General features: G+C 44.7%; 1 protein-coding gene across 1 annotated transcript; it reads left to right on the top strand.

Annotated features, from left to right (window-relative positions):
- The first annotated feature begins 34163 nt into the window (after window positions 1-34163).
- LOC140721623 (cell adhesion molecule CEACAM5-like) lies at window positions 34164-63818 on the top strand. Its single transcript, XM_073036435.1, has 14 exons — window positions 34164-34245; window positions 34446-34763; window positions 39765-40040; window positions 41241-41501; window positions 52078-52353; window positions 54942-55201; window positions 56689-56797; window positions 57710-57985; window positions 58652-58763; window positions 59161-59225; window positions 59624-59688; window positions 61635-61676; window positions 62384-62427; window positions 62794-63818. The coding sequence occupies exons 1-14, from the start codon at window positions 34194-34196 to the stop codon at window positions 62795-62797; spliced, it is 2160 nt and encodes a 719-aa protein (XP_072892536.1). The 5' UTR covers window positions 34164-34193; the 3' UTR covers window positions 62798-63818.
- Window positions 63819-72089: the final 8271 nt, after the last annotated feature.

The following is a 72089-nucleotide window of genomic DNA, read 5'->3' as shown; positions in this document are numbered from 1 at the left end:
GTGGGAAATCAAACTAATGCTCTTGGTTCCTGGTATCTCCATCGCTGTTCCAGACACGAAACGCAGACTGTGTCTTTTTCCACAGTTGCTGCTTGAACCGTGCTTTCTTTGGAGGAATTTCTACATTTGTGCCATTTGCAGGACGAAATGACACTCGGAAACAGAGCAGTGACTGGACATCAGAGATGGTTGTGGTCTCCAGTGGCGCCGCTGCGGAGACCCGTGATCAATCCCCCTCTCTGCCCTCTCAATCTCTCTGGGGGTTTATAAAAGGTTAACAAAGCTTTGTTGCTGATCTAGTTTTTCCAGTTTGCAATCGGCCGCTTCCTTTGTTATAAAAATAGTTGACTCCAAACAGCCTGGTATTGTGTAACAAGCACTTCTCGATCTCAATTTAACGAAACCTTGATTCTCAGAAACAAGAAGTGAAAAGTTTCTCAAGAATGTCAGCATTTAACGTGCTTAGTCCTTTGCTGTCAGATTAGAGATCATGCCCCAAGCCTGGTTGGATACCTACAGTGTCCATAATATCTCCTGTCGGATGTCAGAATTTAATGTGCTTATTCCTGTGCTGCCAGATTAGAGATCATGCCCCAAGCCTGGTTGGAACCCTTCAGTGTCCACAATATCTCCTGTCGGATGTCAGAATTTAATGTGCTTAGTCCTGTGCTGTCAGATTACAGATCATGCCCCAAGCCTGGTTGGATACCTACAGTGTCCACAATATCTCCTGTCGGATGGACACTCGGAAAATGCAACTCCGGGAAGTACTCCGGTCAGCTAACATCTCAACAGGGGCCGGGGAGGGTTACAGAGACAGTGAGAGGTGTAGCCAATGATATGGATACAGGGACAGACTGTCCCTAGAGTCTAGAAGGAACAGGGAAGGTTTCTGGACTGGAGGAGGCTCTAGATTGCAGCTGAGTGGCTGGAGGGTGTTTAGGAGACCGGGAGCAGTGTAGAGGTTTTGGTGGTGGTTGTGGGGGGGGGGGGGGGTGCGGGCAGTGTTTACAGAGAAATTGATGGGTTTTTCTGCAGGAGTCCTCATAGAGTCGGAGAGGCGTGGGGGCAAGATGTCTAAAGAGACAGGGGGGTGGGCATAGACTGGTTCCGGTTTCAGGAAGGGAATGGTGTAGATCTTGGAATTTCAGAGACAGGGAAAGTATGCATTATTTGTACTGTTTCCTCATTTTGAAAGGTTCTGAAATTGTTTTATTTCCATTAACAATGATTATTCATTATGACGTTTATCTCGACTTCATAATGTTACTCTCAGGGAGAAGGAATATGAACATGAAGACACACGCTCAATCCTCTCCGCCACCATCAGATTTCTGAATGGTCTATGGACCCATGAATACTACCGCAACTTTTCTTCTCGTTTTGCAATACTTATTTATTCTATGCTTCTTATCTTAACTCATAGACACAGTTATCAATTGCTCTGTACTTCTGCCACAAGACAACAGATTAAATGACATATATCAGTGGTGATAAATCTGGTTCTGATTTTAAACATTCTCCAGGCACTCAGTTCCAGTTGTTATCGGTCAGAAAGCTGAGTCGGGAGCAGAGAGATTCCGCAGTAACGGGTGCGTTTCTCGGGCTCTGGTTTTAAGTGAGGTTGGCTGATTTTTCCAATATCATTGTGTGTTGATAGATTACACAGTGAATTTGTCTCTCCTCTGAGATATATCTCAGCGAAAATGGTCACCAGGAAAACAAATCCTAGAGGAATATTTTCATCAACGAGTGGTGCGGATTGTTTGTATTTTAAGGGATGGGTCTGGGTGTTGTTGGCAAGGCAGGAATTTATCACCCCTCCCTCAACAAACCCCTCACTGAGCGGTTTGTGCTAGGATCCCTCCTTAATCTGCCATACCCTGTCTGGGAAAGCTGCTAACAAAGTTCTCTCAGGCAGGGAATTCAGGTAATCGGACTCGCACCGTGATGCGGGTACTTCAGACAGATTTCCCAGTGGCGCGGTATCTTCGAGAGAAAAGTAGTGTTTAATCGCCTTGTTCCTCTTTTTTCTGGTTCACCTTCGCCCTCAGGGCGAGAATGGTTGTTAAATTGGGGGTGGGGTAGTCGGTAGTAGTGGGAGTGGTGGTCCGGAATTTCTGGTAGAATACTCCTGGTAGGTTAGTATGCTGCATTCTGTAGACTGTGTACACATCTATGGGTGATGGAGGAAGGGAACTTGCATCTTGCAATTGCATTCACTTGCTCTGTAGCAGTGACTAACACTGCACAGTCTGCCAATAATAGATAAGAGAGAAAAAGGAAGCTGTGGTAGTTGCTTCATCATAGTTCTGCAGCAGTTCAATTGAACTACACATACTGTCAAAACAACACAGTTCTCCCTCCATCGATCACTCCACCACCCCCACGCCCCCCACATTGCAGATCATGGTGAAAAAGAATGCAGATAGTTTTACAGATCGATGAAAGTAATAGCTTGTTTCTCCAGCAGGATTGTCAGCGGTATTGCACAGCGTATTGACACCTCACCCAAGCCATTCTCAACACACTCTCAAGGATTGAATCAGTTCCACAGGGCTGTAATAAATGATAAAACATAGGCCACACGCACCCATCACACAGCAAGTTTCCTGCAACTCGGTTTGTTTCCCATGTACGCACGTATATTTCCTCAGCAGTTCAAACTCAACCAGAAATACGGTCAAAGCAAATCAGCACCACCTCTACAGAACAGAGAACATAGAATAGTACAGGACAATACAAGCCCATTGGCCCTAAAACCACAGAAAATAATGTACACACATATCAAATATCCATCTGTGCCACGGATCTCCACACATTAAACCCCCACGCACTTTCATCACCCTTGGGAAGGTTTCACTGCTACCGCAGCCAAGGATACCAGCAGAGTTTCATATAGGTTGTCCCACCCTGTGCAATGAACTCCGACCATCCACCCGGCCTATTATCCTCAGGTTATCCCAAAACTAGCTGCTGGAAATCTGAAGTGGAAACAGAAATTGCCAAAAACAACTTCTGGGTGGGAAATCAAACTAATGCTCTTGGTTCCTGGTATCTCCATCGCTGTTCCAGACACGAAACGCAGACTGTGTCTTTTTCCACAGTTGCTGCTTGAACCGTGCTTTCTTTGGAGGAATTTCTACATTTGTGCCATTTGCAGGACGAAATGACACTCGGAAACAGAGCAGTGACTGGACATCAGAGATGGTTGTGGTCTCCAGTGGCGCCGCTGCGGAGACCCGTGATCAATCCCCCTCTCTGCCCTCTCTATCTCTCTGGGGGTTTATAAAAGGTTAACAAAGCTTTGTTGCTGATCTAGTTTTTCCAGTTTGCAATCGGCCGCTTCCTTTGTTATAAAAATAGTTGACTCCAAACAGCCTGGTATTGTGTAACAAGCACTTCTCGATCTCAATTTAACGAAACCTTGATTCTCAGAAACAAGAAGTGAAAAGTTTCTCAAGAATGTCAGCATTTAACGTGCTTAGTCCTTTGCTGTCAGATTAGAGATCATGCCCCAAGCCTGGTTGGATACCTACAGTGTCCATAATATCTCCTGTCGGATGTCAGAATTTAATGTGCTTATTCCTGTGCTGCCAGATTAGAGATCATGCCCCAAGCCTGGTTGGAACCCTTCAGTGTCCACAATATCTCCTGTCGGATGTCAGAATTTAATGTGCTTAGTCCTGTGCTGTCAGATTACAGATCATGCCCCAAGCCTGGTTGGATACCTACAGTGTCCACAATATCTCCTGTCGGATGTACACACGGAAAATGCAACTCCGGGAAGTACTCCGGTCAGCTAACATCTCAACAGGGGCCGGGGAGGGTTACAGAGACAGTGAGAAGTGTAGCCAATGATATGGATACAGGGACAGACTGTCCCTAGAGTCTAGAAGGAACAGGGAAGGTTTCTGGACTGGAGGAGGCTCTAGATTGCAGCTGAGTGGCTGGAGGGTGTTTAGGAGACCGGGAGCAGTGTAGAGGTTTTGGTGGTGGTTGTGGGGGGGGGGGGGGGGTGCGGGCAGTGTTTACAGAGAAATTGATGGGTTTTTCTGCAGGAGTCCTCATAGAGTCGGAGAGGCGTGGGGGCAAGATGTCTAAAGAGACTTGTGTGCAGTTTTGGTCTCCAAATTAGTTGAAGGATGTTAATAAGTTTGAAAGTGTGCAGAGAAGGTTTACAATGATGTTGCCGGGACTGAGTTACAGTGAAAGGTTGAACAGGATAGGTCTATATTCACTGGAATGTAGAAGAATGAGGGGTGATTTGATAGAGGGGCATAAAATTATGTTGGGGTTAGATAGAAGAAATGCAGTCAGGCTTTCTCCACTGAAGCTAGGGGAGAAACAAAAACAGGAGGACATGGGTTAACGGTGACGGGGGAGAAGTTTAAAGGGAACATTGGATGGTGGAGCTTCATCATACAGAGAGTGGTGGAAGTGTGGAATGAGCTGCCAGATGAAGTGGGAAATGCAGTCTCACTTTTAACATTTAAGAAAAAACTTGAACAGCTACAGAGGTGAGAGGTGTCTGGAGGGATATGGGCCGGTTGCAGGTCAGTGGGACATGGCAGAAAAATGGTAGGGCACAGCCAGGAAGGGCCAAAAGGCCTGCTTCTGTGCTGTAATGTTGTGTGGTTCTACGGTAGATATGTATATTACACACACACACACACACACACACACACACACACACACACACACACACACACACACACACACACACACACACACACACACACACACACACACACACGCACACACACACACACACACACAGAGATTGAACCCTGTACTGGGGAGCTGCACAGCAGAGGCCGCACCCACTGTGACCATTCTTGCAGAGGGACAGGAGGACTGTGACCCTGCAATGTCTCCTTCATCTTTCATGAAGGGAATGGGCAGCGAGAAAGAATATTGTCTCTCCGTGGAGTCCAAAAGATTGTCTTGCAGGCAAAAGTGACGTTTAACCGGCTTGTTCCTCATTTTCCTTGCTGACCTTCGCCCTCTGGGCGAACACGGTTGTTAGTTGGGGGTGAGGTATTTGGTAGTGGTGTGAATGGTGGTCCGAATGTTCTCGCAGAATAGCCCTGGCGAGTAACTGTGCTGCATTCTACAGACAGTGCACACATCGGCCATTACCTGCTGGTACTGGAGGAAGGGAAGGTACATGTTGCAATTGCATTCGTTTGCTCTGTAGCAGAGTTTAACACCTAACAGTCTGCTAATAATAGATAAGTCAGAAAGACGAAATTGTGGTCATTACTTCCTCATAGGTTCTTCAGCAGTTCAATTGTACCATGAATACTCTCAAAATAACGCAGTTCCTTCTCCATCGATCACTTCCCCACCACCCCACAGGCCAGTTCATGTTGGAAAACATACTGACCGTTTTCACACATCCATGTAAGCAATAGCTTGTTTATCCATCAGGACTGTCGGTTGTAATACACAGCGTATTGACACCTCACTGGAGCCATTCTCAACAGACTCTCAAGCATTGAATCATTGTAACAGGGCTGTGGTAATTATTAAAACATTGGCCACACACCCATCACCCAGCAAGTTTCCTGCAACTCGGCTTGTTTCCCATGTTTCCATCTATATATAGATGTACCGACTAGAGAGGATGCAATATTAAATCTCCTAATAGGAAACAAGTTAGGTCAGGTGACAGAAATGTTTGCAGGGGAACACTTTGGTTCCAGGGATCATAACAGTATTAGTTTCAACTTGATCATGAGTGACGATAGACATGATGCTTGGGTTGAGCTTCTAAACTGGAAAAAAAAGGCGAATTTTGAAGAAATGAGGAAGGATATAAAAAACGTGGATTTGGACAGGTTGTTCTTTGCCAAGGATGTCGTTGGTAAGTAGGAGGCCTTGAAAGGGGAAATTTTGACAGTACAGAGTTTGTATGTTCCAGTCAGGATTAAAAGCAAAATGATTAAGGTTAAGGAACATTGGTTCTCTCGCTATAGTGAAACTCTGGTAAAGAAGAAGAGAGAGATGTATAACATAAAAGGGAAACGGAGCAAATAAGGTACTTGATGTGTATAAAATGTGCAATAATACCTAGGAAAGAAATCAGGAGGGCTAAAAGAAGACATGAGGTAGCTTTGGCAGTCAAGGTGAATGATAATCAAAAGTGCTTCTACAGATATATTAAGAGGAAAAGGATAGTAAGGGATAAGGCTGGTGCTCTTGAAGATCAGAGTGGTCGGCTATGCATGGAACCAAAAGAAATGGGGGAGACCTTTAATGGGTTTGTTGCGTCTATATTTACTAAGGAAACTGGCATGGAGTCAATGAAAATAAGGCAAACAGGTAGTGAGGTCATGGAACCTATACTTATTGAAGAGGAGGAGGTGCTTGCTATCTTGCGGCAAATCAGAGTAGATAAATTCCCAGGACCTGATTGGGTTTTCCCTCCGACCTTGAAGGAACCTAGTGTTGAAATTGCAGGGGTCCTGGCAGATTTATTTAAAATGGTGGCAGCTATGGGTGACCTGCCAGAGGATTGGAGGATAGCTCATTTTGTACCGCTGCTTAAAAATGCTCCAAAGTTAGTAAGGGAAATTATAGACCGCTAGGTTTGTAGTCAGTAGTCGATAAATTATTGGAAGGAGTACTAGGAGATAGGATCTATAAGTATTCAGATAGTCAGGGACTTATTAGGGCGTGTCGACACGACTTTGTGCATAGTTGGTCATGTTTAACAAATCTATTAATTTTCCAGGAGGTTAGAAGGAAAGCAAATGCAGGAAATCAGTAGATGTTGTCTGCGTGGACTTCAGTAAGGCCTTTGACAGGGTCCCGTATGAGGGGTTAGTTAGGAAGATAGTCGACAGAACAGAAAGAAAGGTTGAATCGGTTAGGACTTTAGTCCCTGGAGAGGAGAAGATTTTTGGGAGACTTGATAGAGGTATATGAAATAATTTTAGCAATAGATAGAATTAATGCAATCAGGCTTTCTCCACTGAGGCTAGAGGAGAAAAAAAACAGGAGTACATGGGTTAAGGGTGAAGGGGGAAAAGATTGAAATGAACATGGGGGGGGGCTTCATCATACAGAGAGTGGTGAAAGTGTGGAATGAGCTGCCAGATGAAGTGGTAAATGTAGGCTCACATTTAACATTTAAGAAGAACTTGAACAGCTGCACGGATGAGAGGTGTTTGGAGGGATATGGGCCGGGTGCAGGTCAGAGGGACATGGCAGAGAAATGGTACGGCAGAGCCAAGGAAGGCCAAAAGGCCTATTTCTATGCAGCAACGTACTGTGATGTATATGTTGTATAGTGCGTATGTATATTACACACACACACTCACACACACACACACACACACACACACACACACACACACACACACACACACACACACACACACACACACACACACACACACACACACACACACACACACACACAGCGATTGAACCCTGTACTGGGGAGCTGCACAGCAGAGGCCGCACCCACTGTGACCATTCTTGCAGAGGGACAGGAGGACTGTGACCCTGCAATGTCTCGTTCATCTTTCCTGAAGGGAATGGGCAGCGAGAAAGAATATTGTCTCTCCGTGCAGTTCAAAAGACTGTCTTGCTGGCAAAAGGGACGTTTAATCGCCTTGTTCCTCATTTTTCTTGCTGACCTTCGCCCTCTGTGCGAGCAGGGCTGTTAGTTGGGGGTGGGGTAGTTGGTAGTGGTGTGAATGGTGGTCCGAATGTTCTCGCAGAATAGCCCTGGCGAGCAACTGTGCTGCATTCTACAGACAGTGCACACATCGGCCATTACCTGCTGGTACTGGAGCAAGGGACGGTGCATGTTGCAATTGCATTCGTTTGCTCTGTAGCAGAGTTTAACACCTCACAGTCTGCTAATAATAGGTAAGTCGTAAAGACGAAACTGTGGTCATTACTTCCTCATAGGTTCTTCAGAAGTTCAATTGTACCATGAATACTCTCAAAATAACGCAGTTCCTTCTCCATCGATCGCTCCCGCATCACCCCACAGGCCAGTTCATGGTGAAATACATGCTGACTGTTTTACAGGTCCATGTTAGTAATAGTTTGTTAATCCATCAGGACTGACGGTTTTAATACTCACCTCACGGGAGCCATTCTCAACAGACTTTCAAGCATTGAATCAGTTTCTCAGGGATGTAGTAATTACTAAAACATAGGACACACACCAATCACCCAGCAAGTTTCCTGCAATTCGGTTTGTTTCTCAAGTTTCCATCAGTATATAGAGGTACCGACTACAGTGGAAGCAATATTAGATCTCCAATTAGGAAATGAGTTAGGGCAGGTGACGCAAGTGTGTGTAGGGGAACACTTTGATTCCAGGGATCATAACACCTTTAGTTTCAGCTTGATCATGGATGACGATAGACCTGGTTCTTGGTTTGAGGTTGTAAACTGGAAAAAAGCCAATTTGGAAGAAATGAGGAAGGATATAAAAAACGTGGATTTGGACAGGTTGTTCTTTGCCAAGGATGTCGTTGGTAAGTAGGAGGCCTTGAAAGGGGAAATTTTGACAGTACAGAGTTTGTATGTTCCAGTCAGGATTAAAAGCAAAGTGATTAAGGTTAAGGAACATTGGTTCTCTCGCTATAGTGAAACTCTGGTAAAGAGGAAGAGAGAGATGTATAACATAAAAAGGAAACGGAGCAAATAAGGTACTTGATGTGTATAAAATGTGCAATAATATTTAGGAAAGAAATCAGGTGGGCTAAAAGAAGACATGAGGTAGCTTTGGCAGTCAAGGTGAATGATAATCCAAAGTGCTTCTACAGATGTATTAAGAGGAAAAGGATAGTAAGGGATAAGGCTGGTGCTCTTGAAGATCAGAGTGGTCGGCTATGCATGGAACCAAAAGAAATGGGGGAGACCTTTAATGGGTTTGTTGCGTCTGTATTTACTAAGGAAACTGGCATGGAGTCAATGAAAATAAGGCAAACAGGTAGTGAGGTCATGGAACCTATACTTATTGAAGAGGAGGAGGTGCTTGCTATCTTGCAGCAAATCAGAGTAGATAAATTCCCAGGACCTGATTGGGTTTTCCCTCCGACCTTGAAGGAACCTAGTGTTGAAATTGCAGGGGTCCTGGCAGATTTATTTAAAATGGTGGCAGCTATGGGTGACCTGCCAGAGGATTGGAGGATAGCTCATTTTGTACCGCTGCTTAAAAATGCTGCAAAATTAGTAAGGGAAATTATAGACCGCTAGGTTTGTAGTCAGTAGTCGATAAATTATTGGAAGGAGTACTAGGAGATAGGATCTATAAGTATTCAGATAGACAGGGACTTATTAGGGCGAGTCGACACGACTTTGTGCATAGTAGGTCATGTTTAACAAATCTATTAATTTTCCAGGAGGTTAGAAGGAAAGCAAATGCAGGAAATCAGTAGATGTTGTCTGCGTGGACTTCAGTAAGGCCTTTGACAGGGTCCCGTATGAGGGGTTAGTTAGGAAGATAGTCGACAGAACAGAAAGAAAGGTTGAATAGGTTAGGACTTTAGTCCCTGGAGAGGAGAAGATTTTTGGGAGACTTGATAGAGGTATATGAAATAATTTTAGCAATAGATAGAATTAATGCAATCAGGCTTTCTCCACTGAGGCTAGAGGAGAAAAATAACAAGAGGACATGGGTTAAGGGTGAAGAGGGAAAAGATTGAAATGAACATGGGGGGGGGGGCTTCATCATACAGAGAGTGGTGAAAGTGTGGAATGAGCTGCCCGATGAAGTGTTAAATGTAGGCTCACTTTTAACATTTAAGAAGAACTTGAACAACTACACGGATGAGAGGTGTATGGAGGGATATGGGCCGGGTGCAGGTCAGTGGGACATGGCAGAGAAATGGTACGGCAGAGCCAAGGAAGGCCAAAAGGCCTATTTCTATGCTGCAACGTTCTGTGATGTATATGTTGTATAGTGCGTATGTATATTACACACACACTCACACACACACACACACACACACACACACACACACACACACACACACACACACACACACACACACACACACACACACACACACACACACACACACACACACCCCTTGATGCTGCGACTGATGCCTGTTGTACTGGGGAGCAGCACAGCAGAGGCCGCACCCACTGTGACCATTCTTACAGACCATTCCTGGCTAACTTTGTTTCTCATTTGCTTTGCTGACCGTCACCCTCCGGGCGAGAACGGTTGTTAGGTTGGGGTGAGGTGTTTGGTAGTGGTGTGAATGGTGGTCCGAATGTTCTCGCAGAATAGTCCTGGCGAGAAACCGTGCTGCATTCTACAGACAGTCCACACATCGGTCATTCCCTGCTGGTACTGGAGCAAGGGAAGGTGCATGTTGCAATTACATTCGTTTGCTCTGTAGCAGAGATTAACACCTCACAGTCTGCTAATAATAGATAAGTCAGAAATACGAAACTGTGGTAATTACCTCCTCATAGGTTCTTCAGAAGTTCAATTGTACCATGAATACTCTCAAAATAACGCAGTTCCTTCTCCATCGATCACTCCCCCACCACCCCACAGGCCAGTTCATGGTGAAATACATGCTGACTGTTTTACAGGTCCATATTAGTAATAGTTTTTTTATCCTTCAGGACTGACGGTTTTAATACTCACCTCACGGGAGCCATTCTCAACAGACTTTCAAGCATTGAATCAGTTTCTCAGGGATGTAGTAATTACTAAAACATAGGACACACAACCAATCACCCAGCAAGTTTCCTGCGAATCGGTTTGTTTCCCATGTTTCCATCAGTATATAGAGGTACCGACTAGAAAGGATGCAATATTAGATCTCCAATTAGGAAATGAGTTAGGACAGGTGACGCAAGAGTGTGTAGGGGAACACTTTGGTTCCAGGGATCATAACACCATTAGTTTCAACTTGATCATGGATGACGATGGACCTGGCTCTTGGTTTGAGTTTGTAAACTGGAAAAAAGCCAATTTTGAAGAAATGAGGAAGTATATAAAAAACGTGGATTTGGACAGGTTGTTCTTTGGCATGGATGTCGTTCATAAGTATGAGGTCTTGAAAGGAGAAATTTTGAGAGTACAGAGTCTTTATGTTCCTGTCGGGATTAAAAGCAAAGTGAGTAAGGATGAGGAACTTTGGTTCTCTCGGGATATTGGAACTCTGATAGAGAAGAAGAGGGAGACGTATAACATGTATTGAAAACAGGGAGCAACGAAGGTAGTAGAGGAATATTTAAAAAGTCCCAAAGATACATAAGAAAGAACTCAGGAGGGCTAAAAGAAGACGTGAGGTAGCTCAGGCAGACAAGGTGAAAGGTAATCTTAGGCCGGTAGGTTTGTAGTCAGTCGTAGATAATCTATTGGAAGGAGTACTAAGAGATAGGATCTATAAGTATTCAGATAGACTGGGACCTATTTGGGCCTGTCGACACAACTTTGTGCGTAGCAGGTCATGTTTAACAAATCTATTAATGTTTCGAGGAGGTTAGAAGGAAAGCAAATGCAGGAAATCAGTAGATGTTGTCTGCGTGGACTTCAGTAAGGCATTGACAGGGTCCCGCATGGGGGGTTAGTTAGGAAGATACAGTCGAAAGTACAGGAAGAAAGGTTGAATAGGTTAGGACTTTATTCCCTGGAGCGGAGAAGAATGTGAGGAGACTTGATAGAGGTATATAAAATAATTTTGGCAACAGATAGAATTAATGCAATCAGGCTTTCTCCACGGAGGCTAGAGGAGAAAAAAACAGGAGGACATGGGTTAAGGGTGAAGGGGGAAAAGATTGAAATGAACATGGGGGGGGGGGCTTCATCATACAGAGAGTGGTGAAAGTGTGGAATGAGCTGCCAGATGAAGTGGTAAATGTAGGCTCACTTTTAACATTTAAGAAGAACTTGAACAGCTACATGGATGAGAGGTGTTTGGAGGGATATGGGCCGGGTGCAGGTCAGTGGGACATGGCAGAAAAATGGTACGGCAGAGCCAAGAAAGGCCAAAAGGCCTTTTTCTATGCTGCAACGTTCTGTGATGTATATGTTGCATAGTGCTCATGTATATTACATACACACACACACACACACACACACACACACACACACACACACACACACACACACACACACACACACACACACACACACACACACACACACACACACACACACACACTGAGATTGAACCCTGTACTGGGGAGCTGCACAGCAGAGGCCGCACCCACTGTGACCATTCTTGCAGAGGGACAGGAGGACTGTGACCCTGCAATGTCTCGTTCATCTTTCCTGAAGGGAATGGGCAGCGAGAAAGAATATTGTCTCTCCGTGGAGTCCAAAAGATTGTCTTGCTGGCAAAAGGGACGTTTAACCGCCTTGTTCCTCATTTTTCTTGCTGACCTTTGCCCTCTGTACGAGCAGGGTTGTTAGTTGGGGATGGGGTAGTTGGTAGTGGTGTGAATGGTGGTCCGAATGTTCTCGCAGAATAACCCCGGCGAGTAACCGTGCTGCATTCTATAGACAGTGCACACATCGGCCATTACCTGCTGGTACTGGAGCAAGGGACGGTGCATGTTGCAATTGCATTCGTTTGCTCTGTAGCAGAGTTTAACACCTCACAGTCTGCTAATAATAGATAAGTCAGAAAGACGAAATTGTGGTCATTACTTCCTCATAGGTTCTTCAGCAGTTCAATTGTACCATGAATACTCTCAAAATAACGCAGTTCCTTCTCCATCGATCACTCCCCCACCACCCCACAGGCCAGTTCATGGTGAAATACATGCTGACTGTTTTACAGGTCCATGTTAGTAATAGTTTGTTTATGCATCAGGACTGACGGTTTTAATACTCACCTCACGGGAGCCATTCTCAACAGACTTTCAAGCATTGAATCAGTTTCTCAGGGATGTAGTAATTACTAAATCATAGGACACACAACCAATCACCCAGCAAGTTTCCTGCGAATCGGTTTGTTTCCCATGTTTCCATCAGTATATAGAGGTACCGACTAGAGAGGATGCAATATTAGATCTCCAATTAGGAAATGAGTTAGGACAGGTGACGCTAGAGTGTGTAGGGGAACACTTTGGTTCCAGGGATCATAACACCATTAGTTTCAACTTGATCATGGATGACGATGGACCTGGCTCTTGGTTTGATGTTGTAAACTGGAAAAAAGCCAATTTTGAAGAAATGAGGAAGTATATAAAAAACGTGGATTTGGACAGGTTGTTCTTTGGCATGGATGTCGTTCATAAGTATGAGGTCTTGAAAGGAGAAATTTTGAGAGTACAGAGTCTTTATGTTCCTGTCGGGATTAAAAGCAAAGTGAGTAAGGATGAGGAACTTTGGTTCTCTCGGGATATTGGAACTCTGATAGAGAAGAAGAGGGAGACGTATAACATGTATTGAAAACAGGGAGCAACGAAGGTCGTTGAGGAATATTTAAACATTACCAAAAATACCTAAGAAAGAACTCAGGAGGGCTAAAAGAAGACGTGAGGTAGCTCAGGCAGACAAGGTGAAAGGTAATCTTAGGCCGGTAGGATTGTAGTCAGTAGTAGATAATCTATTGGAAGGAGTACTAAGAGATAGGATCTATAAGTATTCAGATAGACTGGGACCTATTAGGGCGAGTCGACACAACTTTGTGCGTAGCAGGTCATTTTTAACAAATCTATTAATGTTTCGAGGAGGTTAGAAGGAAAGCAAATGCAGGAAATCAGTAGATGTTGTCTGCGTAGACTTCAGTAAGGCCTTTGACAGGGTCCCGCATGGGGGGTTAGTTAGGAAGATACAGTCGAAAGTACAGGAAGAAAGGTTGAATAGGTTAGGACTTTATTCCCTGGAGCGGAGAAGAATGTGAGGAGACTTGATAAAGGTATATAAAATAATTTTGGCAACAGATAGAATTAATGCAATCAAGCTTTCTCCACTGAGGCTGGAGGAGAAAAAAACAGGAGGACATGGGTTAAGGGTGAAGGGGGAAGAGATTGAAATGGACATGGGGGGGGGGGCTTCATCATACAGAGTGTGGTGAAAGTGTGGAGAGAGCTGCCCGATGAAGTGGCAAATGCAGGCTCACTTTTAACATCTAAGAAGAACCTGAACAGCTACACGGATGAGAGGTGTTTGGAGGGATATGGGCCGGGTGCAGGTCAGTGGGACATGGCAGAAAAATGTACGGCAGAGCCAAGAAAGGCCAAAAGGCCTATTTCGATGCAGCAACGTACTGTGATGTATATGTTGTATAGTGCGTATGTATATTACACACACACACACACACACACACACACACACACACACACACACACACACACACACACACACACATACACACACACACACACACACACACACACACACACACACTCATACACTGCGATTGAACCCTGTACTGGGGAGCTGCACAGCAGAGGCCGCACCCACCGTGACCATTCTTGCCGAGGGACAGGAGGACTGTGACCCTGCAATGTCTCGTTCATCTTTCCTGAAGGGAATGGGCAGCGAGAAAGAATATTGTCTCTCCGTGCAGTCCAAAAGATTGTCTTGCTGGCAAAAGTGAAGTTTAATCGCCTTGTTCCTCATTTTTTCTTGCTGACCTTCGCCCTCTGTGCGAGCAGGTTTGTTAATTGGGGGGTGGGGTTGTTGGTAGTGGTGTGAATGGTGGTCCAAATGTTCTCGCAGAATAGCCCTGGCGAGCAAATGTGCTGCATTCTACAGACAGTGCACACATCGGCCATTCCCTGTTGGTACTGGAGCAAGGGACGGTGCATGTTGCAATTGCATTCGTTTGCTCTGTAGCAGAGTTTAACACCTCACAGTCTGCTAATAATAGATAAGTCAGAAAGACGAAACTGTGGTCATTACATCCTCATAGGTTCTTCAGAAGTTCAATTGTACCATGAATACTCTCAAAATAACGCAGTTCCTTCTCCATCGATCACTCCCCCACCACCCCACAGGCCAGTTCATGGTGAAATACATGCTGACTATTTTACAGGTCCATGTTGGTAATGGTTTGTTTATCCATCAGGACTGTCGGTTGTAATACACAGCGTATTGACACCTCACGGGGGGCATTCTCAACACACTCTCAAGCATTGAATCAGTTTCACAGGGATGTCGTAATTACTAAAACATAGGACACACACCAATCACCCAGCAAGTTTCCTGCAACTCGGTGTGTTTCCCATGTTTCCATCAATATATAGAGATACCGACTAGAGAGTTTGCAATATTACATCTCCCATTAGAAAACAAGTTAGGACAGGTGAGGCAAGTGTGTGTAGTGGAACACTACGGTTCCAGGGATCATAACACCATTAGTTTCAACTTGATCATGAATAACGATAGACCTGGTCCTCGGTTTGAGGTTGTAATCTAGAAAAAGGCCAAATTTGAAGAAATGAGGAAGGACATAAAAAGCGTGGATTTGGACAGGTTGTTCTTTGGCAGGGATGCCGTTGGTAAGTAGGAGGCCTTGAAAGGAGAAATTGTGAGAGTACAGAGTTTGTATGTTCCTGTCAGGATTAAAATCAAAGTGAATCAGGATAAAGAACCTTGGTTCTCAAGGAATATTGGAACTCTGATAGAGAAGAGGAGGGAAATGTATAACATGTATAGAAAGCAGGGAGCAAATAAGGTATTTGAGGAGTATAAAAAATGTCCAAAAATACTTAAGAAAGAACTCAGGAGGGCTGAAAGAAGACATGAGGTAGCTCAGGCAGTCAAGGTGAAGGATAATCTTAGGCCGGTAGGTTTGTAGTCAGTTGTGGATAAACTATTGGAAGGAGTACTAAGAGATAGGATCTATTAGTATTCATATAGACAGCGACTTATTACAGAGAGTCAACACGGCTTGTGAGTAGTAAGTCATGTTTAACAAATCTATTAGCTTTTCGTGGTGGTTAGAAGGAAAGTGGATGGCAGTGGATGTTGTCTACGTGGAATTCAGTAAGGCCTTTGACAAGGTCCCGCATGGGAAGTTAGTTCGGAAGACACAGACGCTGGGGACACAAGGTGAGGGTGTAAATTGCATTAGCCATTGGCTCAATGGGAGAAGCCAGAGAGTGGTAGTGGAGGACTTCTTCTCTGAGTGGAGGCCTGTGACTAGTGGTGTGCCACAGGGATCAGTGCTGGGTCCATTGTTATATGTTATCCAAATCAATGATCTGGATGATAATGTGGTAATTTGGATCTGCAAATTTTCTGATTATACAAAAATTGCAGTTGAAGTGGACAGTGTAGAAGGTTTTCAATGCTTTCAGAGGGATCTGGACTAGCTGCAAAAATGGGCTGAAAACTGGCAGATGGAGATTCATACAGACAAGTGTGAGGTATTGCACTTTGGAAGGAAAAAGCAAGGAGAAACATACAAGGTAAATGGTAGGCACTGAGGAGTGCAGTGGAACAGAGGGATCTAAGAATACAGATACAGAATTCCCTAAAGGTGGCATAACAGGTAGATAGGTTAGAAAAGAGAACTATTGCTACATTGGCCTTTATAAATCAGAGTATTGATTATAAGAGTTGGAATGTTATGTCGAGGTTGTACGCGGTATTGGTGAGGCCGAATTTGGAGTATTGTGTGCAGTTTTGGTCTCCAAATTAGTTGAAGGATGTTAATAAGTTTGGAAGTGTGCAGAGAAGGTTTACAATGATGTTGCCGGGACATGAGAAACTGAGTTACAGTGAAAGGTTGAACAGGATAGGTCTATATTCACTGGAATGTAGAAGAATGAGGGGTGATTTGATAGAGGGGCATAAAATTATGTTGGGGTTAGATAGAAGAAATGCAGTCAGGCTTTCTCCACTGAAGCTAGGGGAGAAACAAAAACAGGAGGACATGGGTTAACGGTGACGGGGGAGAAGTTTAAAGGGAACATTGGATGGTGGAGATTCATCATACAGAGATTGGTGGAAGTGTGGAATGAGCTGCCAGATGAAGTGGGAAATGCAGTCTCACTTTTAACATTTAAGAAAAAACTTGAACAGCTACAGAGGTGAGAGGTGTCTGGAGGAATATGGGCCGGTTGCAGGTCGGTGGGACATGGCAGAGAAATGGTAGGGCAGAGCCAGGAAGGGCCAAAAGGCCTGTTTCTGTGCTGTAATGTTGTGTGGTTCTACGGTAGATATGTATATTACACACACACACACACACACACACACACACACACACACACACACACACACACACACACACACACACACACACACACACACACACACACACACACACACACACACACACACACACACACACACACACACTGAGATTGAACCCTGTACTGGGGAGCTGCACAGCAGAGGCCGCACCCGCTGTGACCATTCTTGCAGAGGGACTGGAGGACTGTGACCCTGCAATGTCTCCTTCTTCTTTCCTGAAGGGAATGGGCAGCGAGAAAGAATATTGTCTCTCCGTGGAGTCCAAAAGATTGTCTTGCTGGCAAAAGTGACGTTTAACCGGCTTGTTCCTCATTTTCCTTGCTGACCTTCGCCCTCTGGGCGAACACGGTTGTTAGTTGGGGGTGAGGTATTTGGTAGTGGTGTGAATGGTGGTCCGAATGTTCTCGCAGAATAGCCCTGGCGAGTAACTGTGCTGCATTCTATAGACACTGCACACATCGGCCATTACCTGCTGGTACTGGAGGAAGGGAAGGTGCAAGTTGCAATTGCATTCGTTTGCTCTGTAGCAGAGTTTAACACCTCACAGTCTGCTAATAATAGGTAAGTCAGAAAGACGAAACTGTGGTCATTACTTCCTCATAGGTTCTTCAGCAGTTCAATTGAACCAGGAATACTCTCAAAACAACCCAGTTCCTCCTCCATCGATCACTCACCCCCTACCCCACAGGCCAGATCATGTTGAAAAACATACTGACTGTTTCACAGATCTAAGTCTGTAATAGCTTGTTTATCCATCAGCACTGTCGGTTGTAATACACAGTGTATTGACACCTCACGGGAGCCATTCTCAACAGGCTCTCAAGCATTGAATCAGTTTCACAGGGATGTCGTAATTACTAAAACATAGGACACACACCAATCACCCAGCAAGTTTCCTGCAACTCGGTGTGTTTCCCATGTTTCCATCAATATATAGAGATACCGACTAGAGAGTTTGCAATATTACATCTCCCATTAGAAAACAAGTTAGGACAGGTGAGGCAAGTGTGTGTAGTGGAACACTACGGTTCCAGGGATCATAACACCATTAGTTTCAACTTGATCATGAATAACGATAGACCTGGTCCTCGGTTTGAGGTTGTAATCTAGAAAAAGGCCAAATTTGAAGAAATGAGGAAGGATATAAAAAGCGTGGATTTGGACAGGTTGTTCTTTGGCAGGGATGCCGTTGGTAAGTAGGAGGCCTTGAAAGGAGAAATTGTGAGAGTACAGAGTTTGTATGTTCCTGTCAGGATTAAAATCAAAGTGAATCAGGATAAAGAACCTTGGTTCTCAAGGAATATTGGAACTCTGATAGAGAAGAGGAGGGAAATGTATAACATGTATAGAAAGCAGGGAGCAAATAAGGTATTTGAGGAGTATAAAAAATGTCCAAAAATACTTAAGAAAGAACTCAGGAGGGCTGAAAGAAGACATGAGGTAGCTCAGGCAGTCAAGGTGAAGGATAATCTTAGGCCGGTAGGTTTGTAGTCAGTTGTGGATAAACTATTGGAAGGAGTACTAAGAGATAGGATCTATTAGTATTCATATAGACAGCGACTTATTACAGAGAGTCAACACGGCTTGTGAGTAGTAAGTCATGTTTAACAAATCTATTAGCTTTTCGTGGTGGTTAGAAGGAAAGTGGATGGCAGTGGATGTTGTCTACGTGGAATTCAGTAAGGCCTTTGACAAGGTCCCGCATGGGAAGTTAGTTCGGAAGACACAGACGCTGGGGACACAAGGTGAGGGTGTAAATTGCATTAGCCATTGGCTCAATGGGAGAAGCCAGAGAGTGGTAGTGGAGGACTTCTTCTCTGAGTGGAGGCCTGTGACTAGTGGTGTGCCACAGGGATCAGTGCTGGGTCCATTGTTATATGTTATCCAAATCAATGATCTGGATGATAATGTGGTAATTTGGATCTGCAAATTTTCTGATTATACAAAAATTGCAGTTGAAGTGGACAGTGTAGAAGGTTTTCAATGCTTTCAGAGGGATCTGGACTAGCTGCAAAAATGGGCTGAAAACTGGCAGATGGAGATTCATACAGACAAGTGTGAGGTATTGCACTTTGGAAGGAAAAAGCAAGGAGAAACATACAAGGTAAATGGTAGGCACTGAGGAGTGCAGTGGAACAGAGGGATCTAAGAATACAGATACAGAATTCCCTAAAGGTGGCATAACAGGTAGATAGGTTAGAAAAGAGAACTATTGCTACATTGGCCTTTATAAATCAGAGTATTGATTATAAGAGTTGGAATGTTATGTCGAGGTTGTACGCGGTATTGGTGAGGCCGAATTTGGAGTATTGTGTGCAGTTTTGGTCTCCAAATTAGTTGAAGGATGTTAATAAGTTTGGAAGTGTGCAGAGAAGGTTTACAATGATGTTGCCGGGACATGAGAAACTGAGTTACAGTGAAAGGTTGAACAGGATAGGTCTATATTCACTGGAATGTAGAAGAATGAGGGGTGATTTGATAGAGGGGCATAAAATTATGTTGGGGTTAGATAGAAGAAATGCAGTCAGGCTTTCTCCACTGAAGCTAGGGGAGAAACAAAAACAGGAGGACATGGGTTAACGGTGACGGGGGAGAAGTTTAAAGGGAACATTGGATGGTGGAGATTCATCATACAGAGATTGGTGGAAGTGTGGAATGAGCTGCCAGATGAAGTGGGAAATGCAGTCTCACTTTTAACATTTAAGAAAAAACTTGAACAGCTACAGAGGTGAGAGGTGTCTGGAGGAATATGGGCCGGTTGCAGGTCGGTGGGACATGGCAGAGAAATGGTAGGGCAGAGCCAGGAAGGGCCAAAAGGCCTGTTTCTGTGCTGTAATGTTGTGTGGTTCTACGGTAGATATGTATATTACACACACACACACACACACACACACACACACACACACACACACACACACACACACACACACACACACACACACACACACACACACACACACACACACACTGAGATTGAACCCTGTACTGGGGAGCTGCACAGCAGAGGCCGCACCCGCTGTGACCATTCTTGCAGAGGGACAGGAGGACTGTGACCCTGCAATGTCTCCTTCATCTTTCATGAAGGGAATGGGCAGCGAGAAAGAATATTGTCTCTCCGTGGAGTCCAAAAGATTGTCTTGCAGGCAAAAGTGACGTTTAACCGGCTTGTTCCTCATTTTCCTTGCTGACCTTCGCCCTCTGGGCGAACACGGTTGTTAGTTGGGGGTGAGGTATTTGGTAGTGGTGTAAATGGTGGTCCGAATGTTCTCGCAGAATAGCCCTGGCGAGTAACTGTGCTGCATTCTATAGACAGTGCACACATCGGCCATTCCCTGCTGGTACTGGAGCAAGGGACGGTGCATGTTGCAATTGCATTCGTTTGCTCTGTAGCAGAGTTTAACACCTCACAGTCTGCTAATAATAGGTAAGTCATAAAGACGAAACTGTGGTCATTACTTCCTCATAGGTTCTTCAGCAGTTCAATTGAACCAGGAATACTCTCAAAACAACCCAGTTCCTCCTCCATCGATCACTCACCCCCTACCCCACAGGCCAGATCATGTTGAAAAACATACTGACTGTTTCACAGATCTAAGTCTGTAATAGCTTGTTTATCCATCAGCACTGTTGGTTGTAATACACAGCGTATTGACACCACATGGGAGCCATTCTCAACAGACTCTCAAGCATTGAATCATTTTCACGGGGCTGCAGTAATTATTAAAACATAGGACACACACCCATCACCCAGCAAGTTTCCTGCAACTCGGCTTGTTTCCCATGTTTCCATCTATATATAGATGTACCGACTAGAGAGGATGCAATATTAAATCTCCTAATAGGAAACAAGTTAGGTCAGGTGACAGAAATGTTTGCAGGGGAACACTTTGGTTCCAGGGATCATAACAGTATTAGTTTCAACTTGATCATGAGTGACGATAGACATGATGCTTGGGTTGAGCTTCTAAACTGGAAAAAAAAGGCGAATTTTGAAGAAATGAGGAAGGATATAAAAAACGTGGATTTGGACAGGTTGTTCTTTGCCAAGGATGTCGTTGGTAAGTAGGAGGCCTTGAAAGGGGAAATTTTGACAGTACAGAGTTTGTATGTTCCAGTCAGGATTAAAAGCAAAGTGATTAAGGTTAAGGAACATTGGTTCTCTCGCTATAGTGAAACTCTGGTAAAGAGGAAGAGAGAGATGTATAACATAAAAAGGAAACGGAGCAAATAAGGTACTTGATGTGTATAAAATGTGCAATAATATTTAGGAAAGAAATCAGGAGGGCTTAAAGAAGACATGAGGTAGCTTTGGCAGTCAAGGTGAATGATAATCCAAAGTGCTTCTACAGATATATTAAGAGGAAAAGGATAGTAAGGGATAAGGCTGGTGCTCTTGAAGATCAGAGTGGTCGGCTATGCATGGAACCAAAAGAAATGGGGGAGACCTTTAATGGGTTTGTTGCGTCTGTATTTACTAAGGAAACTGGCATGGAGTCAATGAAAATAAGGCAAACAGGTAGTGAGGTCATGGAACCTATACTTATTGAAGAGGAGGAGGTGCTTGCTATCTTGCGGCAAATCAGAGTAGATAAATTCCCAGGATCTGATTGGGTTTTCCCTCCGACCTTGAAGGAACCTAGTGTTGAAATTGCAGGGGTCCTGGCAGATTTATTTAAAATGGTGGCAGCTATGGGTGACCTGCCAGAGGATTGGAGGATAGCTCATTTTGTACCGCTGCTTAAAAATGCTCCAAAGTTAGTAAGGGAAATTATAGACCGCTAGGTTTGTAGTCAGTAGTCGATAAATTATTGGAAGGAGTACTAGGAGATAGGATCTATAAGTATTTAGATAGACAGGGACTTATTAGGGCGAGTCGACACGACTTTGTGCATAGTAGGTCATGTTTAACAAATCTATTAATTTTCCAGGAGGTTAGAAGGAAAGCAAATGCAGGAAATCAGTAGATGTTGTCTGCGTGGACTTCAGTAAGGCCTTTGACAGGGTCCCGTATGAGGGGTTAGTTAGGAAGATAGTCGACAGAACAGAAAGAAAGGTTGAATCGGTTAGGACTTTAGTCCCTGGAGAGGAGAAGATTTTTGGGAGACTTGATAGAGGTATATGAAATAATTTTAGCAATAGATAGAATTAATGCAATCAGGCTTTCTCCACTGAGGCTAGAGGAGAAAAATAACAAGAGGACATGGGTTAAGGGTGAAGGGGGAAAAGATTGAAATGAACATGGGAGGGGGGGCTTCATCATACAGAGAGTGGTGAAAGTGTGGAATGAGCTGCCAGATGAAGTGGTAAATGTAGGCTCACTTTTAACATTTAAGAAGAACTTGAACAGCTACACGGATGAGAGGTGTTTGGAGGGATATGGGCCGGGTGCAGGTCAGTGGGACATGGCAGAGAAATGGTACGGCAGAAGCCAAGGAAGGCCAAAAGGCCTATTTCTATGCTGCAACGTTCTGTGATGTATATGTTGTATAGTGCGTATGTATATTACACACACACACACACACACACACACACACACACACACACACACACACACACACACACACACACACACACACACACACACACACTGCGATTGAACCCTGTTACTGGGGAGCTGCACAGCAGAGGCCGCACCCACTGTGACCATTCTTGCAGAGGGACAGGAGGACTGTGACCCTGCAATGTCTCGTTCATCTTTCCTGAAGGGAATGGGCAGCGAGAAAGAATATTGTCTCTCCGTGGAGTCCAAAAGATTGTCTTGCTGGCAAAAGTGACGTTTAATCGCCTTGTTCCTCATTTTTCTTGCTGACCTTCGCCCTCTGTGCCAGCAGGGTTGTTAGTTGGGGGTGGGGTACTTGGTAGTGGTGTGAATGGTGGTCCGAATGTTCTTGCAGAATAGCCCTGTCGAGTAACTGTGCTGCATTCTACAGACAGTGCACACATCGGCCATTACCTGCTGGTACTGGAGCAAGGGACGGTGCATGTTGCAATTGAATTCGTTTGTTCTGTAGCAGAGTTTAACACCTCACAGTCTGCTAATATTAGATAAGTCAGAAAGACGAAACTGTGGTCATTACTTCCTCATAGGTTCTTCAGAAGTTCAATTGTACCATGAATACTCTCAAAATAACGCAGTTCCTTCTCCATCGATCACTCCCCCACCACCCCACAGGCCAGTTCATGGTGAAATACATGCTGACTGTTTTACAGGTCCATGTTAGTAATAGTTTTTTTATCCATCAGGACTGACGGTTTTAATACTCACCTCACGGGAGCCATTCTCAACAGACTTTCAAGCATTGAATCAGTTTCTCATGGATGTAGTCATTACTAAAACATAGGACACACAACCAATCACCCAGCAAGTTTCCTGCGAATCGGTTTGTTTCCCATGTTTCCATCAGTATATAAAGGTACCGGTTAGAGTGGATGCAATATTAGATCTCCAATTAGGAAATGAGTTAGGACAGGTGACGCAAGTGTGTGTAGGGGAACACTTCGGTTCCAGGGATCATAACACCATTAGTTTCATCTTGATCATGGATGACGATAGACCTGGTTATTGGTTTGTGGTTGTAAACAGGAAAAAAGCCAATTTTGAAGAAATGAGGAAGTATATAAAAAACGTGGATTTGGACAGGTTGTTCTTTGGCACGGATGTCGTTCATAAGTATGAGGTCTTGAAAGGAGAAATTTTGAGAGTACAGAGTCTTTATGTTCCTGTCAGGATTAAGAGCAAAGTGAATAAGGATAAGGAAATTTGGTTCTCTCGGGATATTGGAACTCTGATAGAGAAGAAGAGGGAGACGTATAACATGCATAGAAAACAGGGAGCAACGAAAGTAGTTGAGGAATATTTAAAAAGTCCCAAAAATACCTAAGAAAGAACTCAGGAGGGCTAAAAGAAGACGTGAGGTAGCTCAGGCAGACAAGGTGAAAGGTAATCTTAGGCCGGTAGGTTTGTAGTCAGTAGTAGATAATCTATTGGAAGGAGTACTAAGAGATAGGATCTATAAGTATTCAGATAGACTGGGACCTATTAGGACGAGACAACACAACTTTGTGCGTAGCAGGTCATGTTTAACAAATCTATTAAAGTTTCGAGGAGGTTAGAAGGAAAGCAAATGTAGGAAATCAGGAGATCTTGTCTGCGCTGACTTCAGTAAGACCTTTGACAGGGTCCCGCATGGGGGGTTAGTTAGGAAGATACAATCGAAAGTACAGGAAGAAAGGTTGAATAAGTTCGGACTTTATTCCCTGGAGCGGAGAAGAATGTGAGGAGACTTGATAGAGGCATTTAAAATAATTTTGGCAACAGATAGAATTAATGCAATCAGGCTTTCTCCACTGTGACTAGAGGAGAAAAAAACAGGAGGACATGGGTTAAGGGTGAAGAGGGAAAAGATTGAAATGAACATGGGGGGGGGCTTCATCATACAGAGAGTGGTGAAAGTGTGGAATGAGCTGCCCGATGAAGTGTTAAATGTAGGCTCACTTTTAACATATAAGAAGTACTTGAACAGCTACACGGATGAGAGGTGTTTGGAGGGATATGGGCCGGGTGCAGGTCAGTGGGACATGGCAGAAAAATGGTACGGCAGAGCCAAGAAAGGCCAAAAGGCCTTTTTTCTATACAGCAACGTTCTGTGATGAATATGTTGTATTGTGCGTATGTATATTACACACACACACACACACACACACACACACACACACACACACGCACACAAACGCACGCACACACACACACACACACACACACACACACACACACACACACACACACACACACACACACACACACACACACACTGCGATTGAACCCTGTACTGGGGAGCTGCACAGCAGAGGCCGCACCCACTGTGACCATTCTTGCAGAGGGACAGGAGGACTGTGACCCCGCAATGTCTCGTTCATCTTTCCTGAAGGGAATGGGCACCGAGAAAGAATATTGTCTCTCCGTGCAGTCCAAAAGACTGTCTTGCTGTCAAAAGTGAAGTTTAATCGCCTTGTTCCTCATTTTCCTGCTGACCTTCGCCCTCTGTGCGAGCAGGTTTGTTAATTGGGGGTTGGGGTTGTTGGTAGTGGTGTGAATGGTGGTCCGAATGTTCTCGCAGAATAGCCCTGGCGAGCAACTGTGCTGCATTCTACAGACACTGCCCACATCGGCCATTACCTGCTGGTACTGGAGCAAGGGACGGTGCATGTTGCAATTGCATTCGTTTGCTCTGTAGCAGGGTTTAACACCTCACAGTCTGCTAATATTAGATAAGTCAGAAAGACGAAACTGTGGTCATTACTTCCTCATAGGTTCTTCAGAAGTTCAATTGTACCATGAATACTCTCAAAATAACGCAGTTCCTTCTCCATCGATCACTCCCCCACCACCCCACAGGCCAGTTCATGGTGAAATACATGCTGACTGTTTTACAGGTCCATGTTAGTAATGGTTTGTTTATCCATCAGGACTGACGGTTGTAATGCACAGCGTATTGACACCTCACGGGGGGCATTCTCAACAGACCCTCAAGCATTGAATCAGTTTCACAGGGATGTCGTAATTACTAAAACATAGGACACACACCAATCACCCAGCAAGTTTCCTGCAACTCGGCTTGTTTCCCATGTTTCCATCAATATATAGAGATACCCACAATAATTTAACTATTGCTGAAATACCTCTGTGCAAACTTTAGCAAACCTCAAAACTTGTTTAAAACTTTCCAAAAGTCTAGTACAACAAAGTTCATGACGTTCATGCTTTTTTTAATATAAATTTTATTTAATTGCATTTTTAAGTAATTACAAGAGTGGAAAAAAAATGTGTGTATCCCATCCCCCCTCCCCTTAACTCCTCCCCCCTAACTTCCCTATATAAAAAAAAGAGAAATATATGTGGAGATATGTTATCAGTTCCAGCCCAAATCATTTTGGGCTGTGAAACTAGAATCTTGTGAGAAATAAACAGAAATGAATGCCTTGTAATGGCCAAAAACATAACTATCACAGATGGGTCAAAGTTCAGCTATCCAAAATGTGTTGACTGATCATAAAATAATAATGGATATGGCAATTAGGAATTATTCTGAAACAATAAAGAGGGGAAAAAAAATTTTAAAAATATATAGAGATACCGACTAGAGAGGATGCAATATTACATCTCCCATTAGGAAACGAGTTAGGACTGGTGAGGCAAGTGTGTGTAGTGGAACACTACGGTTCCAGGGATCATAACACCATTAGTTTCAACCTGATCATGAATAACGATAGACCTGGTCCTCGGTTTGAGGTTGTAATCTCGAAAAAGGCCAATTTTGAAGAAATGAGGAAGGATATAAAAAACGTGGATTTGGACAGGTTGTTCTTTGGCAGGGATGCCGTTGGTAAGTAGGAGGCCTTGAAAGGAGAAATTGTGAGAGTACAGAGTCTTTATGTTCCTGTCAGGATTATAATCAAAGTGAATCAGGATAAGGAACCTTGGTTCTCAAGGAATATTGGAACTCTGATAGAGAAGAGGAGGGAAATGTATAACATGTATAGAAAGCAGGGAGCAAAAAAGGTATTTGAGGAGTATAAAAAATGTCCAAAAATACTTAAGAAAGAACTCAGGAGGGCTGAAGGAAGACATGAGGTAGCTCAGACAGTCAAGGTGAAGGATAATCTTAGGCCGGTAGGTTTGTAGTCAGTTGTAGATAAACTATTGGAAGGAGTACTAAGAGATAGGATCTATTAGTATTCATATAGACAGCGACTTATTACAGAGAGTCAACACGGCTTATGAGTAGTAAGTCATGTTTAACAAATCTCTTAGCTTTTCGTGGCGGTTAGAAGGAAAGTGGATGAAGGGAAGGCAGTGAATGTTGTCTACGTGGACTTCAGTAAGGCCTTTGACAAGGTCCCGCATGGGAAGTTAGTTCGGAAGATACAGACGCTGGGGACACATGGTGATGGTGTAAATTGCATGAGCCATTGGCTCAATGGGAGAAGACACAGAGTGGTAGTGGAGGACTGCTTCTCTGAGTGGAGGCCTGTGACTAGTGGTGTGCCGCAGAGATCAGTGCTGGGTCCATTGTTATTTGTTATCCAAATCAATGATCTGCATGATAATGTGGTAAATTGGATCCGCAAATTTGCTGATGGCACAAAGACTCGAGGTGTAGTGGAGAGTGAGGAAGGTTTTGAACGCTTGCAGAGGGATCTGAAAAAGCTGCAAAAATGGGCTGAGAAATCGCAGATTGAGTTTAATGCAGGCCGATGAGAGGTATTGCACTTTGGAAGGAAACCCCAAGGTATAAGATCCAAGGTAAATGGGAAGGCACTGAGCAGTGCAGTAGAACAGAGGGATCTAGTAACACAGAAACAAAGTTCCCTAAAAGTGGCGTCACAGGTAGATAGAGCAGCACAGAAAGCTTTTGGTACATTGTCCTTTATTAATCAAAGTACTGAGTATAAGAGTTGGAATGTTATTGTGAAGTTGGATAAGGCCTTGGTGAGGCCGAGTTTGGACTACTGTTAGCAGTGTTGGTCACCGGATTGGAGGAAGGATGTTAATAAGGTTGACAGAGTGCCGAGATGGTTTACAAGAATGTTGACGGGACTTCAGCAACTGAGCTACAGAGAAAACTTGAATAGGTTAGGATATTATTCCCTGGAGCGTAGACGAATGAGGGGAGACTTGATAGAGTTATATAAATGTATGATGGGTATAGATAGAAGGAATGCAATCAGGCTTTCCCCGCTGAGGCTAGGGGAGAAAAACAAAACAAAAACAAGAGGACGTGGGTTAAGGGCGAAGGGGAAAAAGTTTAAAGGGAACATTGGGGTGTGGAGCTTCATCATACAGAGAGTGGTGAAAGTGTGGAATGAGCTGCCAGATGAAGTCGGAAATGCAGGCTCACTTTTAACATTTAAGAAAAACTTGAACAGCTGCATGGATGACAGGTGTTTGGAGGGATATGGGCCGGGTGCAGGTCAGTGGGACTAGGCAGAGAAATGGTACGGCAGATCCAAGAAGAGCCAAAAGGCCTGTTTCTGTGCTGTAATGTTCTGTGATGTATATGTTGTATAGTGCGTATGTATATTACACACACACACACACACACACACACACACACACACACACACACACACACACACACACACACACACACACACACACACACACACTGCGATTGAACCCTGTACTGGGGAGCTGCACAGCAGAGGCCGCACCCACTTGCAGAGAGACAGGAGGTCTGTGACCCTGCCAAGCCTCATTCAACTTTCCTTGTGCAATCGACTTGTTCCTCATTTTCCTTGCTGACCTTCGCCCTCTGGGCGAACACGGTTGTTAGTTGGGGGTGAGGTAGTTGGTAGTGGTGTGAATGGTGGTCCGAATGTTCTCGCAGAATAGCCCTGGCGAGCAACTGTGCTGCATTCTACAGACAGTGCACACATCGGCCATTACCTGCTGGTACTGGAGGAAGGGAAGGTGTATGTTGCAATTGCATTCGTTTGCAATGTAACAGTGTCTAAAACTACGCCGTCTGCTAATAATAGAAAACAGAATGGGAAGTTGTGGAAATCATCTCCTCATTTTTTACAGCAATTCAAATTCAACGGTCAAAAAAACTCTGTATCTTCTCTATAGAACATAGACCATAGAACATAGCACATTGCAGGCCCTCCGACCCACAATGTTGTACCGACCATTAAACCTTGTCCCCCATATAAACACACACGCATCTTAAATTCCTCCAAATACCTGTTAAACAGTCTCTTAAACTTCAGGAGTGTATCTCCCTCCACCACTGAATCAGGCATTGCGTTCCACGCACGAACCACTCTCTGAGTGAAAAACATTCCTCTAATATCCCCCTTGAATTTCCCAACTTTTCCTTAAAGACTCTGTCATGTCTCCTCTCATCGTCCTTCTCTCCAAAGTGCAAATAACTAGCACCATAAATCTCTGATCATAATCCATACTCTCTAAACCGGGCAGCACGCTGGTGAATCTCCTCTGTACCCTTTCCAATGCTTCCACATCTATATGCCTGCTAACCTCCTCAAAGAACTCTATCAGGCTTGTTAAGGCACGATCTGCCCTTCACAAAGCCATGCTGACTGTCCCTGATCAGACCATGATTCTATAAATGCCTATAGATCCTATCTCTAAGAATCTTTTCCAACGGCTTTCCGACCACAGATGTAAAGCTCACTGGTCGATAATTACCTGGAATATCCCTACTACCTTTTTTGAACAAGGGGACAACATTCGCCTTCCTCCAATCCTCCGGTACCATTCCTGTGGACAACGAGGACAAAACGATCCTAGCCAGAGGCTCAGCAATCTCTTCCCGCGCCTCGCAGAGCAGCCTGGGGAATATTCCGTCTAGCCCCAGAACTCTCTGTCCTGATGTATTTTAACAGCACCTCTCCCTTAATATCAACATGCTCCAAAACATCCTACTCTATCTACGTGTGAGGCAACTTTCAAGGATCTGTTGGCAATCCTCAACACTATCTACAACACCAGCAACCTTTGTGTCGTCTGCAAACTTGCCAACCCACCCTTCTACCCCCACATCCAAGACTTTAATAAAAATCACGAAAAGTACAGGTCCCAGAACCGATCCTTGTGGGACACCAGAATATCAACCTCACTCATATTGTCCTTACCATCATCAAGTTCCCTCTCATTGGTGAATACCGAAGAGAAATATTCATTGAGGACCTGGTTGAGGAAATAATCATTGAGGACCTTTATCTCTAATCGGCCTTATCTTCACTCCTGTCAACCTTTTGATCTTCACATAATTGAAAAATGCCTTGGGGTTTTCCTTTACCCTACTCGCCATGGCCTTCTAATGCTGACTTCTTGCTCTCCTCAGCCACGACATCTGGCTGCTCACCCTATCTCATGAGAATACTGAGAACTCGATCCGAGATATCGCGGACCCTGGCACCAGAGAGACAACAGACCAGCCGGGATGCTCGATCTGTTCCACAGAACCTCCTATATGTGCCACTAACTATCGAATCCCCTATCACTACTGCTCTCCTCTTTTCCCTCCTTCCTTTCTGAGCTGAGGGTCCAGTCTCGCTGCCAGGGACGCAACCACTGCAACTTGACCCTAATAGGTCGTCCCCAGCAACATTATCCAAAACGGTATCCTTATTATTGATGGGAACGGCCGCAGGGGTGCTCTGCTCATTCAGTCTATTTTCCTTCCGTCTCCTGACAGTCACCCAGCTACCTGCCTCCTGACTTATAGGGGTGACTATCTCCCTGTAACTACTGTTTATTTCTGCCTCTGCCTCACGAATGATCAACAGTTCATCCAACCCCAGCTCCAGTTCCCTAACACGGTTTGTCAGGAGCTGCAGCTGGATGCACCTTTTACAGGTGTAGTCATCAGGGACAATTGTGCTCGCCCTGACTTCCCACATACTGCAAACGGAGCACTCGCCTCCCTGAACTGCTGCCTTCATTACCTACTCCTAAGTTAATTAGAGTTATTAAAGGAGCTTACTCGGCCTTACCTCACCGATCAAGTTCGTCCTCAGCCTCTGCTTGCCGTAGCCTGTCCAGCCAAAGCCTTCCTATTCTATCTCCCACTACTCCGCCGCCCTCCACTACGTCGCCCGCTCCGTTAATACGCTCGCTTTTTAAACTCTCCCGCTGCCTCAAAGGCCGACTTTCACGCGCTTGCACAGTCATGCCCCGTTCAAACTTCCGAAGAAAGCACCAGCTATGTAATAACCGTGAAAATAAATCAGCTTACTAGAAACGTCATTGCTTACTTCGAGCATGTGCCTGCGTTTGTTCTAGCGTGTTCGCGGCACCTGTTTAACTAAAGGCGGCCCTCTCTAACAATTCCCCACTCCAGCAATGGCCGCTCCAGCAATGGAGTATCCTTCTCCATCGGGGTTGCCAATTCAGAGAATTGCTATCACTGTTGTCATAAACGCCAGGCGTACAAATCAATGTACAAATTATTTAAATACGCAAACAACCGAATGAACGGATAAATAATGAAAATAAGAAAAAAGCAATTGAACAAACAAATAAAAGCTGAATTGTGAGGGCGCATTCATGGGTCCGATTGCACAGGCTGCAGGTAAATCGTTGAGCGTGTGTTTTCAGTGTCATGAACCTTCTTCCGGATGGTAGCAATGACACGAGAGCAGATTCCGGATGGTAGCAATGACACGAGAGCAGATTCCGGATGGTAGCAATGACACGAGAGCAGATTCCGGATGGTAGCAATGACACGAGAGCAGATTCCGGATGGTAGCAATGACACGAGAGCAGATTCCGGATGGTAGCAATGACACGAGAGCACATTCCGGTTGGTAGCAATGAGAGAAGAGCATATCCCGCATGGTCGTAATCAGACAGCAGCATATCGCGGATAGTAGTAAACAGACGAGAGCATATCTCAAATGATGGTAATGAGTTAAGAGCATATCTGGGAAGCTAGTAATGAGAGGGGAGCATATCCCAGATTGTAGTAATGAGAAGGGAGCATAGAGCGGTTCTAACTAATGGGAAGAGAGCATATTCCGAATGGTTCTCATGGGAAGCTTGGATATTCCGAATGCCGATGGCGATGGTCCTGAATTATGGACCCGGGCTCCTGGAGGCACAACGTTTTCAAGATGTCCTGGATTATGGTGAGGCTTGTAGCGTGATGGATGTGATTGTGTCCACAACTGTCTGCAATCTTTGTCGATCCCGGGCTTTGGAGCCTGCACACTAGACGGTGATGGAATGAGTCAGAATACTCCCCACCTTGCAGTTCCAGACTCTTCCCAGTCTTTGATGACATACCAAGGCCAAATCCCTTCGATCACCTAATCCAGACAACCCCAATAGGCGGAACGCGGGCCATGTCCATACTGCGTGAACCAAATGTCTGGACCGCGCCGGCCCATTGGCACTTCCGTGAACACACCTGTCATAACATGTAAATAGGGCGCGCGCTGCTCTAAGTTATTTTAACCTCATCCCACACCGTACACTTGACCCACCCCCGTGGAGCGCTCGAGCCACTGCGCGCTCTCTACGTTCCTCACGGTGGAAAGTTGCACTTTCCACCTCTGCGAGAGGAACGAAATGAGGGAGGACCCAGTGATGAGGTATTTCGTGACAAGCCTGTCAGAAAACTTCAGGGAACGATTTGAAAGCTCCCCCAAACTCTAAGGTGATTATCCTCCTCTCCCTGAGACAGCCGTGCTCCGTTTCGGCTGACGGCCGGTGGACTACAGAGACCAAAAGGCTGGTGCCTTCCATAGATGAGGCAACTCTTCAGATGGAGGTCTTGGAAATGGGAACTTCTGATTTGTTCAAAGCACAACACAAGGACTTTGTACTGAGTGACATTTGGATCAACAAGGTTCCCCAAGCTCAATTCAAAAACACGAGAGCTTTTGCAATGCTCCAACTCACACTGTTCCCATCCACGTACATATGTGAGTCATCGTTTTCCTCCATGAACTCTATCGAGAATCAGGAGAGAAACAGACTCTCCAATGCACATCTCGGTCAGAGCCTCAGGATTGCAACAACAGAATACCGGCCCAACATCAGAAGGATTGCCTCATCCCATCGCTGTCACTTCTCTCGCTAATTGGTGAGCGCATCAATTTAATTTTGTCCATTTGTCAATCTTATTGTGGTATAATATTACAACAACAATAATACTGATAGTTTCATTTATAGCTACAACTTATACTTCAAATACTACATAGCTTAATTAAAAAGAATATATAGTTTAAATGAGAGAACAGAAACAGTGGGAAAGGCAATACCACTAAAAATTTTTGTGTGGAAGAGAGGTGGTGATTTCCAAGTTTAGTGAGTGTGTGTGTGTGTGTGTGTGTGTGTGTGTGTGTGTGTGTGTGTGTGTGTGTGTGTGTGTGTGTGTGTGTGTAATATACATACGCACTATACAACATATACATCACAGAACGTTGCTGTATAGAAAAAGGCCTTTTGGCCTTTCTTGGCTCTGCCGTACCATTTTTCTGCCATGTCCCACTGACCTGCACCCGGCCCATATCCCTCCAAACACCTCTCATCCATGTAGCTGTCCCAGATGAGTTCTCAATGTGACAGCTGACAGTTGTGATAGCTAGAGTCATAATTAAATGGCTGGTTTTGGACTTTTTTTTTCAGGGGTGCATTTTTTGTCTACTACTACTACTACCACCATTACTATTACTACTATTACTAACACTATTACTTCCACTAACACTACTACTACTACTACTACTACTACTACTACTACTACTACTACTACTACTAATAATAATAATAATAATAATAATAATAATAATAATAATAATAATAATAATTGTATGAGCAGCAACAGCAACATCTGCCCATAAAACAACTTACTGTCGCAGAGAAAATAAAACCCGGACGTTTTGGCCCTTGGCTTGGCATGCTTGACATAATTTGGCCCTTGCAGAAAACTAATTCGGGAACCCAACCTAATAGAATCCAGCAGCTGACGTGCGGTGACAACACTCAACCATTCCATCTACTTCAGAGGAGTGTAGTTTTGTGGAAAATGCCACGTGATCTGGTAAAACATGACAGCAGAGTATCGAGGGCCGAATAGCCTTCTGTTCCTTCAGCGCTTTAAGTCCGTTTATTCTCTTGCTTCTCGCTCTGCAATCAAACAGGTCCAAGTTCTCACCTAACACACTCTCTACATTTGGCACGGAGACCAGGAAATGCGGATCCGTCTCCGAATGTAACAGAGACAGACGCTGCCCTGTCGGGATCGCGTGGATGACGATCACTTCACTGTCTCTTTTTCTTCCCATGTCGGTGGGTGAGAGAAACTCTCTTTGAGACCATTATAGGATTCAATACAGCAGCAGATAGTTGTAGAACAGCACACAGGATTTGATGTAGATTTGAGCAAAATACTGACTCTCTGATCCAATCAGCACTGCCGCTTGTGACGTCAGAATCCAGATATCTGACCCGCAAACCAGGAAGTGCGGCTCAGTCTCCGAGTGTAACAGAGATCGGCGCTGCTCTCTCGGGATGTCGGGACTGCCCTTCGCAGCTATCGTTCTTTGTCTCCACATAACGGCGGGTGAGTGTCACTCTCTCCAACCGCCATGGTCGGATAATCATCAGAGTGGCAAGTAGTTGAAGACATGAAGATCCGGTCATAAGGGTCGAACTTGCTGAGCTATGTAGAGACCCCTGGTATCTGTACAGATTGAGTTAAGTGCAATTCTCGATTCTATCCATGACTGTCACTACTCCCTCATACGATTTTCTCTTCTTCAGGTGAGTCTCAGCAGTTTACCATTTTCGCTGAGCACAGAGAGATAAACGCCACCGTCGGGGGAGATGCGCTCTTTTCAGTGCGGCCGTCGGGCAAAGTCACCAGTGGAAACTGGCGTTTTAATGGGGGAACAATCGCCCAGTGGATCGGCCAGAATGTGTCTGTTGGCGATGGCTACACAGACGGCGCTGAGATATTCACGACCAACGGGTCGCTTCTGCTGAAGTCGGTGAACATGTCGGACAGTGGGGAATACCGTGTGAATATGGTGTCAGCTAATGGCTCCCAAACCTCAGCGACCGTCACTCTGCGTGTCTTTGGTAAGTGAGATCTCCAAATAAAACTTTCAGTTTATTCCTGAAAGTATAAACCTTTACAATATAACCTTTACCGTTCGTTGCTCGATGACAGATTCTTTCCCAATGAAAAAATAAACCGAATGAACAACTCAGTTCCGCTTTAGATTTAGTTCCAAGTTCCTCTCGGACAGGCATCGGCAATGATCGATGATTGTGGACGTAGAACCTGGCCTGTAGTGAACCCGACCGGTCCCACTTTTCGGACTGATCAACCCTCACTCGTACTCAGTAAAGCTGTAAGTCAGTAACTATAAAATAATCAATGAAAAATCCACGACAGTGGACTAGACAACAGTCTTTGCAAATACAAATACAAATATAAATAAATAGTATATAAATAATGAGAACATGAAACGACGAGATAAAGTCAGAGTGGACTTGGCCATCGTCGGAGTGGACTGAGGCAGAATGGGTCGGCTTTGCCTCAATCAGGCTTCGGCGAGAACTGGCAGAGGCGAGGTCTGAACGGGGCACAACTGCGCAAGCGCGTGAAAGTCGGCTCGTGAGGCAGCGGGAGGATTTAAATAGGGAGCAGAGGCTGAGTACGAGCTTCACTCCAGGTGAGGTAAGGACGGGTAAACTCCTTTAATTAATCTAATTAGATTTGGAGTAGGTAATGGAGGCAGCAGTTAGGACTGTTGAGTGCTCCGTTTGCAGTATGTAAGAAGTCAGGGCGAGCACTGTTGTCCCTGATGATTACAACTGCAAAAGGTGCATCCAGCTGCAGCTCCTGACAAACCGTGTTTGATAGTTTTTTTACAGCAATACATAGAGGTACCAACTAGAGAAGGGGCAGTTTTGGATCTTTTGTTAGGGAGTAAAATAGGTAAGTTGGCGGAGGTATGTGTTGGGGAGCACTTCGGGTCCAGTGATCACAATGGTAATAGTTTCAATATAATTATGGAGAAAGATAGGACTGGACCCAGGGTTGAGATTTTTGATTGGAGAAAGGCTAACTTTGAGGAGATGCGAAAGGATTTAGAAGCAGTGGATTGGGACAATTTGTTTTATGGGAAGGATGTAATAGAGAAATGGCCGTCAATTAAAGGTGAAATTTTGAGGGGGCAGAACCTTTATGTTCCTGATAGGTTGAAAGGAACGGGTGAAAGTTTGAGAGAGCCATGGTTTTCAAGGGATATTGGCAACTTGGTTAGGAAAAAGAGAGATATCTGCATTAAATATAGGCAGCATGGAGTAAATGAGGTGCTCGAGAAATATAAAGAATGTAAGAAGAATCTTAAGAAAGAAATTAGAAAAGTTGAAAGAAGGTACGAGGTTGCTATGCAAGTAAGATTAAAATAAATCCGAAGGGTTTCTACAGTTATATTAATAGCGAAAGGATAGTGAGGGATAAACTTGGTCCCTTAGAGAATCAGGGTGGTCAGCTATGTGCGGAGCCGAGGGAGATGGGAGAGATTTTGAACGATTTTTTCTCTTCGGTATTCACTAAGGAAAAGGATATTGAATTGGGTAAGGTGTGGGAAACAAGTAAGGAAGTTATGGAACCTATGACAATTAAAGAGGTGGAAGTACTGGCGCTTTTAAGAAATTTAAAAGTGGATAAATCTCCGGTCCTGACAGGATATTCCCCAGGACCTTGAGGGAAGTTTGTGTAGCGATAGCAGGAGCTCTGACGGAGATCTTTCAGATGTCATTAGAAACGGGGATTGTGCCGGAGGATTGGCGTATTGTTCATGTGGTTCCATTGTTTAAAAAAGGTTCTAGAAGTAAGCCTGGCAATTATAGACCTGTCAGTTTGACATCAGTGGTGGGTAAATTAATGGAAAATATTCTTAGAGATAGTATTTATAATTATTTGGATAGACAGGATCTAATTAGGAGTAGCCAGCATGAATTTGTGCGTGGAAGGTCATGTTTGACAAATCTTATTGAGTTTTTTGAAGAGGTTACGAGGAAAGTTGACGACGGTAAAGCAGCGGATGTTGTCTATATGGACTTCAGTAAGGCCTTTGACAAAGTTCCGCATGGAAGATTAGTTAGGAAGGTTCGATCGTTAGATATTAATATAGAAGTAGAAAAATGGATTCAACAGTGCCTGGATAGGAGATTGCGGAGAGTAGTGGTGGATAACTGTTTGTCAGGTTGGAGGTCGGTGACTGGTGGTGTGCCTGAGGGATCTGTATTGGGTCCAATGTTGTTTGTCATATACATTAATGATCTGGATGATGGGGTGGTAAATTGGATTTGTAAGTATGCAAATGATACTAAGGTAGGTGGCGTTGTGGATAATGAAGTAGGTTTTCAAAGCTTGCAGAGAGATTTGGGCCAGTTAGAGCAGTGGGCTGAATGATGGCAGATGGAGTTTAATGCTGATAAGTGTGAGGTGCTACATTTTGTTAGGAATAATCCAAATAGGACAAACATGGTAAATGGTAGGGCATGAAGAATGCAGTAGAACTGAGTGATCTAGGAATAATGGTGCATAGTTCCCTGAATGTGGAATCTCATGTGGACAGGGTGGTGAGGAAAGCTTTCGGTATGTTGGCCTTTATAAATCAGAACTCTGAGTATAGGAATTGGGATGTAATGTTAAAATTGTACAAGGCATTGGTATGGTCGAATTTGGAGTATTTTGTACAGTTCTGGTCACCGAATTATAGGAAACATGTCAACAAAATAGAGAGAGTACAGAGAAGATTTACTAGAATTTTACCTGGGTTTCAGCACCTAAGTTACAGGGAAAGATTGAACAAGTTAGGTCTTTATTCTTTGGAGAGTAGCAGGTTGAGGGAGGATTTGATAGAGGTATTTAAAATTATGAGGGGGATAGATAGAGGTGACTTGGTCTCGTTTTTACAGTGCACCGTACCAGCAGTTATGGTCGAAATGACAATACAAAGTGATTTGACTTGACTTGACCTGAGCCTGGAGGTTATCCGTTTGTGTATCCTGCTCAAGGCCCGCCAAACCCCCTTTGCAGCTCTGCATTTTGAATTCTCTCTCCATCTAAATAATGGTCTGACCGTTTATTTGCTCACCAAAGTGCATGACCAGACAATTTCCAACATAGTATTTCATTTGCTACTTCTTTGCCAATTCCCCTAAACTATCTAAGTCTCTCTGAAGACTCTCTGTTTCCTCAACGCTATTTCTCCTCCACCTATCTTTATATCATCGGCAAATTTAGCCACAAATCCATTAATCCTGTAGTCCAAACCTTTGACATACATGGTAAAAAGCAGTGGTTTGTGTTGAATGGAGATATGCAGCCTGTGATGAGTGTCAATATTGTTCAGACGATACGAGTCCCAGTGCAGAGCGAGTAAGACTGCAGCCGTTCTAGATCCACTGCTGAGAAAAGAGAAGTGCAAAGGATGTTGATTGATTGTGCCCTCTCGTGCTCGCCATCTCAGCCGTGGGAAAAAGCCTCTGACGATCCACACGATCAATGCCTCTCATCATCGTTTACACCTCTATCAGGTCACCACCCATCCCCCGTCGCTCCGAGGAGAAAAGGCCGAGTACACTCAAACTATTCTCGTAAGGCATGCTCCCCAATCCAGGCAACATCCTCGTAAATCTCCTCTGCACCCTTTCTATGGTGTCCACGTTCTTCCTGTAGTGAGGAGACCAGAAATGAGCGCCATACTCCGAGTGGGGTCTCTCCAGGTTCCTTTCTAGGTGCAACATTACATTCAGCTCTAAAACTCAATCCGACGGTTGATGAAGACCAATGCGCCGTACGCCTTCTCAACAACAGAGTCAACCTGCGTAGCGGCTTTGACTGTTCTTTGGATTCGGACCACAAGGTCCCTCTGATCATCCGTACTACCAAGATCCTTGCCATTAATATCCATATTCTGCCATCACTTTGACCTACCTAAGTGAACGACCACACACTTATCTGGGTTGAACTCTCACATCTCAGCCTCGTTTTGCATCCAATCAGTGTCCTGCTGTAGCCTCTGACAGCCCTCCACACTATTCACAACAACCCTGTCTTTCCGTCATCAACAAATTTACGAACCCATCCATACGTTCTACATCTACGGCTCTACCTTCATCAATGTGTTTCGTCACATCTTCAAAAAATCAATCAAGCTGATAAGACTCACTTGTCTGTAATTTCCTTGGGCTATCCCTACTCCCTTTCTTGAATACGAGAGCAACATCAGCAACTCCCCAATCCTCCGGAACCTCTCCCGTCCTCATTGATGATGCAAACATCACCGCCAGAGGCTCAGCAATCTCCTCCCTCGCCTCCCACGGTTTCCTGGGATGCATCCCTTCCGGTCCAGGTGACTTATCCAACTTAATGATATCTAAAATCTCCAGTACATCCTATTCCCTAACATCTATCGGCAAAGGCTTTTCAGTCCTCTGCAGGTCATCCGTACAATCGCCAAGATCTTTAACCGTAGTGAATACGGAAGCAAAGTTTTCATTAAGTACCTCTTCCGGTCCCATACACCCTTTTGTACTGTCTCACTTGATTGGTCCCATTCTCGCACGTCTTATCCTCTTGCTCTTCACATACTTGTAGAATGAATTGGGGTTTTCCTTAATCCTGTCTGGCAAGGCCTTCTCATGGCCACTTCTGGCGCTCCTAATTTATTCTTAAACTCCTTCCTGCTTATCTGACAGGTTTCTAGATCTCTATCATTACCCTGTTTGTTGAAACTTTCGTAAGCTGGTGTTTCCTTCTTGACTCTGTTTACAACGGCCTTTGTACACCACGGTTCCTGTACCGTGTCGGCTTATACTTCCCACTGGTCGCGATGAATGGAACACAGTTAGCCAACCTCCAACCTTCGCAATTTTCCCCGAACCCTGTCACGTCCATCTCAAAACATCATGTCCATCAGATTGAATAACTTATAAATGTTTACTTATTATGGAATCATAAATGATTGATTTCATTTTCAGATTCGTAACGGAATTCATAAACCAGCAGATTCTATTCTTGTGTCGTGCACTAACCAATCCCCTATGTTTTAACAGAACCTGTTTCCAATGTCATTGTTACATCTAATGCCACCAGACTGATTGAGTACAGCGACACCGTCAGACTAACCTGCTCCGCAACAGGCACGGATGTCTCTTACCTGTGGCTTGAGGAGAATAACAAGATAATTCCTGGAGGCAGGATTGTTCTGAATGAAGATAACAGCACACTCACTGTTTCTGGAGTGCTACGGACAGACGGAAATTTCACCTGTAGAGCAAGAAATGTGATTAACGAAATCACGAGCGCTCCGTTTTCTCTTAATGTCAACTGTAAGTGTCCCGAGACTCCGGTAGTTACCTATTATATCACAGTTAAGTTTGAAATCCGTGTCTTATTTCGGCGACGGTTAAGCTAACACTGTGTCGGTTGAAATCTGTACTTCAGGTGAAAGAAAGGTGCAGGATAGCCTGGTCTGTCCTGCATGGGTCTTCACACAAAACAATGTGTTTTGAACAATTCCAATGCCCACGGCTCAAAGGCAATTGTGATGTTCATTAAATTTGGATTTGACTCTGCTGAGTTTTGTGTGTCACTTCAGTTCTATTCACTCAAATCGAAATCATCTCTGCAAAATTCTAATTCTGGTTTGTGTTATCTCAACACAATGGAAGCTGATCCGGACTTGGTACAGTGAGGGCAAAGATGTTATTTTTTGGACAAATGGACCATTGAATCCAACAGCGCTGTGTAAGGCCGTTTAGGGACTTTGATAATAATTCCGGTCACCGGAAGGGACAGGGGAAGTTCAGAGTGTAAAACGCTCACAGCCCTTATCAACCCCACAACCCTTCTGGCAAATGTCCATAGCTACGACGAGGTGGGGATACATTGCTTCAGTGCATATGTGGAAGCGGGAAGTTAGATCTGGATGAAAATCACAATGTGCAGTGGTGTTACAGCCACCGGTCCTCACTGATAGAGACTAAACCTAGAATATTGGAACTGAAAACGCGTCCTACCGTAACACGCTGTAAACTGGAGTGTCCCAATAATTGCACATGTCGTCAGTGACTTGACAGTATAGTGTGTGCCCACATGACATTCGGCCCGAACCCTGATTACATGAGTTATTGCATCTACACTCCGAGTTGCCTTACCTGTCCCTGCAGAGAGAGGTGTTGGGTATTTTGTTTGGAAAAAAATGTTGAACTCTCTTCCACAAAACACACACAGCGAGGGAAGCTATACAAAACGATACGCTAATGACTGGCGTGCATTGTATCCAGCTTGGAGGAGGAGACCGGTTTTGGGATATGAGGTAACTGTGCAATTCATAGTTTCATAAAACGTGGATAATCTGACACTGTGTCCCGACTCTCCTCTTTCCCGCGCGTGGCTTCCAGACGAATGCATTCGCCGGTGTGTAGGAGCGCTTTCTCTGGTAGTGGGCTGTTCTTCCTTTCTCGCTGAGGAACTCTGTTGTATCTCCTGTGTGATTTGTTGCAATCCCTTTTGTCCGTTTCTTTTAGACGGACCGGATCGTCCATATATCATCACTCAACCGAACTCCTCTTTTCACGTTGCCGGAAGCTCCCTCAGGTTAACATGTTTCACAGAGTCCCGCCCAGATGCTGAATTGAATTGGCAACTGAACGGTGCCCACCTACACAATGGGCAGGAGGTCATCCTCGACAGCATCTCTGTGAGCAACGCGGGAAAGTATACTTGTGAGGCCTCTAACAGCGTTACAAAAAGGAGCAATGCCTCAGCCACGCAAATCAATGTGTTTGGTAGGTAGTCCGCTCCTCCCTTTGTTGAAGTCGTATGTTTAACGGTGTTGGTGCGGCCAGGCCCGTGCAATTCAACTGAATGCCTGAAACCTATTAGAACCTATTCTTATAAGGGATGCTCCCCAATCCAGGTAAATCTCCTCTGCACCCTTTCTGTGGCTTCCACATCCTTCCTGTAGTGAGACGACCAGAACTGAACACGGTACTCCAAGTGGGGTCTGACCAGGGTCCTATGTAGCTGTAACCTTACCTCGGCTCCTAAATTCAATTCCGCGATTGATGAAGGCCAATACACCCTACGCTTTCTTAACCACAGAGTGAACCTGCGCAGCTGCTTTGAGCGTCCTATGGACTGGGACCCCAAGATCCCCATGGTCCTCCACACTGCCAAGAGTCTTACCATTAATACTAGATTCTGCCATTATATTTGACCTACCAAAATGGACGACTTCGCACTTATAAGGATTGAACTCCATCTGCCACTTATCAGGCTAGTTTTGCATCCTATCAATGTCCCGCTCTAACCTCTGACCGACCTCCACACTAACCATTGTGTCTACAGCAAACTTACCAACCCATGCCTCCACTTTCTCATCCAGCTCATTTATAAAAATCACCTCCCAATAGCCTTTGCCTGCCTTCCTGCCAGGATTTAAGTGCAACCCGTCCTGTTTGTACAGTTGACAGCTGCCCCAGAAGAGTTCCCAATGATCAAGAAACCTGAATCCTTGCCCCCTTCTCCAAGGGGACATTGCTTTGTGGATCCAGGACTGTCTTGCACACTGAAGGCAAATAGTGGTTGTAGACGGGTCTTATTCTCCACCGGAGGTCGGTGACAAGTGGAGTGCCTCAGGGATCTGTTCTGGGACCCTTACTCTTAGTGATGTTTTATAAATGATCTGGTGAGGAAATGGAGGGATGGTTTGGTAAGTTTTCTGACGACACGAAGGTTGGAGGTTTTGTGGATACTGTGGAGCACAGTCACAGGTTACAGCGGGACGTTGACAGGATGCAAAACTGAGCTGAGCTGTGACAGATGGAGTTCAACACAGATAAGTGTCAGGTGGTTCATTTCGTTAGGTCAGATGTCAAGGCAGAATATAGCATCAATGGTAAGACTCTGAAGGATCTTGGGTTCGAGTATATTACTGCAACACACACAAAGCTGCTGCACAGGTTGCCTCTGTGCTTAAGACACCATAAGGATTGAGTTTAAAACCCGAGAGGTAATGTTGTAGCCATATAGGAACTCGGACAGATCCCACTTGTAGTACTGTGCTCAATACCGGTCGGCTCACTGAAGGAAGTATGTAGAAACCACAGGAACGGTGCAGAGGAGGTTTACTAGGATGTTGTCTGGATTGGGGAGAGTGCCTTATGAGAATGGATAGAGTGAACTCGGCCTTTTCCCCTCGGAGCGACGGAGGATGAGAGGTGACCTGACAGAGTTGTACAAGATGATGAGAGGCATTGATCGTGTGGATAGTCAGATGCTTTTTCCTGGGGCTGAAATGTCTAGCACGAAAGGGCATAGTTTTAAGGTGCTTGGAAGTAGATACAGAGGGGATGTCAGGGGTATGTTTTTTACCCTGAGAGTGGTGAGTGCGTGGAATGAGCTGCCGGCGCCGATGGTCGGGCCGATGCGATACGGCTTTTAAGAGACTCCTGGACAGGTACATGGAGCTTATTAAAATAGAGGGCTATGGGTAGCCCGAGGTAATTTCTGAGGTCAGGCCATGTTCGGCACAGCTTTGTGGACCGAAGTGTCTGTATTGTGCTGCAGGTTTTCTATGTTTCTGTGTTTCTATCTGGTAATGTCGAGTCCGGTGCTGATTACGGAATTCAGATCCGTGTTATCATCCATTGTTTGGTTTGCAATTCATGCTTTTAAGATGTTCACCAGTTTGCATTTTTTTCGGCTGTGTGAGATAACAATTTTCATTGGCTCCACTGCAAATCAATTGTCAGAGAAAAGTATAAAGTTCAGTTCAGTTCATGAGTGCTGATGTAGTTATGGTTGTTGTATTGTAATCGTTGGAGAGAGAGAGAGAGAGAGAGAGAGAGAGAGAGAGAGAGAGAGAGAGAGAGAGAGAGAGAGAGAGAGAGAGAGAGAGAGAGAGAGATGTAACAGCTACAGTCAGGCAAACCTTCCTTTGCTTTCTTAATCCGTCGTATCGGTGTAGTCATTCAGTTATGACCTCTCCGTCCTTCTGCTAGACCGTTCTTCTGTGGTTGACTCGTCACTCTGGCATGGGTGGACACACACACAAGTCCTCACTGGCCTACTTTTACCCTGTGAGCTTTACTGACCGATCTCCTGGTTCAGTCTTCGAAGCCCCCACCTTTCTTGTCGGTTCCAACACTCAATCAGTGTCCACTGGCGTGTCTGGAGGGTGTCTCTCCAGATCTGTCTTTTTATCCCGACTAACGGGGACTCAGCTATCCATCACTCCTGAATGACTGTGTCATCACATAAGGCCACTCCTTCAGTCCACTGAGGAATGTTTATGGGCAAAATAGTAGAAAGATTAAAAAAAAACCTTGCAGAAGTCATAATACAGTAAATCAACAGTCTCTCTCCCCTCTATTATCTGTAGCAAATGTTCTTGCCTGTTTTTCGTCTCTTTCTCATGGTCAGCATAGCAACAGTAATAGTTCGTGTTTCTCAGGGGGGGGATGGTTAACTCTGTACCCCCATTGTCCATCAGGTCTGTTCATCACTTATAACATCCCCATCCTTCTGGGAATTTTCGCCAGGGGAAAATTAACTGATAAAGCACATGACTGAATTACAGAGTTTAACAAAAATACAGAAGTTGTCTTAACTACAAGAACAATACATATACACGTTCAAATTAACACCTAGATAAACAACAGCAATAACATTATCACTCCCCTTCACATGTTGTATTTTAATATCAAATTCCTGTAACAACAGACTCCATCTTAGTAACCTCCCATTTTTATTTTTCATGTTAGCCAAAAAAAATACTAAAGGGGTTGTGTTCTTAGCTTAGGTGTATATTACAAAATGTGAACCGATACATGTGTGATTATACTGTGGTACATTATAAAAGTTTGTGCAAATACTAATCTCTCTTTTACTGTTAAACTTAACATTCAAACAGTCAATCTTTCATGGTGTATTTTTTATCTTTCACATGCTTTGTCAGATTCCCTCAAAACCAGATCCTGTTATTCGAAGTAGCATTTGGTCAACCTTTGTCCCTTTTCCACTTAACTCTCACGTGGTTAGCTTGCTCACCAGTGTGGAATAGGCCTTCACAGACTCCTTTCACAGGAGCTATCTTATCACAAATAGATAGATAGATAGATAGATAGATAGATAGATAGATAGATAGATAGATAGATAGATAGATAGATAGATAGATAGATAGATAGATAGATAGATACTTTATTCATCCCCATGGGGAAATTCAACTTTTTTCCAATGTCCCATACACTTGTTGTAGCAAAACTAATTACATACAATACTTAACTCAGTAAAGAATATGATATGCATCTAAATCACTATCTCAAAAAGCATTAATAATAGCTTTTAAAAAGTTCTTAAGTCCTGGCGGTAGAATTGTAAAGCCTAATGGCATTGGGGAGTATTGACCTCTTCATCCTGTCTGAGGAGCATTGCATCGATAGTAACCTGTCGCTGAAACTGCTTCTCTGTCTCTGGATGGTGCTATGTAGAGGATGTTCAGAGTTATCCATAATTGACCGTAGCCTACTCAGCGCCCTTCGCTCAGCTACCGATCTTAAACTCTCCAGTACTTTGCCCACGACAGAGCCCGCCTTCCTTACCAGCTTATTAAGACGTGAGGCGTCCCTCTTCTTAATGCTTCCTCCCCAACACGCCACCACAAAGAAGAGGGCGCTCTCCACAACTGACCTATAGAACATCTTCAGCATCTCACTACAGACATTGAATGACGCCAACCTTCTTAGGAAGTACAGTCGACTCTGTGCCTTCCTGCACAAGGGATCTGTGTTGGCAGTCCAGTCTAGCTTCTCGTCTAACTGTACTCCCAGATACTTGTAGGTCTTAACCTGCTCCACACATTCTCCATTAATGATCACTGGCTCCATATGAGGCCTAGATCTCCTAAAGTCCACCACCATCTCCTTGGTCTTGGTGATATTGAGGCGCAGGTAGTTTGAGTTGCACCATATCACAAAGTCCTGTATCAGTTTCCTATACTCCTCCTCCTGTCCATTCCTGACACACCCCACTATGGCCGTGTCATCAGCGAACTTCTGCACATGGCAGGACTCCGAGTTATATTGGAAGTCTGATGTGTACAGAGTGAACAGGACCGGAGAGAGTACGGTTCCCTGCGGCGCCCCTGTGCTGCTGACCACCGTGTCAGACCTACAGTCTCCCAACCGCACATACTGAGGTCTATCTGTCAAGTAGTCCACTATCCAATCCACCATGTGAGAGTCTACTCCCATCTCCGTTAGTTTGTGCCTTAAGATCTTGGGCTGGATGGTGTTAAAGGCACTAGAGAAGTCAAGGAATGTAATCCTCACAGCACAACTGACCCCCTCTAGGTGAGAGAGTGATTTGTGCAGCAAATACGTGATAGCATCCTCCACTCCCACCTTCTCCTTATACGCAAACTGAAGAGGATCCTGGGCGTGCCTGGTTTGTGGCCTCAGATTCTGTATTATCAGCCGCTCCATGGTCTTCATCACGTGCGACGATGTTTACCAAACTAAACCCATTTGCTGAACTTCCACACAATACGTTAATTTTAAGCAAGTCATTAATTTTATCTTCAGGATCTTTCATTCTATTTGTTTTCAGTTTAACAGCTACAGATGATCCCTCTTGGTCAATACAACAGTTCAAGTTCTGCCTCTCCAAATCACATACTTGAATAACATCAAGTTGTTTACCCTTAAATTTCCAAACAAACTGTAATTGATTCACAGGCACATTGTTAACAAGCATTGTTCAGTTAACGGTCCCTTCGCTTTTGTCAATCCTTCTAAAACAAATTCAGACTTTAAATTTTCTTTATTCAATTTAGGAACAACACCTTTCCCTTCTCCTTCAATAATATTCACATCACCAGCTTTCATCTCATCATTAACTTTTAACACACCTTCTAACACAAACAACTGAGAATTCTCACTTTCCACTGGTACCAAGGTTAACTCTTTCTTCACTGAACCAAGTCCATCTGACCCAAAAGGACTGCATTCCTTTTCAACTAAATCAGATACCTCATACTTTTCCTGAGTTTCAATACTAGGTTCAGTACCCTGTGCATCCACACCCTTCACACCCTTGACACACGCAAACGGGACATCTACCTCTTCCAGGCTTTCAATACCAGTCCCTTTTTCAAATTCTAAGTTCCCCTGATCCTCCCAGTTACTCTCTGGGCAACTCCCCTTCGGAGTAAACTCCACCTTGCGGGTTAAAACAACCTAGTCTGCTAACCCAGCAGACTCCCTCAAGGTAGCGGCATCCTTTTCATTTAGGACAGCCCTTACATCATTATCGGGAACACATTTCAATTCTTCAACTGCAAACTGCTCTGTCAAGCCAGACAGATCATCCTTGTCCAACCCTGGACCTTCTAACTGCCATATCTGTTTCTCATCTTTACTCTGTGCCTCTATAAATTCCCTCCTGACTAAGGGTAAATCTAACTCCTCTCCTTTACTCTCCTTAGATCCACTATCCTCCGTTTTACCACCCTCTAACCCCTCTTGGTACAGGGTCGGTAAAAACGCCTCCGCCAAATCAAAACTGGAGTCATTTCAACTGGCTCCTGTCTCAGCCGCCTTTCTAGACATGCTGCGAGTTATTGCGCATGCGGGATAAATCTTGGAATCTATGGGCGGGTCCTCAGCACTCACTGGCTTACTTGTTAATTTCACTGCTGAATACACATCCCCAGAATCTCTCCAGATCCGCACGGGAACTGGGGTTTCTCCTTCCTTCACATACACCGTCCCTTCCGAGATAAACTTCTCACGCCCCTCTTGTGCTCTATCTACCTTTGCCTTGCCCATCGATCTGCTGACCGACTCAATGCAACCTGTAGGGATTGCTGTTTTCCCTTTTCCTGTCTCCTTCTTCGGAGAAAAGCACTTAGATGCCATATGACCAGCTTTCCCACAATTATAACAGGTAAAGCTAGGAACCTTCCTTCCAGCCTGCTTTTCCTCCTCCTTACCTTTTCCACCAGCTCCCGGCTTATTCTCTGCCTTAGCCGGTGGGCTTTCTCTACCGTCCCTACTGCCTGTCTGGTAACTCTCATTTGAGGACATCTTTCACTTGTGGGTTAAAGTATACTTGTTTGCTAACTTCGCAGTCGCAGACAAACTCTCTGTCTCCTTCTCATCCAAGTACGTCTTCATACTCTCAGGGATACAACTTTTAAATTGCTCCATCAGTATTAACTGTAACAGTTTATCATAATCTCCAATAACCCCTTTTGAGGCGCACCAACGCTCACAATACATTTGCATCTCACGGGCAAACTCTAAATACGTGTGGTTCCACGGCTTTCTCAAGTTGCAGAACTTCTGCCGGTATGCCTCTGGCACCGACTCGTAACTCCTCAGTACAGCCCTTTTTACTTCCTCATAATCCTTAGACTCATCCATGGACAATGCCGAATACGCTTGCTGAGCCTTCCCCCTAAGTACGCTCTGTACCAGAACAGCCCATTTTCTCTCAGGCCAGTTCTTATTCACAGCCACTTTCTCAAAATGGAGGAAGAACTTATCGGCATCCATCTCCTCGAACGGAGGTACCAACTGGATCTCCCGACCAATCTTGAACCCCTCATTTGGGTCTGCCGCCCGGTCTCTTCCCTGCTGTACCTTTAACTTCTCTATTTCCAGCGCATGCTGCCTCTCTTTCTCCCTTTCCTCCTTCTGCCTTTCAGCCTCTTTCCTCTTTTCAGCTTTCCTTTCTTCCTCCTCTCTCCTCCTTTCTTCCTCTCTTCGCCCTGCAGCTTCTCTTTCTGCTTCCATCTGCCTCATCCGAAGTTCATGCTGCCTCTTCTCCTTTTCCTCAGGCAACCTTAATTTTTCTATCTCTAACTGAACAACCCCCTCGGCTGGTTTCCTCTCAGGGAACAGGTCCAATACATCTGGTGTAAACAAACCCTTGGATACATAATGCATAACTATTTCTCTCTGTATATCCACCTTTCTCATCGACGGTTTCACCTCTGGGAGATCTAATCGTTTCGCAACAATCACCAATTCAGCCTTCTTGGCAACCTGTAATGTCCCCGCAGTCGGGACTTTTAAAAATCTGACAATGTCTTTCTCTGCTGTTTTCCCGTCTGGTTAATCTCACAACCAGATCAGATAAGGGACTTTTATCCCAATTCACTGGCCCGTTAATATGGTATCAAATCTCGGACGAGCCCCCGATTTGTCACGTACCCCGTAACTGGGTGTCTAACCAGCAGAGAAAGAAGAATCCGTTGGAGTCTGGTGGTACTATATTTAACGGTGTTTATTAATAAAAATAAGCAAAATCATATCAATAATGCAAATATACATATAAAACAAATCAGCAGTAATAAACCTAAAAGTGTAGGAATAATAATAATCAATAATAAACAAGCTCTATCGATGTCTAGGGGTAAATAAATTGTCATAGAAAAGTATAAAGATCAGTTCAGTTCATGAGTGCTGATGTAGTTATGGTTGTTGTATTGTAATGGTTGGAGAGGGAGAGAGAGAGAGAGAGAGCGAGATGTAACAGCTACAGTCAGGCAAACCTTCCTTTGCTTTCTTAATCCGTCGTATCGGTGTGGTCATTCAGTTACAACCCATCCGGTCTTCAGCCAGACCGTTCCTCTGTGGTGGACTCGTCACTCTGGCATGGGTGGACACACACACAAGTCCCCACCGGCCTGCTTTTACACTGTGAGCTTTACTGACCGATCTCCTGGTTCGATCGCCGAAGCCCCCACATTTCTTGTGGGTTCCAACACTCAATCAGTGTCCACTGGCGTGACTGGAGGGTGTCTCTCCAGATCTGTCTTTTTATCCCTACTAACGGGGACTCAGCTATCCATCACTCCTGAATGACTCTGTCCATCAAATAAGGCCATTCCTTCAGTCCACTGAGGAATTTTTATGGGCAAAATAGTAGAAGACAAAAAACCCTTGCTGAAGTCATAATACAGTAAATCAACAGTCTCTCTCCCCTCTCTTAACTGTAGCGAATGTTCTTGCCTGTTTTTCTTCTCTTTCTGATGGTCAGCATAGCAACAGTCATAGTTTGGGTTTCTCGGGGTGGTGGGGATGCTTAACTCTGTACCCCCATTGTCCATCAGGTCTGTTCATCACTCATAACATACTGTTGTCAGTAATTCTCCTCTGAGCTTACCAGTGATTTCCCATCACCTTTCACATTGTCAGGTGACCCTTGCCTGAAGTGAATTAATTCCTAATTCCTTCTTCACCAGATACATTTATTTTTCAATTATCTCGGTTTTATTTATTTTTTTTTCAAATGTGAGCTTTTGAAGCAGCATTGCCTCATATATTGAAACAGCAAGGAACCAATGTCTTCAGCCCAGCTCAGGTACATGTCCACCAATGCAACTCCCTGCTGGTCTCAGCTACTCCTTTCCGCCAATAACACCCGAAACTACTCAGTCCTATTGTTTATCCATGTTTGTCCTAAATATAGCAACTGTGTCCTCCTCGACCACTTCCTCAGCCAGCACATCACAGGTATTTATCAGTTTTAAATCTCTACCTCTTAACATGTGTGGCTTCCCCCCAAATATGGATGCAGTTTTTTTTTAATGTTAAAACTTGTTAAAGGCCTTACTGAAGTCCCTGCAGACAAACTCCACTGTCCTACCAACATCTCTCCCCCGTTGCCTACTGGAAAGAACATTCCAAAGGTTTTATCAGATAATGAAACATTGAAACATTGAAAACTTACAGCGCAATAAAGGCCATTCGGCCCACAAATCAGTGCCGAAGTTGTCCTTACCTTTGCACTACTTCGGATTACCCATAGCCCTCTTTTTTTCTAAGGTGCATGTATCCATCCAGGAGTCTCTGAAAAGACGCTAACGTCTCCGCCTCCACGAAAGCCGCCGGCAGCCCATTCCTCGCCCTCACCACTCTCTCCGTAAAAAACATACCCCTGACATCTCCTCTGTACCTACTTCCAAACAAGTTAAAACTATGCCCTCTCGTAATAGCCATTTCAGCCCTGGGAAAAAAGACTCTCACGATCAACCCGATCAATGCCTCTCATCATCTTAAACACCTCTATCAGGTCACCTCCCATCCTCCGTCACTCCAAGGCGAACAGGTCGAGTACACTCAAACTATTCTCTTAAGACACGCTCCGCAATCCAGGCAACATCCTTGTAAATCTCCTCTGCACCCTTTTTATGGTTTCCACGTTCTTCTTGTAGTGAGGCGGCCAGAAATGAGCGCCATACTCCGAGTGGGGTCTCACCAGTGTCCTTTCTAGCTGCAACATTACATTCAGCTGTAAAACTCAGTCCGACGGTTGATGAAGACCAATGCACCTTCTTACTTTCTATGTAAGTCTTGCATGGGCTACCTTATCAAATACCCTGCTCAAAAATCCATACATTCTACATCTACGGCTCTACCTTCATCAATGTGTTTCGTCAGATCCTCAAAATATTCAATCAAGCTGATAAGACTCACTGGTCTATAATTTCCTTGGGCTATCTCTACTCCCTTTCTTGAATACGAGAGCAACATCCGCAACCCCCCAATCTTCCGGAATCTCTCCCGTCCTCATTGATGATGCAAACTTCACAGCTAGAGGCTCAGCAATCTCCTCCCTCGCCTCCCACCGTTACCTGGGATGCATCCCTTCCGGTCCAGGTGACTTATCCAACTTAATGATATCTAAAATCTCCAGTACATCCTATTGCCTAATATCTATCGGCAAAGGGTTTTCAGTCCGCTGCAGGTCATTCGCCAAGATCTTTAACCGTAGTGAATACGGAAGCAAAGTTTTCATTAAGTACCTCTTCCGATCCCATACACCTTTTTGTACTGTCTCACTTGATTGGTTCCATTCTCTCACTTCTTATCCTCTTGCTCTTCACATACTTGTAGAATGCTTTGGGGTTTCCCTAATCCTGTCTGGCAAGGCCTTCTCATGGCCACTTCTGGCGCTCCTAATTTCATTCTTAAGCTCTTTCCTGCTTACCTTTCAGTTTCTAGATCTCTATCATTGCCCTGTTTTTTGAACCTTTTCTGACCTCTTTTTTTCTTCTTGACTCTATTTACAACGGCCTTTGTACACCACGGTTCCTGTACCGTGTATGCTTGCGCTTCCCACTGGTCGCGATGAATGGAACACAGTTAGCCAACCTCCAACCTTCGCAATTTTCCCCGAACCCTGTCACGTCCATCTAAAAACCTCATGTCCATCAAATTGAATAACTTCTTAATGTCTACTTTTCATGGAATAATAAATGATTGATTTCATTTTCAGATTCGTAACGGAATTCATAAACCTGCAGATTCTATTCTTGTGTCGTGCACTAATCAATCCCCTATGTTTTAACAGAACGTGTTTCCAATGTCATTGTTACATCTAATGCCACCAGACTGATTGAGTACAGCGACACCGTCACGCTAACCTGCTCCGCAACAGGCACGGATGTCTCTTACCTGTGGCTTGAGAAGAATAGCAAGATAATTCCTGGGGGCAGGATTGTTCTGAATGAAGATAACAGCACACTCACTGTTTCTGGAGTGCTACGGACAGACGGACGATTCACCTGTAGAGCAAGCAACGTGATTAACGAAATCACAAGCTCTCCGTTTTCTCTTCATGTCAACTGTGAGTGTCCCGAGTCTCCGGTAGTTACATATAACATCACAGTTCCTGCGAGATACGGGGTTCCGGGAGTGTGTGAATACATTAGTGATCGTTGCCTGAGGTATTAACCACTATCGACTAACACTGGGACAACTGAACGGTTAGTTAGGAGACGGATCCAGGTCTATCTCGGACGCTGGGGAATTAAAATTAAAATTTTAGATTTCAAATCCGAGTCACATTACCATATAACCATATAACATATAACCATATAACAATCACAGCACGGAAACAGGCCATTCCGGCCCTCCTAGTCCGTGCCGAACTCTTAATCTCACCTAGTCCCACCTACCCGCACTCAGCCCATAACCCTCCACTCCTTTCCTATCCATATACCTATCCAATTTTACCTTAAATGACACAACTGATCTGGCCTCTACTACTTCTACAGGAAGCTCATTCCACACAGCTATCACTCTCTGAGTAAAGAAATACCCCCTCGTGTTTCCCTTAAACTTTTGCCCCCTAACTCTCAAATCATGTCCTCTCGTTTGAATCTCCCCTACTCTCAATGGAAACAGCCTATTCACGTCAACTCTATCTATCCCTCTCAACATTTTAAATACCTCGATCAAATCCCCCCTCAACCTTCTACGCTCCAATGAATAGAGACCTAACTTGTTCAACCTTTCTCTGTAACTTAAGTGCTGAAACCCTGGTAACATCCTAGTAAATCGTCTCTGCACTCTCTCTAATTTATTGATATCTTTCCTATAATTCGGTGACCAGAACTGTACACAATATTCCAAATTTGGCCTTACCAATGCCTTGTACAATTTTAACATTACATCCCAACTTCTGTACTCAATGCTCTGATTTATAAAGGCCAGCGTTCCAAAAGCCTTCTTCACCACCCTATCTACATGAGACTCCACCTTCAGGGAACTATGCACTGTTATTCCTAGATCTCTCTGTTCCACTGCATTCCTCAATGCCCTACCATTTACCCTGTATGTTCTATTTGGATTATTCCTGCCAAAATGTAGAACCTCACACTTCTCAGCATTAAACTCCATCTGCCAACGTTCAGCCCATTCTTCTAACCGGCATAAATCTCCCTGCAAGCTTTGAAAAACCACCTCATTATCCACAACACCTCCTACCTTAGTATCATCAGCATACTTACTAATCCAATTTACCACCCCATCATCCAGATCATTTATGTATATTACAAACAACATTGGGCCCAAAACAGATCCCTGAGGCACCCCGCTAGTCACCGGCCTCCATCCCGATAAACAATTATCCACCACTACTCTCTGGCATCTCCCATCTAGCCACTGTTGAATCCATTTTATTACTCCAGCACTAATACCTAACGACTGAACCTTCTTAACTAACCTTCCATGTGGAACTTTGTCAAAGGCCTTGCTGAAGTCCATATAGACTACATCCACTGCCTTACCCTCGTCAACATTCCTCGTAACTACTTCGGTGGCGGTTAAACTACCACTGTGTCGGTTCACTTCTGTAGTTCAGGTGAAAGAAAGGAGCGGGATAGCCGGGTCTGGCCGGCATGGGTCTTCACACAAAACAATCCATTTTCAACAATTCCAATGCCCACAGTTCAAAGGCAATTGTGATGTTCATTAAATCTGGATTTGACTCTGCTGAGCTCTGAGTATCACTTCAGTTCTATTCATTCATATCCAAATTATCTCTTCAAAGCTCTTATTCTGGTTTGATACTTTTTCAACTCAATGAAAACTGATCTGAACTTGGTACAGTGAAGACAAATGGACCATTGGATCTCCGGCGCTGTGTAAGGCCTTTTAGGGACTTTGATAACAATTCCGTTCACCGGAAGGGACAGGGGAAGTTCAGAGTGTAAAACGCTCACAGTCCTTATCAGCCCCACAACCCTTCTGGCAAATGTCCATAGCTACGACGAGGTGGGGATATCTTCCTTCAGTGCGCATGTGGAAGCGGGAAGCTACAGCTGTTAGATCTGGATGAAAATCACAATCTGCAGTGGTGTTACTGCCACCGGTCCTCACTGATAGAGACTAAACCTAGAATATTGGAACTGAAAACGCGTCTTACCATAACACGCTGTAAACTGGAGTGTCCCTATAATTGCACAGGTGGTCAGTGACTTGACAGTATAGTGTGGGCCCACATGACATACGGCCCGAACCCTGATTACATGAGTTATTCAATCTGCACTCCGAGTTGCCTTACCTATCCCCGCAGAGAGACGCTGGGTATTTCGTTTGGAAAGTTTTCCTGAACTCTTTACCACAATACACACACATAGGGAAGTTATACAAAGCGATACACTTATGACTGGCGTGCATTGTATTCAGGTTGGAGGAGGAGACGGGTTTTGCGATATGAGGTAACTGTGCAATTCATAGTTTCATAAGACGTGGATAATCTGACACAGTGTTCCGACTCTCCACTTTCCCGCGCGTGGCTTCCAGACGGATGCATTCGCCGGTGTGTAGGAGCGCTTTCTCTGGTAGTGGGCTGTTCTTCCTCTTCCGCTGAGGAACTCTGTTGCATTTCCTGTGTAATTTGTTGCAATCTCTTTTGTCCGTTTGTTTTAGACGGACCGGATCGTCCATATATCATCATTCAACCGGACTCTTCTTTTCACGTTGCCGGAAGCTCCCTCAGGTTAACATGTTTCACAGAGTCCCGCCCAGATGCTGAATTGAATTGGAAACTGAATGGTGCCTCCCTACAAAGTGGACAGGAGGTCATCCTCGACAGCATCTCTGTGAGATACACGGGAAAGTATACTTGTGAGGCCTCTAACAGGGTTACAAAAAGGATCAATGCCTCAACCACGGAAATCATTGTGTTCGTTAGGTAGTCCGTTCTTCCCTTTGCTGAGGTCCTACAATTAATAGTGTTGGTGCAGACTGGCCCATGTAATCCAACTAAATGCCTGAACCCGATTAGAATACTGACTAACAATGTCAATCCACAACGTTGCATATTGATGAATAAGAGTATTGATGAAGATGAAAATTGGAATTGTTCTGGCTTGCTGATTAAATTACAAATGTTTACTTGCTGCAGTTAAGACCAGAAGGACGTAAGCATTGGAAGGAGATTTAGACCATGTAGCCAATGGAGTCCGCTCCGCCATTTCATCATGGCTGATCCAATATTCCTCTCAGTCCCAATCACAGCCGTTTCCGCATATTCCTCACGTCCTGACCAATCGAAAATCTATCATCCTCGGCTTTAAACTTACATAACGATACGCCCTCTACAGCTGCCTGTGGAACATAATTCGCAGATTCATCACGCTCTGTCGAAATAGATTCACTTTCGCCTTGGTTTCTGAAAGGATACCACTCTATGCACAGGTTGTGCCTTCTGGGATTAGACTCTCCCGCCATGAGAATCATCTTTTCCACATCCACTCCAACAAGGCCTTTCACAGTTCGATAGGTTTCCATGAGGTCTCCCCACATTCTTCTGAACCCCAGTGGGTAGAGGCCCAGAGCCATCAAACCCTCTTCTCCCGTAAAGCCGTTCTATCCTGGGATCATTTTTGCGAACTTCCTTGGAAACCCCTTCAGTTTAATCACATTCTCTCTCAACGACAAGGGTCCTAAAATGCATCACAATACTCCAAGTGAGGCCTCACCAGTGCTTTATCAAGTTTCAGCATTACATCCTTCCTTTTATATTCTAGTACCCTTGCAATGAATGCTGACGTTGCATGACCCCTGATACCTGAAACATCCAACATATCATCAGTATGTTCCAGCTGAGGGCTGATGCAGTTTGTCCGCCAGTTCCTTGTTCCCCAGTACTACCTCTCCACTATCGTTTTTGAACGGCCCGATATCCACTCTTGCTTCTCGTTTCACACTTGATGTACGTTGAGATACTTTGCCGATCTTCATTAATATTATTGGCTGGAGTGCGTTCGCATTCGCCTCTACCTTCTAAACGACTTTTTAGTTGCCTTTTCTTATTTTATCCAACCTCCCAATCATCTGACTTCCCATTAATGATTGTTCCATTATATACCCTTTTTTTGACCTTCATGTTGGCTTTGACTTCTCCTCTTCGCCACGGTTATGTCAGCTCTCCTTTAGAACATTTCTTCCTCCTCTGCCGTCATCCCCCGCCAGTGTTATTTTTCAATTAAATCTGGCCAACCCGTCTCCTGTGCTTCCCTAACTCCTTTTAACCCACTGTAACACTGGGTCATCTGACTCTTCAGCTTCTCCTTCTCACATTTCAGGATGAAGTCGATCATATTATGATCACTCAACCCAACATTCTTTTTCCCATAAGTTCTCTGATCAATTTCGGCTCGTTGCACAACAGCCAATCCGGAGGAGCCGACGTCTTGCCGAAATCTGGCTCCGCCAGATCTCCACGGATCCTTCTGTCAATCTGGTTCCCTTCCAAATGCAACTCCACTTAGGAACCAATCGTGCAGCAACAAGAAGCCTTCCCACAGGAATGTTTATCCCTCCCCAGTTCAGGAGCAACCCGTCCCTTCTCTACAGGTCGCAACTTCCCGGGAGGAACCCATGATCATAATTCCTATGCCCTCCCTCCTCCGCAAACCCCTTAGATAGATAGATAGATAGATACTTTATTCATCCCCATGGGGAAATTCAACTTTTTTTCCAATGTCCCATACACTTGTTGTAGCAAAACTAATTACATACAATACTTAACTCAGTAAAAATATGATATGCATCTAAAATCACCCTCTCAAAAAGCATTAATAATAGCTTTTAAAAAGTTCTTAAGTCCTGGCGGTTGAATTGCAAAGCCTAATGGCATTGGGGAGTATTGACCTCTTCATCCTGTCTGAGGAGCATTGCATCGATAGCAACCTGTCGCTGAAACTGCTTCTCTGTCTCTGGATGGTGCTATGTAGAGGATGTTCAGAGTTATCCATAATTGACCGTAGCCTACTCAGCGCCCTTCGCTCAGCCACATATTAAATAAAAAGTCACTCTACTTTTGGCTTCAACAGCAGGGGGCACGGGTTTTTTTATTTCACATGGTCCACGGGACAATTAAACTGTAGCCAAGTGCAGTTCTGTATTAGTCTGCTTTGATGGATAATGTATATTCTCACTGCGGGAAAGTCCAAGCATTGAGGAACATCTGAAACGGGAATAGGTTGCTCACCGTCCCCTTGGGTAACAGCAGTAAAACTTTAAACTCAGTGCCGGCGTTTAGTTCAAGCTGGATACCGACGTGATATCGAAACACATAGGGATAAGAACTGGGAATGCCGACGATATTGAGTTGGCAGCATCCAAATAGTATGTTCGTGATGTAGATAAAAACCCGTGTAAATCTATTTGCATTTAAATTGTATTTACAGAGACAGTGACTGGGGTTACTGTGGTGGTCAGTGATCCCACTCCCCTGGAAGACCCCGATACCATCGCACTCAGCTGTCACGCGTCGGGCACTGTTCAGACACGGACATGGTTCAAGGATAACCAACCCATTCAGGAAAACGGCAGAATATTCACATCTCCCGACAAGGCGAAACTGACTATAATCAGAGCTAACAGAAACGACCGAGGGACGTACAAGTGCATCGCCAGCAACTCATTCAGCAGTGGCGCTGGAGAGACCAACGTGCAAGTTTACTGTAAGTACACAGTTAGTCAACCGCGTTCATTTGTATCAGATATTACACTTAACAACATTTGCTCTCATCTTTTCAATGAAGACAGAAGGTCATAATATCCCGGATCCACCAGGATTTTACTCTAATCAACACTTTTTTTAAATTTTATAAATGGATCAGAGAAGTTCAGAATTGAACCGGAGCGTCCAGTTGTGTCCAATATTGTGTCAAACCTGACATTAGCTTGCTTTGCTCTGTCAGTCCCCTGGGGTATATATGCATGGTACAACGGGAACAATCTCCCGCAGACAGGGCAGGAACTCACCCTTGTGTCAGTGAGCTCGGTTGACGTTGGGAATTATACATGTCCGATTAATAACGGCGTAATCAACAGGACCAGTTATCTTACAAGGTGTAATTAGCGCACAAGGTGAGTGAATGTGTCTCTCATTCGTTCATGTAAACCCGATGATCAAAGATCCACACCATTTCCTTCTCACGCTCTCCTCACGCCCTACCTTCACTCCTCCTTCTAAATGGCCTACCAGAATAAAATAATAATTGATTTAAATTTATTCAATATCGAGACCAGCGACCAGAAGCCTGGATCAATTATCATTTCTTTATAAAGTTGAGTTTTCGCCATGTAAAATATATGCTTGTTTTCTGTGTCATCACCAAAAACAGATGAAAACTGTACCTTCCGGGCTGGCGCGATCGTGGGCATTATATTTGGTTTACTTATCATGGGCCTGGTTGGAGGATTCAGTGGATGGCTGTTCGCAAGAAAAGCTGGCGGGTAAACGCATATCTCTACGAATTCCGTTCCTACCTTTAATGATTGAATGTGAATTTCGGCAGAAACGACCTTAGCTGAGATCAGGGTCCATCTGTGGACAGAATCAGCATTCCGCCTTCACGGCGAAGTTGTCTGTCCGAAATTTGTCTGAAAGAGGTTTGCGTTCAGCAATATGTGTGTGAACAGCATTATCTGTCAAAAAGGCCAAAGCATTTTTGTCTACTTAACCCATCTGTCGATGCTATCGAGCTGGACTGGTACAGGGCATCCGATAAACAAAACGTTATTAAGGGATATCTGGAGAGAATCGAATGGAATTATAGGGGCCATTCTCATTCGGTGCATCAGCGCAGGAAAATAAGTTCCTGACGAATTATTTTCTTGTCCTTTGTTTCAGTTTATTCAGCATCAAATATCCACCGAAATCTAAATATGGCAAGAGCAGGAATCCCGGAAGGAAAAGTGAGTGAACTCCGTTTCAACTGTTCTAATACTGAGTCCAGGGGAATCTTAACATTTGATTTTAATTTGGGAGCTCATAGTCCACTGAAGCTCGAGGTTTCATCCGAGTGAATGGTCACGGATGATGCGACTTTTGCCGTTGGGTTTTCCAATTATTTTAGCTGAAAACTTCTGCTGAAGATTACAATATCAGCGAAGTAATGGGATGGTAGTTCATGCAACTTAAATTCTCTTCATATTGATCAATATCGGCCCTCAATTCCTGGTTCTGGCGATTGGAGGGAAGGGAGCTCATGCTATCAATGGCTTTTTCTTCTGGACCGGTTTGACGTCTGCTGTGTTCAACAAAGCCTCGTGACGCTCTGCACCCTTGTGCCATATCTGTTTTGTTTCCTCAGGCGCCTTCGATACAAAGACCGTAAACTCATCGCAATATTATGAAAATGTCCAAATGGATGAACAGGTTGGATGTTTGGATTATGTCCGTGATCTCAGTCATTTCTCTGCAAAGAGAAGATAAGAACATCAGTAATGTGATGGGTAGCGTCCATCGGGCCCTGCGGCACAGATTGGGCATTTAACACCATCCTGGATGATCGATCCCGGATCTTATTTTCCGTTAATTGAGAAACAACACATTATATTCCGCAAGGTAGACCCAAACCTGATGGCATGAACATCGACCTGATCCCACCAGTATTTCTGTTCACTTCTCTCTTCTTCTATTTTCCACTCCGGCCTCTTACCTCTTCTCCTCACCTGCCCATCAACTCCCTCCGGTGACCCTCCTTCTTCCCCTTCCCCTGTGGTACACTCGATTCTGCAATCGGATCACTGTGGTTAAGAATGCGTATGGTATATTGACCTTCATCGATCGTGGGATTCAGTTTAGGAGCCGAGAGGTAATGTTGCAGCTCTTTAGGACCCTGGTAAGGACACTTGGAGTACTGTGCTCAGTTCTGGTCACCTCACTACAGGAAGGACGTGGAAGCCATAGAAGGTGTGCAGAGGAGACTTACAAGGATGTTGCCTGGATTGGGGAGCATGCCATATGGGAATAGTTCGAGTGAACTCGGCCTTTTCTCCTTGGAGAGAAGGAGGATGAAAGGAGAGCTGATAGAGGCGTACAAGATGTTGACAGGCATTGATCGTGTGGATGGTCAGAGGCTTTTTCACAGGGCAAGCACGAGGGGAAACAGGTTTAAGGTGCTGGGGAGTAGGTACAGAGGAGATGTCAGGGGTAAGTCTTTTTACTCAAAGAGTGGTGAGTGCGTGGAATGGGCTGCCGGCAACGGAGGTGGAGGCGGATACGATAGGGTCTTTTAAGAGGCTGTTGGATAGGTACATGGAGCTGAGTAAAATAGAGGGATATAGTTAAGCCTAGTAATTTCTAAAGTAGGGTTATGTATAGCACAACTTTGTTGGAGGAAGGGCCTGTATTGTGCTGTAGGTTTTCTATGTTTCTACGTTTTACTTTTCCTTCAGCCTTTCCCCCTTTCCCACTCATCAGGCCTCACCTCCCAGCCAGTCCTCATTCCCCTGGCCACCATTTTGTCCAGGCGTCTTCCTGCCTTCTTCCCAGCCCAGTAGAAGTGTCTCTGCACAAAACGTGAACGGATTAATGAATTCCATTAATGCTGCCCGACACTCTGAGTCCCTTCGGCATTTTGTGTGTGAGCTTCCAGCACCTGCAGAATTTCCCCAGAATTTCCCAGAATCCATAACTCCTGAGTGATGCAAAATCATATCTTACCCTTGCTGTAATTTATTTCATGAGAGTCTTTTAAAATGTCCGATCAATGTGAGTAACTCCACACAAACACACACACACACACACACACACACACTCACGCACGCACGCACGCACGCACACACACACACACACACACACACACACACACACACACACTCTCTCACACACACACACACACACACACACACACACACACACACACACACACACACACACACACACACACACACAATCCATGGTCAGGTTTGCACATTTCTGTCTGTGGTCAAGAGCGATCTCTGTGAGCGTTGAAGAGAAACATCCTGAGGCCGCGAGGCCGCCACGTACAAGTTCTGATTCAGACTTGTGTCTCAAGAGGAATGGGTCTGAAAGCGAATCACTCCTCAGATAATATTCATCATGCTCCTGTGTGACTGAATATTGCCGAATGGTTTCATGACATTCAGAATCATTCCTGATGTCAGAGACAATATATATTGCACTCACACTGAATCAGAAACACGCGGTGCATCGAACGGTGAACGAGGCAATATTGCCCCAAGCACTAACTAATGTGGTACATTGATACTCCCGGGTTTATCGGCGGAGAGTCAGAATACAATTGCTGTGAACTTGTTTGAACGTCTCAAAAATAACACGTAATCTTCTCTTTCCAGGGTGCAAGGAACAATGCGCAGAATGGAGACTCCACTTACACGGTAAGGGAAACATTTGCGTCAATCCCTTTTGGAAGTAGTTGTTTCCACTTCAGAACCTGAAGTGAGTCTCCCGACAGCGAGAATGTCGAAGTTTCAGTAACGGGGGGAGGCAGAAATGGCGGAGGAACTCATTAAGTATCACGTGTTCGCCTTCACTGTTGAGGGCACCATCAGTATGACAGTGCCAGGACACGGAAGTGGTTGCAGCCACTATAATAAACAGAAAATGCTAGGCAATCTGGAAGGTGGATAAATAACCTGGGCTGAATGGATGAGAGTAACTGCACGTCAGGGGTCTGAAATAGGCAGCTGAAGTGGTAGTAGAGGAATTAGTACTCATACCATTATAGGATTGTTTCGGAGGAATGGAAATTTGTAAACATCACTCCGCTCTTCTTGAAGAAAGGGAAGCAAATGACAGGAGCTAATACGCCTGTTAGCTTGAGGATAATTTAATGACTGATTCCTCTGCGGACTGCAGTTTTGTAGAATGACAGGGTGACCTCATTGAAAGATGAACCATGGGAAGACCTATAACTCTGCCTCTGATCCTCCTTTCATCATGGCCTTGCTGCTCCGTGTTTCTTTCAGACGCGAATTGCTAAGAATGCGCAGGATCTTTTGAATGTTCTGCTAATTCTCCTCTGTTACAAAAATGTTTTTGATCATATTTTTTGCTAATCCTGCTGATCTCCTCGCGTTAACAGGGACTTATCCTGGAGTATCAATCTGTTTACAGTGATCTGAACAGGTATGTGAACCAAATCTGGGGCTGCCAACTCATAATGTCACTTGTAAAGGAAAGGTATTCACTAATTTCAAGTCTATGGGCCGTGCAGGGCCATGGTTGTGAGCGTGTCATAGTCACCCTGAGATTAAAAGTTTAGAGACAAGTAACAGTGCAAGACTGGAGTCAGGCGGCGTCGCACAGCGATATATTGATATTGAAATGAACAATTTTCTTGGATCTATAGCGATATAGAGAAATATTAATTGCGGTTGCATTGTCACAATGTCAGACACAGATTCTGAAATCATCACCCGTATTTGCCCTCACCAGCAGCCGCACTTTCGGGTTGCTGACGTAGTCAACATAAATTGTGAATTGTTTCCACAGCTGACGTCACTGGTGAACGGAAGCCGATGGTTGGAACGTGATTTGGCACAGAGAAAGGACAACCACCGAGGATAAATCCAGTTCAAAATGGCTTTATTTTTTTTTCTTTATAATCGTTCTCCAGGTCTCTATTAAACCTCTTCCGCGTTTCCCAGCCTCACGACAAAGACATCACAGAAGATTTTGTCCCGTTTCCATCACAACAGCTTAGTTCTCTCGCGTCAACCCAGACTGGTGCTTTGGCGCGTCAGGGCATTTCCATAAAGTGACCGCTGTTCGAATCCCTATCCCGTCCGTACTCTATTCTCACCACGTGGTCAGTTGTGTAGGTGCTGCAATGTGTGATCTATATAGCAAAATATCTTAAACCTATTCAACTCAGGTGCGTTAGCATAGCAGAGCTCGGAGATCAGGTCCGGCGTCATCTGTAATAAATCTGTAGATCTCATTATCCAAATTCCGGGAAGGTTAATTGGTCATTGTCAGTTGTCCTGTGATGAGGTAAGCGTCAGAACATAGAACATAGAAATCTACAGAACATTACAGGTCCTTCAGCCCGCAACGTTCTGCCCAACACGTCACCTACTGCAGAGAGTGCCAAGAATTACCCTACCGCTTAGCCCTTTATGGTTCTGAGCTCTACGTACCAATCTCAGAGTCTCTTGAAAGTCCCATTGTATCGACCTTCGCTCGCCACGCACCCATCACTCTCTGTGTGAAAAACGTACCCCTGACAGCTCCTTGTACCTACGTCCGAGCACAATAAACCTATGCCCATCGTGTTCGCCATTTCAGCCCTGGGGAAAAGACTCTGGCTTTTGCACGATCAATGCCTCTCATTATCTTACACACCTCTGTCCTCCGTCGCTCCAAGGATAAAACGCAAATTTCACTGAACCTATTCCCATAAGGCATTTTCCCCAATCCAGGCAACATCCTTGTAAATCTCTTCTGTTAATCGGGTTTGTCATCGGTCGCTGAAAGGCCAAAAGTGACGACTCCGCGCTTCATGGCTGAATAATAAATGCAATAAAATAGAGAACGGTGCTGAGACCTTGAGTTGACTCCTGATTGCTGCGTGAATTGGCACAGTGAATGTTTATCCATCCGAGACACTGATTCAGCCCCCTTTTCCAATGTTCCTATACGCCGAAATGTGACGTCGCTTCTTATTTGCTGAATGCTGATTGATCCCATAGTTTGATCGCTTCATGTGGTTCTCCCATCAGTCTCCCTCGTGTCGATGTTTCACTGTAACCCAGTGAAATAATTTTCGTTGTTGAACTTGGGTTCAAACTTGCTCGCTCGACCCTCTTTGTTTCGCACAGCTCAACGTGGCTGGAAGAAAAACGAAATAGTCGTGAATAGGAACAGGCACGTAGCCCACGCAGACCGTCATGTGAGATTAGACCATCATGTGGCTGCCGGTGACAAGCGGTGTTCCACAGGGGTCTCTCTCCGGAGCTATCATTTTCACCGTATTGTCAATGATCGGGGTGATGGTATTGATGGCTTTGTTGTAGAGTTGCAGACAATTTGAAGACAGGTGGAGGGAAATGAAGCAGAGTGGCTAAGGAAGGACTTAGAATGGGAGAAAGGACAAAAATGGCAGATGTGGTGCAGGTTTGGGAATTATATCCACATGCTATTTGGGAGATGAAATGAAAGTGTTCATTAGATTCAGATGGACAGAAAATACAATAAAAACAGGGTTGCAAAGGGACCTGGGAGTCCTCGGGAAGATTCATTAAAGGTTCACATGCAGGTTTAGTGTTTGATGAGGAAGGTGTTAGCATTCATTTCATGAGAACTGGAATATAAAAGCAAGGATGTGATTCGGTAACTTTATATCGCACCGTTGAGGCCTCACTTGCAGCATTGTAAGCAGGTTTAAACCCCTGAACTGACCAACAATGCGCTGAAACTGAAGAAGGGCTCAAGGAGGTTCACAGAAATTATTCCAGAATTGAATGGCATGTCACATGAAGAGCTTTCAATGGCTCTGGGCCTGAGGGGTGGCCTCACTGAAACCGATCGAACGGTGAAAGGAATTGATAGAGTGGGTGTTGAGAGGATGTTTCCTGTGGTGGGAGACTCTGAGACCAGAGGACACGGCCTCAGGGTTGAGGGGCGAACTTTTAAAAGGAAGCTGAGGAGGAATTTCTTTAAACAGAGATTGATGAAACCGGGCAATCTTTTCTCACAGGAAGCTGTGGAGGCCAAGTATTCGCAGGATTGAACAGACCCACCACCCAAAAATGAGGAACACTTTTTTTGTACTTTTTTTTAATCGAAGTTCATCATCAAACAATCATTTCCACAAGGTGTATTTCTGTACATATCTATCATATATCCAATATGTGCCACAGATCTCCACACTATAAAACTCCACGCACTTTAATCACCCTTGGGAAGGTTTCACTGCTACCGCAGCCAAGGATACCAGCAGAGTTTCATATAGGTTGTCCCACCCTGTGCAATGAACTCCGACCATCCACCCGGCCTATTATCCTCAGGTTATCCCACAACTCCGCAGTCTATTGTTAAATCATGACTGAAATCTGCATTGTCCGTTTCAGGGAAGATTCCGATAAATTATTATTTAAAACAATATCCCCGTAGCTGCTGGAAATCTGAACTGCAAACAGAAATTGTCGGAAACAACGTCTGGGTGGGAGACCAAACTAATGCTCTTGCTTCCTGGTATCTCTATCGCTGATCCAGACACGAAACGCAGACTGTGTCTTTTTCCAGAGTTGCTGCTTGAACCGTCCTTTCTTTAGAGTAATTTCTACATTTGTGCCATTTGCAGGACGAAATGACACTCGGAAACAGAGCAGTGACTGGAGATCAGAGATGGTTGTGGTCTCCAGTGGCGCCGCTGCGGAGACCCGTGTTCAATCCCCTTCTCTGCCCTCTCTATCTCTCTGGGGGTTTAGAAAGGGTTAACAAAGCTTTGCTGCTGATCTAGTTGCTCCAGTTTGCAATCGGCCGCTTCCTTTGTTATAAAAATAGTTGCTTCCGAACAGCCTGGTATTGTGTAGCAAACACTTCCCGATCTCAATTCAACGAAACCTTAATTCTCAGAAACAAGAAGTGAAAAGTATCCAACGAACGTCAGCGTTTAATGTGCTTAGTCCTGTGCTGTCAGATTAGAGATCATGACCCAAGCCTGGTTGGATACCTACAGTGTCCACAATATCTCCTGTCGGATGTCAGAATTTAATGTGCTTAGTCCTGTGCTGTCAGATTAGAGATCATGTCCCAAGCCTGGTTGGATACCTACAGTGTCCACAATATCTCCTGTCGGATGTCAGAATTTAATGTGCTTAGTCCTGTGCTGTCAGATTAGAGATCATGTCCCAAGCCTGGTTGGATACCTACAGTGTCCACAATATCTCCTGTCGGATGTCAGAATTTAATGTGCTTAGTCCTGTGCTGTCAGATTAGAGATCATGCCCCAAGCCTGGTTGGATACCTACAGTGTCCACAATATCTCCTGTCGGATGTCAGAATTTAATGTGCTTAGTCCTGTGTTGTCAGATTAGAGATCATGCCCCAAGCCTGGTTGGATACCTACAGTGTCCACAATATCTCCTGTCGGATGTCAGAATTTAATGTGCTTAGTCCTGTGCTGTCAGATTAGAGATCATGCCCCAAGCCTGGTTGGAGACCTACAGTGTCCACAATATCTCCTATCGGATGTCAGAATTTAATGTGCTTAGTCCTGTGCTGTCAGATTAGAGATCATGTCCCAAGCCTGGTTGGATACCTACAGTGTCCACAATATCTCCTGTCGGATGTCAGAATTTAATGTGCTTAGTCCTGTGCTGTCAGATTAGAGATCATGCCCCAAGCCTGGTTGGAGACCTATAGTGTCCACAATATCTCCTGTCGGATGTCAGAATTTAATGTGCTTAGTCCTGTGCTGTCAGATTAGAGATCATGCCCCAAGCCTGGTTGGAGACCTACATTGTCCACAATATCTCCTGTCGGATGGACACACGGAAACAACAACACCGAGGACTACTTCGGTCAGCTAACATCTCAATAGGGGCCGGGGAGGGTTAGAGAGACAGTGAGGGGAGTAGCAATTGATATGGATACAGGGACAGAGAGTCTCTGGAGGCCAGAAGGGCGTAGAGAACAGGGAAGGGTTTAGTGCTTGAAGAATGACGCAGAAACAGGGAAGGTCTCGGGACTGGAGGAAGCTCTAGATTGCAGATTAGAGGCGGGAGGGTGTTTATTAGACTGGGAGCAGTGTAGTGGTTCAGGTGGTGGTGGGGGCGCAGTGTTTACAAAGAATTAGATGGGTTTTGCTGCAAGAGTCCTCATAGTGTCGGGGAGGCGTGGGGGCAAGATGTCTAAAGAGACAGGGGGGTGGGCATAGACTGGTTCCGGTTTCAGAACGGAAATGGTGTAGTGGTTGGAATTACAGAGACAGGGAAAGTATGCATTATTTGAATTGTTTCCACATTTTGAAAGGTTCTGAAGTTGTTTTATTTCCATTAACAATGATTATTCATTATGACATTTATCTCGACTTAATAATGTTACTTTCATGGAGAAGGAATATGAACATGAAGACACACGCTCAATCCTCTCCGCCACCATCAGAATTCTGAGTGGTCTATGGACTCATGTATACTACCGCAACTGTTCTTCTCATTTTGCAATACTAATTCTTCTATGCTTCTTATCTTAGCTCGTAGACACAGTTATCAATTGCTCTGTACCTCTGCCACAAGACAACAGATTGAATGACAAATGTCAATGATGATAAATCTGGTTCTGATTTTAAACATTCTCCAGGCACTCAGTTCCAGTTGTTATCGGTCAGAAAGCTGAATGAGGAGCAGAGAGATTCCGCAGTAACGGGTGCGTTTCTCGGGCTCTGGTTTTAAGTGAGGTTGGCTGATTTTTCCAATATCATTGTGTGTTGATAGATTACACAACGAATTTGTCTCTCCTCTGAGATATATCTCAGCGAAAATCGTCACCAGGAAAACAAATCCTAGAGGAATATTTTCATCAAAGTGTGGTGCTGATTCTTTAAGGGATGGGTCTGGGTGTTGTTGGCAAGGCAGGAATTTATCACCCCTCCCTCAACAAACCCCTCACTGTGCGGTTTGTGCTAGGATCCCTAATTAACCTGCCATACCCTGTCTGGGAAAGCTGCTAACAAAGTTCTCTCAGGCAGGGAATTCCGGGAATCGGACCCGCACCGTGATGCGGGCAGTTCAGACAGATTTCCCAGTGGCGGGATATCTTCGAGAGAAAAGTAGTGTTTAATCGCTTTGTTCCTCTTTTTGCTTGTTCACCTTCGCCCTCAGGGCGAGAATGGTTGTTAAATTGGGGGTGGGGTAGTCGGTAGTAGTGGGAGTGGTGGTCCGGAATTTCTGGTAGAATACTCCTGGTAGGTTAGTATGCTGCATTCTATATACTGTGTACACATCTCTGGCTGGTGGAGGAAGGGAACTTGCATCTTGCAATTGCATTCACTTGCTCTGTAGCAGTGATTAACACTGCACAGTCTGCCAATAATAGATAAGAGAGAAAAAGGAAGCTGTGGTAGTTGCTTCATCATAGTTCTGCAGCAGTTCAATGGAACTACACATACTGTCAAAACAACACAGATCTCTCTCCATCGATCACTCCACCACCCCCACGCCCCTCACAGGGCAGGTCATTGTGAAAAAGAATGCAGATAGTTTTACAGTTCGATGAAAGTAATAGCTTGTTTCTCCAGCAGGATTGTCGGCGGTATTGCACAGCGTATTGACACCTCACCCAAGCCATTCTCAACACACTCTCAAGGACTGAATCAGTTCCACAGGGCTGTAATAAATGTTAAAACATAGGCCACACGCACCCATCACGCAGCAAGTTTCCTGCAACTCGGTTTGTTTCCCATGTACGGACGTATATTTCTTCAGCAGTTCAAATTCAACCAGAAATACGGTCAAAGCAAATCAGCACCACCACTACAGAACAGAGAACATAGAATAGTACAGGACAATACAAGCCCATTGGCCCTTAAACCACAGAAAATAATGTACACACATATCAAATATCCATCTGTGCCATGGATCTCCACACATTAAACCCCCACGCACTTTCATCACCCTTGGGAAGGTTTCACTGCTACCGCAGCCAAGGATACCAGCAGAGTATCATATAGGTTGTCCCACCCTGTGCAATGAACTCCGACCATCCACCCGGCCTATTATCCTCAGGTTATCCCAAAACTCTGCAGTCTATTGTTAAATTATGACTGAAATCTCAATTGTCCGTTTCAGGAAAGATTCCAGTAAATTAATATTTAAAACAAAATCCCCGTAGCTGCTGGAAATCTGAAGTGGAAACGGAAATTGCCAGAAACAACTTCTGGGTGGGAAATCAAACTAATGCTCTTGGTTCCTAGTATCTCCATCGCTGTTCCAGACACGAAACGCAGACTGTGTCTTTTTCCACAGTTGCTGCTTGAACCGTGCTTTCTTTGGAGGAATTTCTACATTTGTGCCATTTGCAGGACGAAATGACACTCGGAAACAGAGCAGTGACTGGAAATCAGAGATGGTTGTAGTCTCCAGTGGCGCTGCTGCGGAGACCCGTGTTCAATCCCCCTCTCTGCCCTCTCTATCTCTCTGGGGGTTTATAAAGGGTTAACAAAGCTTTGCTGCTGATCTAGTTGCTCCAGTTTGCAATCGGCCGCTTCCTTTGTTATAAAAATAGTTGCTTCCGAACAGCCTGGTATTGTGTAACAAGCACTTCTCGATCTCAATTTAACGAAACCTTAATTCTCAGAAACAAGAAGTGAAAAGTTTCTCAAGAATGTCAGCATTTAACGTGCTTAGTCCTGTGCTGTCAGATTAGAGATCATGTCCCAAGCCTGGTTGGATACCTACAGTGTCCACAATATCTCCTGTCGGATGTCAGAATTTAATGTGCTTAGTCCTGTGCTGTCAGATTAGAGATCATGCCCCAAGCCTGGTTGGAGACCTTCAGTGTCCAAAATATCTCCTGTCGTATGTCAGAATTTAATGTGCTTATTCCTGTGCTGTCAGATTAGAGATCATGCCCCAAGCCTGGTTGGAGACCTTCAGTGTCCACAATATCTCCTGTCGGATGTCAGAATTTAATGTGCTTAGTCCTGTGCTGTCAGATTAGTGATCATGCCCCAAGCCTGGTTGGATAGCTACTGTGTCCACAATATCTCCTGTCGGATGTCAGAATTGAATGTGCTTAGTCCGGTGCTGTCAGATTAGAGATCATGCCACAAGCCTGGTTGGATACCTACAGTGTCCACAATATCACCTGTCGGATGTCAGAATTTAATGTGCTTAGTCCGGTGCTGTCAGATTAGAGATCATGCCCCAAGCCTGGTTAGCTACTTACAGAGTCCACAATATCTCCTGTCGGATGTCAGAATTTAATGTGCTTAGTCCTGTGCTGTCAGATTGGAGATCATGCCCCAAGCCTGGTTGGAGACCTTCAGTGTCCACAATATCTCCTGTCGGATGTCAGAATTTAATGTGCTTAGTCCTGTGCTGTCCGATTAGAGATCATGCCCCAAGCCTGGTTAGATACCTACAGTGTCCACAATATCTCCTGTCGGATGGACACTCGGAAAATGCAACTCCGGGAAGTACTCCGGTCAGCTAACATCTCAACAGGGGCCGGGGAGGGTTACAGAGACAGTGAGGGGTGTAGCCAATGATATGGATACAGGGACAGAGTGTCTCTAGAGGCCAGAAGGAACAGGGAAGGTTTCTGCACTGGAGGAGGCTCTAGATTGCAGCTGAGTGGCTGGAGGGTGTTTAGGAGACCGGGAGCAGTGTAGAGGTTTTGGTGGGGGGGGGGGGGGGGGGGTCAGTGTTTACAGAGAAATTGATGGGTTTTTCTGCAGGAGTCCTCATAGAGTCGGAGAGGCGTGGGGGCAAGATGTCTAAAGAGACAGGGAGGGTGGGCATAGACTGGTCCCGGTTTCAGGAAGGGAATGGTGTAGATCTTGGAATTTCAGAGACAGGGAAAGTATGCATTATTTGTATTGTTTCCTCATTTTGAAAGGTTCTGAAATTGTTTTATTTCCATTAACAATGATTATTCATTATGACGTTTATCTCGACTTCATAATGTTACTCTCAGGGAGAAGGAATATGAACATGAAGACACACGCTCAATCCTCTCCGCCACCATCAGATTTCTGAATGGTCTTTGGACCCATGAATACTACCGCAACTTTTCTTCTCATTTTGCAATACTTATTTATTCTATGCTTCTTGCCTTAGCTCGTAGACACAGTTATCAATTGCTCTGTACTTCGGCCACAAGACAACAGATTGAATGACAAATGTCAGTGATGATAAATCTGGTTCTGATTTTAAACATTCTCCAGGCACTCAGTTCCAGTTGTTATCGGTCAGAAAGCTGAGTCGGGAGCAGAGAGATTCCGCAGTACGGGGTGCGTTTCTCGGGATCTGGTTTTAAGTGAGGTTGGCTGATTTTTCCAATATCATTGTGTGTTGATAGATTACACAGTGAATTTGTCTCTCCTCTGAGATATATCTCAGCGAAAATGGTCACCAGGAAAACAAATCCTAGAGGAATAATTTCATCAAAGTGTGGTGCGGATTGTTTGTATTTTAAGGGATGAGTCTGGGTGTTGTTGGCAAGGCAGGAATTTATCACCCCTCCCTCAACAAACCCCTCACTGTGCGGTTTGTGCTAGGATCCCTCCTTAATCTGCCATACCCTGTGTGGGAAAGCTCTCTCAGGCAGGGAATTCCGGGAATCGGACCCGCACCGTGATGCGAGCAGTTCAGACTGATTTCCCAGTGACGGGGTATCTTCCAGACAAAAGTAGTGTTTAATCGCCTTGTTCCTCTTTTTTCTGGTTCACCTTCGCCCTCAGGGCGAGAATGGTTGTTAAATTGGGGGTTGGGTAGTCGGTAGTAGTGGGAGTGGTGGTCTGGAATTTCTGGTAGAATACTCCTGGTAGGTCAGTATGCTGCATTCTGTAGACTGTGTACACATCTATGGGTGATGGAGGAAGGGAACTTGCATCTTGCAATTGCATTCGCTTGCTCTGTAGCAGTGACTAACACTGCACAGTCTGCTAATAATAGATAAGAGAGAAAAAGGAAGCTGTGGTAAATGCTTCATCATAGTTCTGCAGCAGTTCAATGGAACTACACATACTGTCAAAACAACACAGTTCTTCCTCCATCGATCACTCCACCACCACCACGCCCCCCACAGGGCAGGTCATTGTGAAAAAGAATGCAGATAGTTTA

This window comes from Hemitrygon akajei, unplaced genomic scaffold (genome assembly GCF_048418815.1).
Source record: "Hemitrygon akajei unplaced genomic scaffold, sHemAka1.3 Scf000058, whole genome shotgun sequence".
Lineage (NCBI taxonomy): Eukaryota > Metazoa > Chordata > Chondrichthyes > Myliobatiformes > Dasyatidae > Hemitrygon > Hemitrygon akajei.
The sequence above is the reverse complement of the archived record's forward strand: the minus strand, read 5'-3'. Positions and strand labels throughout refer to the sequence as shown.

Bases quoted from the DNA above. Each gene is read 5' to 3' on its own strand.
- LOC140721623 (XM_073036435.1), top strand. From the start codon at position 34,194: ATGTCGGGACTGCCCTTCGCAGCTATCGTTCTTTGTCTCCACATAACG. The intron at 41,502-52,077 runs GTAGGTAGTCCG...ATGTTTTAACAG, and splicing joins CACGCAAATCAATGTGTTTG to AACGTGTTTCCAATGTCATT. The intron at 52,354-54,941 runs GTGAGTGTCCCG...CGTTTGTTTTAG, and splicing joins GTTTTCTCTTCATGTCAACT to ACGGACCGGATCGTCCATAT.